This window comes from Amia ocellicauda, chromosome 3 (assembly GCF_036373705.1).
Source record: "Amia ocellicauda isolate fAmiCal2 chromosome 3, fAmiCal2.hap1, whole genome shotgun sequence".
NCBI classification, from domain to species: domain Eukaryota; kingdom Metazoa; phylum Chordata; class Actinopteri; order Amiiformes; family Amiidae; genus Amia; species Amia ocellicauda.
Window position 1 is genome coordinate 43,883,431 of NC_089852.1, and position 72,089 is coordinate 43,955,519.

Sequence of the window (72,089 nt, forward strand, 5' to 3'; positions counted from 1 at the left end):
GCCATTATTTCTTCCACAGCTTTTCAGCTTGTGGCTTCATTATTTTTTATAACCTCATAGATTACTTTGTCCATAGTATTGCATTGTGTACGATTTTTCTATCTCTGCTGATCATGTAAATTGAAGGAGGCTTCTTTTTCATTCAGCAAACTGAATTAATGTTCTTTCTTTCTAGTAGCTGTGGTAAAGAATGCAATTAATCAATAAGGCTGAGAGGCTGCTTGTGTTAAATTTGGTTTGGAGTTTTTTATTTTTTATTTTGTTACAAAAAATAATTCTACCCCCAGTGTTTCCTGCATGACTTAATCCCCTCCCAAACACTTTGCTACTTGTGTTCTTTAATCTGCAGGATGATTAATGTGCTTTAGCTGTAGCAATGATGACTCTTACACATCTGATCTTTCACTTACAGTGCACAAAGATGAGCTGCAATTATAATCCACTGAGATTTAAACTGAAATTAATCCAGAAGCAATAACCGGGTATTGTTATCCTACTGGTTGTGCACTCGGGGCAAAATGGATGTCCGTGTAGCCACTTGTCCAATTAAATATGATTCAATTCCTAAAATTGCTTTTCAGTTTTGTAACTGTCTCGCCTAACAGCTGCAGCCCTTAACAGTGCAGGTGAAGTCCTTAATGTCTTTTTGGAATGCACGTTTTTGAATTGTAATCTTTTATAACGTGAAATTGACTCTACTTTTATTTCTCATGCCCCTGTGTTTCAATAACAGCACTTCTGAGTATATGCATTTAATCAAATATCAGTACATATATTGTACAGTACAGTACCTTGTATTTTAACATGTATAGTAGGTCCACCCTCAGGCTAAATGACTTCTGCAATTCCTTTGAAGAATGACCTGAAGAATAGTCAGTTTTCTCTGAAGTGCAGTTTCTAGTGCAGCAGGAGAAGTTAGGTACTCTGCAGTCTTTTCCTGCTATTGTAATTCAGATGAAAATTATTCTGTTCTGAATTTAGCCCAGGGTTCTGGAACTGCATATACAGCTCTGGGGAAAAAAAAATTGAGACCACTTCAACATTTTCTTAAATCTGCATCTCTTGCATGTATGGAAGCCATTCCATTTATATTTTAATTTTGAATTTCAGAGAAATGTCAGTAGTTTATAGAATAAAACAAACATTTTAATTTTACCCAAATGCATACCTATAAATAGTACAACCAGAGAAACTGATAATTTTCCAGTGTTTTTTTCAGAGCTCTAAATACTCAGGACTAATAATCATATCAGTCCTATGTGGTACATCCCAATCTTTGTGGCAACAATGTGTTGTATTGTTAGATCTATGGCCCCTAAGTATAATAATCCAGAATATATAAAATAAAAACATATAACCCATGATGCTCTTCATTGCCACCAAAGACATATTTGCCAAAATAGGTTTGTTGAAAGGTGTTTCAGTAGGCGCAGGAGACCTAATGACGGTGTCTAATAATTGTACGCATTCTCCCTTATATTTGGAAATGTGCAGGTAGAGACTTAATGACTTGAAGGATTGCAATCATTGTCAAGGATTTTTCCAAGACCTAACGTTACAATCTATGCCGTTGTAAAATCAATTACTTTCCGTCAATGTGGTGTTGGCGTCTTTAGGAGCAATATCGTGTTCCACTCTGGAGAAGATAATTTATTCTAGATGACCATAACGAGAAGAAATAGGACTACATAAGTGAAATAGGTATACTGGGATTTTAGCATAAATATTTAAAGAGTATAATTAAGAATCATATTGGTTTTGAGAGTATGAATGGATTGAATTAATATAATGTGGAGTTATTTCTTAGCTTTTAAAGTTCAGCTGCTCTCCGGCTTTTCTGTGAAGTCTGGCCACCTGCTCACAAACACCCGATTCTTGCCACAGATAATACAACGAAGACACGGCTCTCATGTGCAATTTTAATCTTCTATATAATGCTTGGGCGAAATCCTTTGATATACAGTGAGGGGAAAAAAGTATTTGATCCCCTGCTGATTTTGTACGTTTGCCCACTGACAAAGAAATGATCAGTCTATAATTTTAATGGTAGGTGTATTTTAACAGTGAGAGACAGAATAACAACAAAAAAATCCAGGAAAAAGCATTTCAAAAAAGTTCTAAATTGATTTGCATGTTAATGAGGGAAATAAGTATTGGATATCAATCAGCAAGATTTCTGGCTCCCAGGTGTCTTTTATACAGGTAACGAGCTGAGATTAGGGGCACTCTCTTAAAGGGAGTGCTCCTAATCTCAGCTCGTTACGTGTATAAAAGACACCTGTCCACAGAAGCAATCAATCAATCAGATTCCAAACTCTCCACCATGGCCAAGACCAAAGAGCTGTCCAAGGATGTCAGGGACAAGATTGTAGACCTACACAAGGCTGGAATGGGCTACAAGACCATCGCCAAGCAGCTTGGTGAGAAGGTGACAACAGTTGGTGCGATTATTCGCAAATGGAAGAAACACAAAATAACTGTCAGTCTCCCTCGGTCTGGGACTCCATGCAAGATCTCACCTCGTGGAGTTTCAATGATCATGAGAACGGTGAGGAATCAGCCCAGAACTACACGGGAGGATCTTGTTAATGATCTCAAGGCAGCTGGGACCACAGTCACCTAGAAAACAATTGGTAGCACACTACGCCGTGAAGGACTGAAATTCTGCAGCGCCCGCAAGGCCCCCCTGCTCAAGAAAGCGCATGTACAGGCCCGTCTGAAGTTTGCCAATGAACATCTGAATGATTCAGAGGAGAACTGGGTGAAAGTGTTGTGGTCAGATGAGACCAAAATCGAGCTCTTTGGCATCAACTCAACTCGCCGTGTTTGGAGGAGAAGGAATGACCCCAAGAACACCATCCCCACCATCAAACATGGAGGTGGAAACATTATGCTTTGGGGGTGTTTTTCTGCTAAGGGGACAGGACAACTGCACCGCATCAAAGGGACGATGGACGGGGCCATGTACCGTCAAATCTTGGGTGAGAACCTCCTTCCCTCAGCCAGGGCATTGAAAATGGGTCGTGGATGGGTATTCCAGCATGACAATGACCCAAAACACACAGCCAAGGCAACAAAGGAGTGGCTCAAGAAGAAGCACATTAAGGTCCTGCAGTGGCCTAGCCAGTCTCCAGACCTTAATTCCATAGAAAATCTGTGGAGGGAGCTGAAGGTTCGAGTTGCCAAACGTCAGCCTCGAAACCTTAATGACTTGGAGAGGATCTGCAAAGAGGAGTGGGACAAAATCCCTCCTGAGATGTGTGCAAACCTGGTGGCCAACTACAAGAAACGTCTGACCTCTGTGATTGCCAACAAGGGTTTTGCCACCAAGTACTAAGTCGAAGGGGTCAAATACTTATTTCCCTCATTAACGTGTAGCGTTATGTTGGGTGTATTTTGATAAGAGCATTTGGGCTCTGAGCTGAAGCACTGATCTAAAGAACTTTGGGGGGGGAGAGGTCTTATCAGATTTCCTTAGCTCATCAGCTTGGAACTGGTTTGCATCAAAGTGACAGTTTTGGGGAGGATGGCACCGAGAATAGGCCAAATAGTTTGGAATTCTGCTATGAGATGTCTGGAGAAAGGGGCCTGTAGGTGATAAAAACTCTTTGAAGTGGACGAGAGCCGAAATCCCGACATAGAGCTACGAACCCAGGCCAACCGGCATTTCCAAAAGATGGCATGGATTGACATCAGTCATAAATCAAGCCCCCCTCCAATAGGACACTGGGGGCTGAAACCGAAATCCAATCTCAAGAACTCAGGAACCAATCACCTATTGATCAGACAGACTATGAGGAACAGCGGACAGTCTCTCTCTCTCTCTCTCTCTCTCTCTCTCTCTCTTTCTCACCTGAACCAGAAACTCGGTGCCACAGCTCAACCTGTAGCTCTGTTGCCAGAACCGGAACCAGAAACCACCCAAGTCTTTGCCGGCAACAGAAGAGTTAAACTGGGAGAAGAAGATTGAGCCGTATGAAGAATTCTTTTAAAGGACTTTATTAAATAAAGAACTTTACAGACTGCGCTGCCCGCCTGTGCCCACCTGATCAGTGGAGTTTTACAGCTGGACAATTGACTAAGTCGACTGTATACGAAAGTGTCAGTCATTTAAATAGCTATTGAGTCTTAAGAAACTTGACCCTTGGAACCAAACAGGGCCCTGCTTTCCTCAAAGACTTTGTCTTCAAATAAGTACGGTGAGAGACCCTGCTTGCCAAGAAGATTTTGTGCACAATCTTGGAGCCTTCAAACCAGTGGAAAATCTGTTTGGAAAAGACTCTACTTTCGCGAAACCCCAACTTCCAGGTGCATCGACTGAGTGGAAGTTCTTGGACAAAGCCGAACCGGACTGCCTTTGTTCCAAACCACACGGACCTCGTGCCGTGTGCTGTTATCTGAGCCCGAAGCCAGAGAGGCCTCTCTGCGACGAAGTTCAGATAAGTTTAACAGTTTGGAGTTTGTGACATTCATGACATTTGAGAAATCAATTAGAAATGTTAATCTGTGATTCATAACTCTAGAATGTGTAATATCATTTAGTTTTCTTAAATATAAATGTGTGTTGCATTAAACTGTTTTGTTGATAATTTTAGAAATAAAATCTGTCAACGCCGAGAAATGTCTTCTCATTCCTGTTTAACTGTTTAGTCTGAAATTGACACAAGTTAATAGACATTAGATTATTGGTGGCCCTGCCTATCCTTAATCATTGAATAATAATCAGTTAAGGGAAATTGTGGAAACAAGTAATGATAGGATCTTTCTCTCCACCTAAACGTTAATGAGACTGATATATATATATAACGAGAAGTTACCTGACATAAATACTAACCTGCGTAGTTATTTAATGTCTGACTAACAATACTAACGAGAGACTCAACTTCGTCTTACTAACCGGTATTGTAGTCAATGTGTTTATAACCTTTATTGTTTAACGATTTGTGTTATCATATGCGATCCCATTGTCTTTGATTTGTTGATCTAGAGTTGAATTTTAATTAGTTTTTCCCTTTTGTATAATTAGTGTAGTGCTACATTTAGTCTTTGTTTTGAATAAATTTGACAATTTATATCTTTGGAATTGGTGTCTGCGTCCAATTATTACAGAAATTGAGTTCTACAAGATTCCAGGATTCGTGATAAGGTGATACTATAAATTCACTTCTTTAATTGAAATTTATAAGTGTACCTTACGCTACACATACAAATCAATTTATAACTTTTTTGAAATGCGTTTTTCTGTATTTTTTTGTTGTTATTCTGTCTCTCATTGTTAAAATACACCTACCATTAAAATTATAGACTGATCATTTCTTTGTCAGTGGGCAAACATACAAAATCAGCAGGGGATCAAATACTTTTTCCCCCACTGTATGTGAATAATTTCCCCACCGAAATAAAATCTATCTTGTGTAACTTGATTTGCATAAGCAAAGCACACCCTAGTTTTAGTTTAAATTAAATTACAACATGCATTGCAGTATAGCAAAATGTTTTATCAAAAAATATACATCGGCATTTCTACCTTGTGTATCCTCCCCCCATTCCCCACTTACAAATTAACTCAATATTTTAACTTCTGGCTGCATGTTTGTCGTTTTGACAAGGACATAAAATAGAAGAGGTTACACTTAAATTCCAATATAGATTACATGAAAAGCAGGATAACTGCACTTAACGGTAGATAAATGGATACACAGAGCAATCTATCTAATTCGAATACAGTTCTATCTTCTATTGTTTAGAATTGTATCCATATGTGTTTTGCGAAATAATTTTATAAATATAATAAACCACACCTGTTTATGGAATATGGTATACACATTTAATATAAATAAGCAACACTGGCTAGTTCTCCTAAACCAGTTTTGCAGCGTCTCGTTTTGAAATGGTACATTTTCAATATCCCAAGTCATTAGATAAGCCGTGGATCAAATGCAATACCGCAGATTCATAGATTTTGTGACATTATTTTTGATTTCGACACAGCCACGCAGAAGTATAAAATGCTCTCGCTATTTCTAATCCATAAAATCCCCTATTGATCAGAGCAACATTGTGTGCGCAGGCGCGGTGTGCAGCATCTGTCCATGGTGCTGATATGTTGCTTGTTGGTCTTGCAGGCATTTGAAAAAATACTCTAATCCCCAAACACAACTCACCTGCAGTACCAATTCTTGAAATCAAACGGAAACAAAACACAACACGATACAGAAAAACATGAATAAACCAATTACCTAACTCTTAGAGCACCCAAAGTGCAACCTAACAAAGATCCTTGTGGATAAGGTTACATAGGGATTTGCCAGTCAAGTCTTCTGTTCAATTATTCAAATAACCCTTCTCCCTGCTCCATTATTTACTGTTCCTACCTTGCCGTGAAATAATAGCCTGGACATCTGTCATTTTTCAGCCGATAAATCTCACCTTTCAGAGTATACAAGTTGTCTGGAGAGTTCAAATCTATATCTGACAGTGGCGTTTTACAGTGGCATGATGAAAGTGCTGGGAAATCACCTCATGAATCCAGTCTTTTATTTGTGGTGTTTATTGAAGCGTCACGCAAAGATCGGTTACATACCGGTGCCAAACAGTTCTCTAGAAAGTTCTCCCCCACCAAAAGGATTACAACAGCACAATTAATCTGATTTTATTTCTATGCATTTTTTCAGTCTATTTCGTCAGGGATGGTCTAAGAACTTTAAACTGTTTAGTGTTCCTGATATTGTCTGATATTGGATGGTGTGTGACGTCACCTGCAATCGTGGGGATGCTGAAGAAAGCAACCTGGGGGCTTTAAGGGTGACTGCGGATCCTTCCTGCCACAGCGGTAAGGGACCCCGGATTGATCGCTCTTCAACCCCTGGGCGCTGCGCACTCTCCGCCGGGCAGGACTGATCGAAACCTTTCTGTTTGCTTCCTCCCCTCCCCCTCTCCCACCCCCCTGTCTCTCAACCCCACAGTTGGTTTCTCGTTTTTACACCCAAAATATCCGATGATTAATACCGAGGCGGCTGTCATCTTGGCTCATGTTTTGAAGACGGAATAAAAGTTGTTTTGCAGTTGCAGCAAGATGAGAGCATGGAGCAGCAAAGTACACCTGCAATTCCTCCTCTGTTTAAATCTACTGCCAGGTACAGTCCTCTTGATTCACCCTTTGCTGGATGATCTGGGCTTCGTGTCCCCGCTATGGCTCTGTCCTTTTATTTGAGCACCTGTGTTTCACAATACTTGGCGCATTGTCTATCACAGTGTCATTTTGTTTGAGTGCAAATATTTGAAATCTTATATCGCTTGTTATAACTTTGAATTACGAAATGCGATTCGGTCTCTCTCTCTAGCTCAAAGATTTCTAGAACATAACTTAAGATGTATTCCCCTCACACTTTATTTTCTTGCGCCAGGGTATGATATATTACATTCATTTTCATTTAAATAGCGATGTTTTCTCAGACATAACAGAGGTACATTTGTTTGATTTTTATTTTAGCTAGGACTTAAAATCTAAAACCAAGTGGAGATGAGTGAAAGGCAGGCTGGAGTTACTAGTCATTCCCCCACCTCTCTTGTTTTAATTACTGATGTCCTGACAGGCTACCACTTTAATAACTGCTCATTGTGTTTCCCATTGTAATAGTTATGTACATATAATCCTTTTTGACTGTGGTATTTAGACCTCTTACTGCTTAAAGGCTGTTCTTCGAGTTCTTTGATCTATTTCCCCTGCAAGTTACTGTTTTAATATATACCATACCGTGATGGCTGTGGCTGGGAGCTCCCTGTGCTGTAACACTATGTGAGGACAGCTGTGTTGGGATGTGCAGAGGTGGTACTTGATTAACATGGACATTCAGGTTTGGCTTTTACCAGTTACCAGTATCATGATACATATTGCGGAAAGTGTTTTGAGCTCTCTCATATAGATAAGGGGCTACAGTAATAATTCTGGTTGAGTAACAATTGGCAAAATGTGGGGTGTAAAATAACATATTTCATGCATTGCTTGGAAAGTGGAAAGTCAGTGGGAGGGAAATCAAATTTAAATGCATAAAGATTTCAGGTGGGAACACAACAAAATGTAAAAAAAGTTAAAGAGTGGTGAATACATCCTATAGAGACACACACATATAACAATCAACTAAAATCTTATTCTTACAGTAATAGACTAGAGAGACATATTTAATAAGATTATGATCATCACTGTTTGACAGTTGACAGTAGTATTAGATATAAAATTAGTGGAAGCGTTTCTGCATCTCATACGTGTTTCTACGTTTAATGACTTCATTATAGTCCATTGTGTTTAGGAAATTAAATTTATTTTTTAATCTGTGGATAAATAACATTAGATCCCCTCAATTCTGAATGTGCATGTCTTTCAAAATCCTGCTATTGGCAGGGCTGTGTTAATTGTTTTACTCTGGACCTGCTTTCACTCCACTTGAAAGAGCAGTGCAAGCCTCATATGCAAATAAAAAAGCATGGAAGTCTGGGACATGAAATGTGAGCCCTGAACTACCTGTAAATAATTAGTGCCGGCACCTCTCTTACTTAATATAGACAGACGGTAACCAAAAAAAGGCACAAGATAAGAAGTTTCCATTAGGTGGTTGTTCTTTATAAATAAGTTAATGGAGGTAATGGCTGTTCTGTCTGAGTCACTCTTACTAGTCTGAGATGACATACATGTGCAATGATAATGCAGGCTCCTAGACTGTATGCATGCTCTTGGGTATCAGAAGACTGAAGTTTTGTATGTTATAAATGGGTTACAAATTGTTTCCCAAGCAGCTTTTGAGGTGTTGCATTGCACACCAAATAAAGTGCACAATGGGTGAACAGGACTGGTGATCTGATGACTGTTGGCATCCTTGAGATGCTGTGCTTGTCTTTTATTTCAGTTTACTTGTTCAGGGGATAAAAAGAAAATACAAATGTGATTTCTTAATTGATCTGAAATAAAGATGGAAATGGCTGTGTCAGTAAGAGTTTCCAATGCATATGTCTAACTGTTTATTGGTAAAGAGAAACTGATGCCATAAAATGGAATATTCCATATATTGTTGTACTTGTCTTTTGAGTTTGATTCATTGCAGATTTAGCATGGCCTGTTTCCGAAGGAGAGGAATAAGATTTGAACATCTGTTGTGAGACATTGCAATGAGTACTCGTTCTCATTGAAGAGCGGCTCGATATTCATATTTCAGATGGTCGCTGGTTCTTTCAAGTGTGATAAATCCGATCTGTCATGCTGTTTCCCCAGAACTGTACATGCAAGAATGTGGAACAAGGTTTCAAGGACAACAATGAGAATGGCTGACTATGAATGAATGAGTTGAATATTATGTTCAGTATTGCATGAAGCTTGCCTATATGTAAAATGCCCAAATGCTCTAAAGTTCAAAACACAAGGGCTTGCCCTTGGTGAAAAGGAGCAGTGTGGAGTGTAACACTGATCACAGGACTTGCAATGACTGTAACTGGATAGTGTAGAGAGACCTTCCCCTACCTGTGGGACAAGATAAACCTGTGCTGTACTTTGACAACATGGGTTATTTGATATGAAAGGAGCAAGTCTGCTTTGCTTCTGGTTTGTTCCACTTTGTGGTATGGAAAATATATATACTACATATCATTTTGTCTTCTTCTTCTTCATAATAACAATAATAGTACTCACAGGAACAATCATATTTCTGGCATTTATACCTTTATCACATCTGCTACTACTACTACAACTAATATATTAAAATTTAAAATGGCGGAATATACATTACGCAAAACATCATGCCCATTTTATAACGTGCAGAGGGGTCTTATAATTCACATTTGTATAAATTATAACCTGGCTAATGAGCTGTATTCTCACTCCAAAGTTGTCAAGAGTTCATAAAGTTGCATAAATAAATATATAATGACACAGTTACTGTATATTGATACCTGAAATGACTATTATTTACAATGCTAGAAGGAAGGTGCAATTCTGAGCTACAAAGTCCTGAATGTTCAGCCTTCCTTGGCAAGGGTTTTCATATTTAAAAGTGTGCATAACAAGGTTTGCATTTGCACATGGTCTGAGCTCTGCATTATGAGGCTGATGTCACGGAATGGATTATCTGCAATGATCCTCGTTTCATTTATACACCACAGCTGTTTGCTTGGATCCCGAGCTCCAGAGCCTGTTGTTTATGGATTGTTTCATGTAATCCACCACCGTGCATTGTAACTCCGGGGCAGCGGCTTATTGATACTGGGCAGACAACATTAACATCTGGCCTGGTCAAAGCCTGCCAAGGGGAAGAAACAAATGCCTCAGGCCATTATTTGATTATTCAGATTGGGTCTGCACTGCCCTGAGTGTTATGTATTGTGGTCTTGCAGTCCACTGAAAAGGAGTGCGTTAATTGCCAACAGTGTTGTGGTTGTGTACATGTGAAGAATTCCTTTCCTCCCCAGCCTCTGTTTATTGCATTATTTCTTTCACCAAGTGCTGATTAATCAATAGAAACTCCTGGAACTCAATCGCCATAGGGAGGCCTGTCAATCCGCCCGCCTCTCCGTCCTATCTTATCTTTTCTTATTTGTCATGTCATTCTTGTATCTGCCTCTCCGTGTGTGGGAGTTGATGTCATGGGCTGTGCAGCAGTGTTTCTTGTGACACGTTATCGGCCTCATTAGGGATTAGTGGCTTGGGTTTGTGACACAGTCAATCGGAAAACCGATGCTGGGCTAAAGTGCTGACCTAGCTCTTGCATCGCCTGTGTTCAGGACTAAATCTCCTCAGACAGCAGTGCAAAATGAGACAGTCTGCAGTTCTGGTATAACCAATACTCCCCATCTCCCCTCCTCTTTCTAGTATTGCAAGCCTTGTGTTCAGACCAGCTTGTGAGAACCGGTATCGGCACATTGCAGCAACCCAGCGGGACTCAAACCGATAATGTCATAATTTTGTGTGCAAGTGTCTGCAGTCTACAGCCCCCTTTTCATATTCTGGGCTGTCACTCAGGTTGAATGCAGCAGAAGGGTGCACAGTTCTTGCTGCAGTAAACTCTCAGCAGTGCTGGGAATGAGAAGCAGTGTATGAAAGCTTTTTATACTCCCCCTTCAACCACAACAAAGAAATCAGTCCTACATTTGCAATGATTTTCGGGTCCTACCTTTGGAGCATATTTTGTCTCTACCCAAATACAAGAATGTATCCCTTAAATACACATAAACTATAACACAAGGAGGCTCTTCAATTTATTTCAGGAACAATTGATTTCTGAGCGTAATATTCTGCGGCTACATTGTGTAGTGGAGAAATGGTGTGGAGTAATGGAAATGAACAGTCCTTACCATCTGGGGTAGCCTATACAATGACATTTAAAGCAGTTTAAATTTCATTGCACAGAATTATTTGAAATCCAGTGAAGCAGTGAAAGGGTTAAACTGGTTACGTGTCCATGAAGGGGGAAAAAAATTATGAATCTTGGCAGTGCGAGACTAGAGTGGAGGAGACTTCTATCACAGAGTCATATCACTGTCAGCACCAACAGGCATCAGTGATAAATGTTTTAAGAGTATATTGTTTGCATAAGGCTATACTGATGCACACTACTCAAGGGGCATGAATTTCTTGCAGTCGACTCTCTCTCTGTCTCGTCTATAAAGCTGGAAAGCGAGATCTGTTTTCTTGACGTGAAACACAACCATATCGGGATTACATTGCCTTATCAGCACCCTCAGCCCTGGAGTAATGTAATGTGTGTGTATCTGTTTTCCTCTTTAGTCTACTGCTAACTTCACAGAAGCTGACTGACAGTTGAGGAAACCAAAGCTCTGCTATGCCCCAGCAGTGGTGACTGACAACACGACAGCATGCAATGTTCCTTCTGAGGACAAGGTCTGTCATGATTTATAGTGTAGCCTCGGTTCTCCAGTGACATCTCTTACTACAGAGTAAACCATTGGGCTGAATCCTTTCTGTATAAGACTGGCATAGTTAGGGGCACAGGCTCAAAGGAATGGTTATGCACATATCTTGTGCTAACAGTTTTTCTTTTTTTTCTGCAATACAGAATCCTTATTCAGTGTTGCTTGTATTAGTTTTAATTTCTCGCTTTGTATTTGTATTGCATTTGGCTGACAGAGAGACAGTTTAAACTTTGTCAGACTTCTGTCAGAGTTCTGCCAAAGTCGCCGCCAGGCTCAGTAATGGCGCTGAGAAAGCATGAATGTGGACAAGAGGAAAGCAGACTCGTATTCAGTCACTTTACTGTCATCACTGTAATAAAACTAGATACAGTGCACACAGACTAATGACCTCTTGTCTGTCGTGGCACTGTGCGTGCAAAGTCATTACATGTAACCCATTGTACAGCAGATGATGCTATTTTTCTTCCTCTAATGGCTGGCACCCTGTTATCCTAATCTTTCAGCTGTTGGCTGTGGTAGATCCACAGTGCAGATTCAATTTAGCAAATTGACAGGATTGAGTGACCGACTGGCACAAGTCACTACCAACAGGCTTGTCATTTGCTCCTGTTTTAGCAGATAGTTGTGTCAAGATATATATATATATATATATATATATATATATATATATATATATATATATATATATATATATATACAGTGGGGGAAAAAAGTATTTGATCCCCTGCTGATTTTGTACGTTTGCCCACTGACAAAGAAATGATCAGTCTATAATTTTAATGGTAGGTGTATTTTAACAGTGAGAGACAGAATACCAACAAAAAAATCCAGAAAAACGCATTTCAAAAAGTTATAAATTGATTTGCATGTTAATGAGGGAAATAAGTATTTGATCCCCTATCAATCAGCAAGATTTCTGGCTCCCAGGTGTATTTTATACAGGTAACGAGCTGAGACTAGGAGCACTCTCTTAAAGGGAGTGCTCCTAATCTCAGATCGTTACCTGTATAAAAGACACCTGTCCACAGAAGCAATCAATCAATCAGATTCCAAACTCTCCACCATGGCCAAGACCAAAGAGCTGTCCAAGGATGTCAGGGACAAGATTGTAGACCTACACAAGGCTGGAATGGGCTACAAGACCATCGCCAAGCAGCTTGGTGAGAAGGTGACAACAGTTGGTGCGATTATTCGCAAATGGAAGAAACACAAAATAACTGTCAGTCTCCCTCGGTCTGGGGCTCCATGCAAGATCTCACCTCGTGGAGTTTCAATGATCATGAGAACGGTGAGGAATCAGCCCAGAACTACACGGGAGGATCTTGTTAATGATCTCAAGGCAGCTGGGACCATAGTCACCAAGAAAACAATTGGTAACACACTACGCCGTGAAGGACTGAAATCCTGCAGCGCCCGCAAGGTCCCCCTGCTCAAGAAAGCGCATGTACAGGCCCGTCTGAAGTTTGCCAATGAACATCTGAATGATTCAGAGGAGAACTGGGTGAAAGTGTTGTGGTCAGATGAGACCAAAATCGAGCTCTTTGGCATCAACTCAACTCGCCGTGTTTGGAGGAGGAGGAATGACCCCAAGAACACCATCCCCACCGTCAAACATGGAGGTGGAAACATTATGCTTTGGGGGTGTTTTTCTGCTAAGGGGACAGGACAACTGCACCGCATCAAAGGGACGATGGACGGGGCCATGTACCGTCAAATCTTGAGTGAGAACCTCCTTCCCTCAGCCAGGGCATTGAAAATGGGTCGTGGATTGGTATTCCAGCATGACAATGACCCAAAACCCACAGCCAAGGCAACAAAGGAGTGGCTCAAGAAGAAGCACATTAAGGTCCTGGAGTGGCCTAGCCAGTCTCCAGACCTTAATCCCATAGAAAATCTGTGGAGGGAGCTGAAGGTTCGAGTTGCCAAACGTCAGCCTCGAAACCTTAATGACTTGGAGAGGATCTGCAAAGAGGAGTGGGACAAAAAATCCCTCCTGAGATGTGTGCAAACCTGGTGGCCAACTACAAGAAACGTCTGACCTCTGTGATTGCCAACAAGGGTTTTGCCACCAAGTACTGAGTCGAAGGGGTCAAATACTTATTTCCCTCATTAACATGCAAATCAATTTATAACTTTTTTGAAATACGTTTTTCTGTATTTTTTTGTTGTTATTCTGTCTCTCACTGTTAAAATACACCTACCATTAAAATTATAGACTGATCATTTCTTTGTCAGTGGGCAAACGTACAAAATCAGCAGGGGATCAAATACTTTTTCCCCTTACTGTATATAATAAAAGTCCTGCCAAGCTAACAGATGAATGTTTTGACTTAAATGTCACAGCATCCTGCTTATGTTAAATTATCTTTGGAGAACAAGGAATGTGAGACTCCCATATATATCAGTACAGTTTATTGTTGTGGGAATGAAACTCAAATGGTTTTGCTACATAACCATGTTTCTTCAGCCAGTTATGATCTTTAATATGACTGTGACATTGTTGTGACATTATGTTGGTATAATGTTAATGTACACTTAAACATTTAAGACAATTTTTAAATGTTGTTAACTATTGTGGGAAACGTTTAGATTGTATAATGACTAATTCAGACCATTTTTTATTTCAGATAATATAATATAAAATGTTATGTACACAATGTCCTGTAATTTAAAACATGAATACATAGTCTTTTATATTTCTGTAATGTTGCTACAACATTGCAATATCTGATGGGGTAAAAAAAAAAAAAAAAGGACCAAAGTTGTATATAAGTCAAAGTTAGGATATTATGTCTGCCATATTCTAAACTGTTGTCATGTTTAGTGTGACCTGGGAGCTTGGAAAACAAGTGGATCTAGACAAAAAATTGTGATTTTTACATTCTTAAATGACATGTGTGAAAATAAGTAAAAACAAGTTTTATTGAATAATAAAAGCAATGGGAATAGACTAGTGCTATTCTCCTCTACTGATGATAACACCTGCACTCTAGACTAGTGTACAATATAATGTCTTGGGGTGTCTTTGAGTGGACTTTGAGTGAACTCATTGGACTTTGAGGGCTTGGTGAAAGTACTCATGTGGCATAGTTTTGTTTTAAAGATTTCAATTTTGTCAATGAACAGTTAGTACTGTGCCTCTTTTTCTACAAATTAACATTCCCCTTTGGTTTTAAATAGTTGTCTCTGGACACAGTGGGTATTTGTTTTTAAATAGCTTGGGGATAAACATATACATGGTGACAAATAGTTAATGAAGGACCTGGCAATAAGAGGAGAGAAATGTTTGCACTGTAGCCTACCTTTCACTACTGCTCCACAATGGGCAGATTTACTTGATCTCCAGATTTTTGGCCTCTGTCGATGTGTAATCTGCTCCAGGATCTGACCTCCTGCTGAAAGTGTGCTAACACCAGCTGTCTCCGGGGCACATGTGTATCAAACACTCTTCCCCTGAGATAATTGTGAAGTGTGGGCAGTGATTTGAATTTCCCGAGAGTCAGATCACACTTTTAAGTCACAGAAATGAGCTACATGACCTCCCCTTGCACACAGAGCATTATCAAGGACTTAATGAGTTTATGAAGCTACACCTTTTTTTTCGAATTTTCTCAATATGGGACAAGAACAATGCATCCTAGTCTTGCCCCCACAGTATAGTTGTTGCCAGCAAAATAATGAATAAGCAGCTAATATTATTAGACACAGAATGCAAAAAAATATACATCTCTGACTATTCCTGTTCTTAGTAGTGTATATGAACAAGCTCTGCAAATCAGGCCCAATGACATGCTTGTCAGGAAATGCCAGGCTGTGGATATAAATAAACCACAAATGAGTAAATCTCATGTATTATAATTAGTCAGGCAGACATGCAATATTATTGAATAGAATGCTGTGACCAAAAATTCAAACATGTATCAAATATGGTGATTTTGATCTGATACATAATTATGTGAATTAAAATTACCATGATGAGTACTCAATGGATCATACTTAGGCTTAGTATATTATGATATTCCTTTATGAATGTGATCAACATGATATCCACTTGGCTAAGATAAACGATCTGTTGTTATAATGACTATTTCATTAATTGCTTGTGCTCCTACAATAGTGCATACATGCCTACCACATCTGATTACATTTCATTACACATTTGGTTTAAATTGACACATTTCAGTCTGGTGGCTGTAGGGTAAACAACAAGAAAGGGTTTACAGTCAAAAGCAAATATAACCCTGTTTCTGTGACTGTCACCTGATTTCAGTAGGTCAAGGACCACCGAGTGACACAGTGATTTGCACCTCATGTACGTGGTAAGAACCTACAATGAAACCCGGGAGATGGTTAAGGCGTTTGTTGCACACTGTGCGCCACAATATGCTGTAGAAATGGGGTCAGTTTCCAGTTGTGCTTAATCTCTCTCCCTCTTTCTGTGTTGTTCTGTGACAGCCTGCTGGGGTGCCCATGGGAAATATGCCCACAAGCTCCTTAATGATTTATTCGCCAACTACACGAGTGCACTGAGGCCAGTGGAGGACACAGATAAAGCCATGAATGTCACTCTACAGATCACCTTGTCCCAGATCATCGACATGGTAAGGACACTTGTCTGGAGCCCCGAGGCGCAGGTGTCCATACTTTAAGCTAATGGAGTCATTTCTAGTCCTGTCTTATTTCTTCTTTAGCTCTTTCTCTTAGTTGTACAGTCAATCTAAGAACAGTAGAAGATTAATTAAAATATCTACACACTTTTCATGACCATACAAATGTAGAATCTGGTAAATCCAAATAATATAGTATTCCCATGACATCTATTGTGCCAAACCCATAATACATGGACAGCTAAGTCTGAACATGAAGAGTCTCTCAATCAATTTCTTGGAAAATAGCAGATTCAATAAAATAATCAAAACGTAAACACGAAAAATCTGCTCTGATCACTGTACCACTCCACTTGCTGAAATTGTTGTGCACATTTGATTAGTCTGACCCATAAAACCAAATGGCTTGAAGCTCTCTGGGCTCAGGGCTGACCTGCCCAGTGAAAGCAGATGTGCTGACCAGGGCCCCATGAGATGATTTCTGTCTGTGAGACCTTCTGTCTTTGTTTCAGGATGAGCGCAACCAGATCCTCACGGCCTACCTGTGGATCCGACAGGTGTGGATCGATGCGTACCTCACCTGGAATAAGGATGATTATGATGGACTTGATACCATCCGCATACCTAGTAGTTATGTATGGAGACCTGATATAGTCCTATATAACAAGTAGGTCGGACTGGTATTAAGATCATCGGTTCGATCCCCAACCCTCCAAACCCCACCTCCACCCTCCCTCCCTCCTTCCCCGTCTCTTTCCCCCATCTTCTACCTCCTGCTCACTGTGGAGACACAAGCAGTACACTCTTTGGAGATACTATTCAAGGGAGTGTTCTGGCAACTGGATATTTCTGCTTTTTATGGCAATGCTACCTGTAGCGTCAAGGGAGCTGGTTCTAGTTCCACAGCAAAATAAAATAAAATGCTGTTTGTGATTTAAAACAAGCCCAGAAAAACAAATTTTATGTGTCGATGGCAAAGTTCTGCTTTTGTGATTTGAGATCTTTAAGTTTTTGCATAGTATTTGTTTGTTGATGCTCGGTTCTGTCTTTTCAGTCACCTATGTGCATTTTGATTCCATGCTGGAAATAAAGATATGCCCGTAATACATATGGAAAATCATTATCTTCAGTGCAGATTTACACACTAGATTGGAAACGTTGTTTGACAGATGGCTTGGCTCTGATTTGTAGTGGTACGATAAATACATTGCTGACTTGAAACTCTGCCTCTGGGGAATTGTATTAAACCCTGTGATTAAGCCATGCAAGCATCTGTACATTGTTTATTAACAGTCTAAATAATGTTAAATGAGTTAGCTTGTGTGCATTTCTGCTCTGGGGCAATACAGTGGCTTCTGTGCTAATTCCTCACTTATCACAGATACTTAAGGATAAATGGGAAATAAGGCAGGTCTTGATAAGTTATGTCAGAATCAACTCTTCTGGTGCCCTTAAGAGTAATCTAACCTATTGTCTAAATCCCTACTGTAGTGTGTGGCAGCCCTTGATTGGCATGGAGATTATTTGTATTTTCTAGCATTTGTTTTTATGGTATTGGTACTCATGTCTTTAATTCAAGGCAAGAACGGTCAATTGGATTTTAGATATTTTCGCTAGGTCTCAGCACACAACACTTAGTCCTTATGAAGGACACTGACCTCAAAGCCTGCCACATGCAGCTCTAAAACATGAGAGTCTCTGGCACCCTAAAGGTAGTGGATCAAGTAAAAAGCAGAAAGTGAAAACCTAAACAGGGAGCAAGTAATGAAGACCTGGTTCTTCTGCCTTTGCTTTCCTTGTGCCTCTGCCTTCTTCACATTCTCATCACCATTGTGCCTGCCTAGCGTGAGTATAATTTATTTTTGATTGATTGCTTATGTGTTCTTTACATTTTAAATCATTGTGTTAATGTCATATGATGAATAGCTTTGAGAAGTCAGAGAGGTGTAATTTATGAACAGTTCCATTCTAACCTGCTTTCCTTCAGTTCCAGGAAATTGGGGGCATGTATCGGATGCATTTGTCTGGTTCAGGGATTGCTTTCAGCTGAGTTTCTTATTCAACAGTTCTGCACTATTGGCAGTTTTTATGATTAACTTTTTATTTTAAAGATACCGGTCATAAAGCTCTCCAAGTCATAAGGCCTATATAATAACAGCATTGATACAAAGTTAAGATACTATCTCCACAGACCACATATAAAAGGGCCCGCTGGTGTAAAACGCCTACACCTGAGCTGATTAGAATGAGTTTTCTTGTATGTGTTGTTAAATCTAAATTGTATTGGTCTAAATGTTACATGTTTATGCATTAAGTATACCCAAGTGCACAGAGAAATAGCAGGGCACTGTATAGAACAATGTTAAAAAAGACCAGAGAAAATCATTTCAGATCTCACAGGCCAATTATGATATTTCAAGAGAAGTGAATGCTCTCCAGGCAGAAGCATCCCTGCATTTGTAAAATTTGAATTGGGAAAGTATTCACAGTGCTTCACTTTTTTCACATTGTTATATTACAGCCTTATTCCAAAATGGATTAAATTCATTATTTTCCTCAGAATTCTACAAACAATAACCCATAATGACAACGTGAAAGAAGTTTGTTTGAAATCTTTGCAAATTTATTAAAAATAAAAAACAAAAAAAAGCACATGTACATAAGCATTCACAGCCTTTGCTCAATACTTTGTTGAAGCACCTTTGGCACCAATTACAGCCTCAAGTCTTTTTGAGTATGATGCTACAAGCTTGGCACACCTATTTTTTGGGCAGTTTCTCCCATTCTTCTTTGCAGGACCTCTCAAGCTCCAACAGGTTGGATGGGGAGCGTCGGTGCACAGCCATTTTCAGATCTCTCCAGAGATGTTCAAATCGGGTTCAAGTCTGGGCTCTGGCTGGGCCACTCAAGGACATTCAAAGAGTTGTCCTGTAGCTACTCCTTTGTTATCTTGGCTGTGTGCTTAGGGTCGTTGTCCTGTTGGAAGATGAACCTTCGCCCCAGTCTGAGGTCCAGAGCGCTCTGGAGCAGGTTTTCATCAAGATGTCTCTGTACATTGCTGCATTCATCTTTCCCTCAAACCTGACTAGTCTCCCAGTCCCTGCCGCTGAAAAACATCCCCACAGCATGATGCTGCCACCACCATGCTTCACTGTAGGGATGGTATTGGCCAGGTGAGGAGCGGTGCCTGGTTTCCTCCAGACATGAGTTCAATCTTTGTTTCATCAGACCAGAGAATTTTGTTTCTCATGGTCCAAGAGTCCTTCAGGTGCCTTTTGGCAAACTCCAGGCGGGCCATCATGTGCCTTTTACTAAGGAGTGGCTTCCGTGTGGCCACTCTACCATACAGGCCCGATTGCTGGAGTGCTGCAGAGATGGTTGTTCTTCTGGAAGGTTCTCCTCTCTCCACAGAGACACACTGGAGCTCTGTCAGAGTGACCATCGGGTTCTTGGTCACCTCCCTGACTAAGGTCCTTGTCCCCCAATCACTCAGTTTAGCCAGGCAGCCAGCTCTAGGAAGAGTCCTGGTGGTTTCAAACTTCTTCCATTTACGGATGATGGAGACCACTGTGCTCATTGGGACCTTCAATGCTGCAGAATTGTTTCTGTACCCTTCCCCAGATCTGTGCCTCAATACAATCCTGTCTCAGAGGTCTACAGACAATTCCTTGGACTTCATGGCTTGGTTTGTGCTCTGACATGCACTGTTAACTGTGTGACCTTATATAGACAGGTGTGTGCCTTTCCAAATCATGTCCAATCAACTGAATTTACCACAGGTGGACTCCAATCAAGTTGTAGAAACATCTCAAGGATGATCAGTGGAAACAGGATGCACCTGAGCTCAATTTTGAGTGTCATGGCAAAGGCTGTGAATACTTATGTACATGTGCTTTTTTTGTTTTTTATTTTTAATAAATATGCAAAGATTTCAAACAAACTTCTTTCACATTGTCATTATGGGGTATTGTTTGAAAATAATGAATTTAATCCATTTTGGAATGAGGTTGTAACATAACAAAATGTGGAAAAAGTGAAGCGCTGTGAAAACTTTCCAGATGCACTGTATACTTAAAAAATAATGGTGTTTTTACTCTCACATAGGCAGTCCAAAACATGTTCCGTGTATTACAGGCTTTTGTGGAAATGTGTTTATTCCTCAGAAACTTGCAATGTCTAATGTGAAAGCCCTAGTCTGATTCACTGAAAACTGTCACACAACGTAGATCTTCCATAGATGTTGCAATGCAAAAACAAAATTAATTAAATTTAAAAACCCATAGGTAGACATTTTTCTCCTGTGGTTTTTTTTAATTATAAGTGATTTTCCTAGTTTTTTTTAACTATATATTTTTTGAGACATTGCTAAGCACATGTATTAAACCTCCTTGGACCCAGCTTTGGTGCCAAAGATCATGCAGCATTTTAAAAAGGCAGCTGTGAATAGATATTATCTACAAGGCTTATGTCAATAGGTACAAATGCAGATTGAAGAAATTAAGCCTGTGTTAATGAGCGGAAGTCAGAGCCAAATTATTGGATGGTGGGCATCGATTTCTGCTCTCATTGGTGGATGGTGCTTTTAGTAATAATTCTGCTGGTTTAGAAAAAGAAAGTAGCATAACCTTTTACTGAACTAAGCTGATGTAGGTGTCAGGAGGAAGAATGTCATTGAGTGAATTGGAGTGACGGGAAAAAGTCATCATAAAAATGATTGCAGGAGAAGTATAGTTTTATATTATGGGGGGAAAGGAGAATCAAAGTCAGCTTTGATTGTAAGATGTACAGTACTGTTCAAATGTTTTAGGCAGGTGTGAAAAAATGCTGTAAAGTAAGAATGCTTTCAAAAATAGACATGTTAATAGATTATATTTATCAATTAACTAAATGCAAAGTGAGTGAACAAAAGAAAAATCTACATCAAATCCATATTTGGTGTGACCACCCTTTGCCTTCAAAACGGCATTGCCTCCAGTGTTCAGCTTCCAGCAGGCTCCCTCTCTGAGCAGGTTGGTATGCGTCTGCTCTATGTTCCAGCGCCGACGACCAGTTCACCGGCTCCATGGAGACCAACGTGGTGATCCGGCACGACGGGCAGATCATGTGGGACTCACCAGCCATCACCAAGAGCTCCTGCAAAGTGGACGTCTCCTTCTTCCCCTTTGACGCCCAGCAGTGCCGGCTCACCTTCGGCTCCTGGACTTACAACGGCAACCACATCGACATCTTGAATGCCCTGGACAGCGGGGACCTGACTGACTTTGTGGAGAACGTGGAGTGGGAGGTCCTGGGCATGCCAGCCAAGAAGAGCGTCATCCTTTATGGCTGCTGCTCTGACCCCTACCCTGATGTCACCTACACCCTCCACCTCAAACGGAGGGCATCCTTCTACATCTTCAACTTGCTCATCCCTTGCGTCATGATTTCCTTCCTGGCTCCACTTGGATTCTACCTGCCCGCGGACTCTGGGGAGAAGGTGTCCCTGGGGGTTACTGTGTTGCTGGCCCTTACTGTCTTTCAGTTGCTAGTCGCGGAGAGCATGCCTCCCTCAGAGAACGTGCCACTCATTGGTGAGTCTATTTCAGGTGCCATTTTAGGCTTGTCAGGAGGGCTGAGCTCTGGGGAAAAGTTGTTGTTTTTTTGTAGCCAGAGTTATCTATAAGGCTCTGATATTAGGGTTTCTTCATCTGAAAAGAAAAGGTGGGATGAAGTGATTTATTTTCTTTTTTAGTTAATGTGAAGTTGATCAAATTGAAAAAGCCTGAAATGAACAGTTTAACTGTAGATATGATGAAATTGCAAGTTCCAGTTTCTAAAGTAGGGACATTTTGTACCGTTGCGGAATTCTACTATTACAAACTGAGAACTACAGAGGTCAACCCAACAAGGTCCCATTAACAGTGGGGAAAAGGCTGTCAAGAGTGATCCAAGGACAACACAAGAATGCTTACTAACTTTGCAGGATACCTCTGAATTGCTTAAACCTAAATACAGACGACAGACAAATCCTTCAGGCTATATTGATCTTATTTCCAGGACTGAAATGACAACAGATACATGAATAAATCAAAGTGTCTTACTTCTGCTATACAGCATGTTAATAATGAACCCAGGATATGTAATTCTTTGCCTGAAGGAATATGTTGCATTTTAATGGGGAAAATGACAACTGCAATCAAAATAGAGCAGTTATCTTGCTCTGTTGAAGTGAGGACTGTTATTTCAGAATTCTACCTAATGTTTAATTAGTTAATATGTGTGACAATTACCGTCTGTGTAATATCTATGAAGAATTGTATGCTCAGCTAACTTTAATGAAATTGCCTGCATTAAACCCAATAGAAGGCAATGATATGCAGGGACATTAGCTTTTCTGATCATTCAGTACTAATTACAGACCCTCTAGGCATCCTTCTTATGTTAGGGATTTAAATTGTGAACAGATAAATGTGGATATAATAAGATTTCTTGGATAAAAAACCTTCAGCTCATTAGATTGCTTTTGACTTGTGGCACCTGCTGGGAAGTTCTACATTCTACATTATTCAGAAGTTATATCAAATAATGTACATTTTGTGAAATGTGCCTTACCCATAAATACTAGAGGTCATATCACAAAGATAAGCTTTGTTTTTTTGTTATTACCTATTAAAATTGCAACTGTTTTGTTTTTCATCTTAAAGAGAATGTTAGATTGAGATGACTCATTTTAAACGTATGAATATATATATATATATATATATAACCCTTTACAGTACATAGAATTGGTGTGAATTGGTGCTGCAGCCTTGTAACAGACTGTGTCACGTGTCTTTTTAGGAAAGTATTACATTGCCACAATGACCATGATTACTGCCTCGACTGCGTTGACCATCTTCATCATGAACATCCACCACTGTGGTCCAGAAGCCAAGCCGGTCCCCAAGTGGGCCAAGAAGGTCATCCTGCAGTACATGGCCCGAATCTTCTTTGTGTACGAAGTGGGCGAGAGCTGCTTAAGCCCCCAGCAAAAGAACCGAGAGCCCAGGCCTCAGAACAGCACTGGATGGACGGCGAATGGGCAGGCCAGGAAAGAAAACTTTGTGTTGAAGGTGAGGAGGAGTCAAGAGGACATGGAGCAAGTAGTGAGCCCCACTGACTCCCTGGGGAAAGACCACACCAACTTGTACAGCTCCTGGAAGGAAGAAGGGAAGTTTGTCAGCTTAGATCAAGGAGACTCAACCAGTAAAGGGACCAGTGGAGGTGGCAAAGGGAAAGAGGCCGTTTGTAAAGCCCAGTGTTTGTGCCACCACCAGCAGCTCCTGAGGAACATTGAGTACATCGCCAACTGCTACCGAGATCAGAAAGCCACCCAGAAAAGGACTGGTGAGTGGAAGAAGGTGGCCAAGGTCATGGATCGCTTCTTCATGTGGATCTTCTTCATCATGGTGTTCTTCATGAGCCTGCTTATCATGGGGAAAGCCATCTGAATTAGGGGGAAGAGCATGTGAACACTGTGGAGAAGATACATTCACTTCGAACAATCAATAGTCGAACCCACAGAAAGCTCAAAGAAACTAACTGGCTATTCATAGGTTGATATTAAGTAGTTTCTCTTAACTTTCACTATTGAGAAGAAAACTGTATTAGTTCAGAACAAGTGAAGTGGAAAACTAGAGCCAAAATAATCCCCTGCCCTCTTTCCCAAAAAACACTATACTCTGGAAGGATTGAAACATGCCTGCCCAAAGTATTAAGAAACAACCCAACACAGTACTTCCTTTTGAGCACTTTTCATTCACAGCATTCACACATTCATCAATTAAGATGAGCTTTTTGTATAATGTGTAGATTTATTTATTTTTAATCACTTTATTTAGATTACCAGTTAGTGAAAGGTAGCTACAGAGCACATATAAATAAGGTATTCTTTAAAACCACTACTAGTTTTCCACTTTTTGGCATGGTATATTTAACATGATTAACCATGTTATATTTTTCCATACCCTATGATGGCCCTCCTATTATTATTGCAACAATTTACATATGTTGTACTTTTGAAGTATATTTGATATTGAAATAACCTAAAGCACCATGATATAAAAAGATGTAGGTATTCTATGAATTAATATACTCAGACTTTAACTGGGCATGTTTTCTTCATAGACATGCAAATTCAGTTATAAGTGAAGTGCTAATAACACCCACACTGTATAAAATGCATGATAGCAGAGGACCCTGCAGCAATGTTGATAATGGAGGGATTGAAGGAAAAGCTCAGTGGAAAAAGGAGATTCTTAAAAAGTGTATTGCTCATAGGAAAAACAATCAAACTGTATTAATAATAGGTCTTTTGAGTGAATGGAACAATTAAATTTTATCAAATATATAATAAAGCTAATAATAAACTAAGCCTTAAACTGGAAAATATAACCAATGCAATCACAAAACAAAAGAGAAACTAAATAGGCAACATCAAACTAAACAAAATAAAACTGGACACTCTTAGACCTTAAGTCTGTCATGCAGCATTCCTGTCTCTTTGGCAGACTAACCTGAATAACTCCTGGAAGCCCTTCTAACCTGCATTATATAGCCCAACACCCGGCCCATCCCATAATATTACCCCATTATAACAGCAATTGCTTACAACACATTAAAACACAACAGCAACATTCATAACACAGGTAACCATGACAAATCATTAGATTTGATTGTACCAGCTCCACCGCGCCATAGATAAGAGCACTTTAAGCCGCAATTCCCTTTCCACGATACATTGTAACAAAAATTATACAAATCGGAATATTACACAAATCTATTGTTTACAAATGAATATACAATATATTTTATTTCTATACGAAAATGCAACACATTCACTAAGCGCTTTCACGCCTTTTGTCTCTGTACACCCCCTGGTTTCCCTCTAAACAGAATGAACTATGAATCCCATTCTGCTTAACAATCATTAAGACAAAATTCAAAACAAACACAAATATCACATTGTTGTTGTTTTTCCTTTTTCTTATCATCAGTGACTTGTTTAATGCGGTTTTCTTTTATTTATTAAAACTCTTATAAGGAAGTCTGCATTTTGTTAAGGAAGTTCTCAGTCCGTCACAATGTACTATTGGAAATGAACTTACAAATCCATATGTGAACTATAATGTGGAAAGTCCCCATTTGAGGCATTTAATAACTTTTTAAGCACATTTGTTTAGGCTTCTGAGTGCCAAGCAATTATCAGGATTACCTGCAGAACATTGTATGTACTCTGACAACTACAAAAGTGAAACCTATGCGATACTATTTGGCAATAAACAAACACAAAACAACAACAAAAATATTCTTTAAAGGTGTTTCAGGAAAATACTAAATTCTGGAGAAAATCATCTACCAGAGGATTCAACTGCAGGAAGGAGACAAACGAAGCAAGAAGCACAAAAGCAAAACTGAACTCTTAGTGCATGTCTTTGCTTCCTCTGAAAAAGGGTGATGAAAATGATCTTGGTGCTGTACTCTTCTTGCAAGTCAAATCAGACCATGTTTAAGCCTTTAAGTGACTGGGAAATGTAGGCATATTCTGCATTGTGGTTAAACATGGGATGGGAAACTGACAATGTAATGGTAAATGACACAAATTAGAGAAGTGATTTACTCCATTGCTTTATCGTTGATGTGAAAAGAAACACAATTTTTGTCTGTAGGAATTGATAGGCTGTCAAATAATCTGATGCTTCATGCCGATTACTCCTTTGAATGAATTGGAAATAGAATTAGAGTAGTTATAATCAGAGCTTTAAAATGTATTGTCTAGTAAGACTTTTCCATTACATTCTAGATAATCCCTTTAATGGCGTGTGTAAGTCTTTCTTTAACACACACCATGAAACAATTACTTGTTCTACTGTCACAAGGTGGGGGGGGGGCAATATCCCCCACCACACACACGAGAATTACCACATCCTTTTGAGGATTTAGATATGAGGGTTGAAGCCACTATATAGCTGCACCTGTGAAATTCCATTTAAATAATAGTTTAAAATCTGTGCTTGACAGAATGGATGAAATGTCCGTCACCAGTTTTAACAAGCATGCACAAAGCATGAAATCTACCTGTCACAAATGTGATGTTTGAACTGCTTTCTTTGGTATTTTTTTATATTATAGTTCAACTAAGCAGATACTTTCAAACACAAGCTGCACTGTGGCTTTATATTGCTTATCTTTCTGAAAGAAAAACCCAACACCTCATTATCACACTTTAATATTGTAGGGATTCCATGACAGCTAAAAGTGTATACAAGTAGACAAGACATCAAGCAAATGTAAGAGAAGTAAATGCTTTTTTGGGATGTTTTTAGACACTTTTCGGACCAATTAGTAAATGTACTGAAAAAACAAAACATTGGTAAGGTTAAGATACAAAATAAATAAAATGTAATTAAAAAGTGTTCTGATTTTGTATGACCTGTGATTACATAATCATAAATACATAACCTGACAACTCACATGTGTCCAATTTGCCATGTATAAATACTCCCTAGACACTGGTGAAAGTTTCTCTTAGTGTTACCTTACACTGTCACCTCTCTTTGTCTTTGTCTTGTTTCTTTCTATAAAAAAAGATTCTACATTGTGCACACATGTTCCACTAAATTATTGCAGTTATTTAAAAAATATATACATTTGAACTAAGACTTTAGTATTGTACAAGAACATTTAGTAATGTAAAATAAATGGTGGATGTGATTTTATACAATCTTGTTTTTCTATCATTAGAAAGGCATTGACATACACTCACCTAAAGGATTATTAGGAACACCTGTTCAATTTCTCATTAATGCAATTATCTAACCAACCAAGCTGATAGAAGAGCAACTTTGACTGAAATAACCACTCGTTACAACCGAGGTATGCAGCAAAGCATTTGTGAAGCCACAACACGTACAACCTTGAGGCGGATGGGCTACTACAGCAGAAGACCCCACCGGGTACCACTCATCTCCACTACAAATAGGAAAAAGAGGCTACAATTTGCACAAGCTCACCAAAATTGGACAGTTGAAGACTGAAAAAATGTTGCCTGGTCTGATGAGTCTCGATTTCTGTAGTCAGAATTTGGCGTAAACAGAATGAGAACATGGATCCATCATGCCTTGTTACCACTGTGCAGGCTGGTGGTGGTGGTGTAATGGTGTGGGGGATGTTTTCTTGGCACACTTTAGGCCCCTTAGTGCCAACTGGGCATCGTTTAAATGCCACGGCCTACCTGAGCATTGTTTCTGACCATGTCCATCCCTTTATGACCACCATGTACCAATCCTCTGATGGCTACTTCCAGCAGGATAATGCACCATGTCACAAAGGTCGAAATTGGTTTCTTGAACATGACAATGAGTTCACTGTACTAAACTGGCCCCCACAGTCACCAGATCTCAACCCAATAGAGCATCTTTGGGATGTGGTGGAACGGGAGCTTCGTGCCCTGGATGTGCATCCCACAAATCTCCATCAACTGCAAGATGCTATCCTATCAATATGGGCCAACATTTCTAAAGAATGCGTTCAGCACCTTGTTGAATCAATGCCACGTAGAATTAAGGCAGTTCTGAAGGCGAAAGGGGGTCAAACACAGTATTAGTATGGTGTTCCTAATAATCCTTTAGGTGAGTGTATATCAGTGGTACATTTTTCAAGTTGCAGATAATAAATATTTTGAAAAACAGAGAAATCTTCACTTCAGAATTCTGTAAACTTGGTAAAGGTTATTATTGCTCATGTTCTGTCAGCTGCTATTGACGTTTCTTTAGAGTTGCCAAATGCAGGCCTGAAGGTAACATTATCAGAATATTTGTATTGACATTAGGCTTAGAAACAACTCGTAGGTAAGCTTCACTCACATTGTAATTAATTTACTCTTTCTTTAAGTTAACAGAAATGCTTAAAATACCCTTTCCAGATCAATGTTTGATGTATTTTCGGGTTGAAGACTTGCACAGCATGTTTTCAGAGCTTTGGTAAGATTCAATTATTATTTTTTTTACACCAGGATTGTCCAAGTCAACAAAGTAACTGAATACTCAGAACAGCACACTTCAATAAACTATTTTAAGTCAATGACAACTATATGATAGTAAGTACCTGACCATTTTATTACTACCTCACAATATTGTGGCATTTTATCCTGCATTACAATGACCATTCATTAGTGCTCAACTATTGTCAGTTTGATAATTATCATATTTTTTCCAGAAATGTATTTTTATTTTGCACCAAAGAACAATGACTCTTGTTGATTAAGTTAACTGCAAATGGTGGTATGAATGTATATATTTAATCCAACTACAGTATTACATTATTTTCTGTTTAAATACTGCAAAATGAATGTGTTTGCATTTTTCCATGGATCTTAAAGGATTATTGTGTCATATTTTCATCATTTGCTTTATAAAAGTAATTGTAATAGTTTTAAGTACCTTCAATTCAGAACAAGAAACCTATTTTGTAATATGCACCCCAGTAATTACTGATCAAAAGCTGATGTTATAGTTATTAAATAAAAGAAAAGTGGACTGTTGACATTATATCATAATTTAGTGTGTTACAGCACTATGATTATTATAAAAATCAGTATCATTAGTATAATCTACTATTTTCCTTCAATTATAAATGCTAACTCAATCAGTCGCACTCTTCTAGAAATAATTTATATTATGGGACATTATTAATGATACAACTATAAAGTTAATGCTGCTGGATTTTTGCTATTGCAACCTAAACAGTTTACAGCGAAGAGAATGTTTCAGTGTGTTGGGCTTTTAAATCAGGATAATTAGAAGAGGTGAAATATAGTGACACGTGTGACTGTCTAATCCCCTCTCTTGGATGAAATCTACTGGGGCCCCTGACTCCAGCATCAAATATTGAATTTGACTTTCACTGCCAAACCAGTTGTGAATAATTTGCTTTGATGTTGGTGCCTTTGACAGCATATCTCTAAAAGGCATTTCCTGGGAGCAGAGTGACCTTAAGCTTGCAGCCCTGTACACAGGTACGCGTGCTTAAGTGCTGTTTCCGAAAATATCTCTGCAAGGCTTTTACAAATCGATTAATGACATTTTCCATACCAAGGGGAAAGGACAAAGAAAAAAAAAATGTGCAAGGCAGACATTTCAGAGCAACAGGCAGGCAGGGAGTGAAGGAATGTAGTTGCTTTTGAAAACATTTAGGGCATGTTTTCATGCCCCCCCTCCTTTAATACGTACCTAGGACTTAACGGTTTTATATCTATACTTGTTACCACATTGTACCAGCATGTATGCTTATTGTATTTTGTATTGATCGTACTGCACTTTTGTAATGCTTTAAAATGCTTCTTGTGTAAACTGTAAGTCACCCTGAAGTCTGCTAAGAAACCAATAATAGGAAATAGGAAATAGTAATAAGGAAGTTATATCAATCTAAAGATTGGATACCAATTTGCTTTCCACAGCATAGTCTTTAAATGTATGTTGGTTCAGTGGGTCCTATTTGAAACTTAAAATAAATAAATACATTAAAAAAGCTTGGATCTTAAAAGTGCATTGAAACCAGCTCAAGTATTTCAAAGGAAGAGGACAGTGCGCATGTCAGACCACGCCCCTGGAAGGCAGTCCCGACCCGAGGCCCCGCCCCTGGACAGGTGAGGGGAAGAGGGCGCGCAGGCTGAGAGAGGGCTGTCATGCTTGTTTCTTCCAATTGAAAAAAATTAGATTTTTAATATTATTTAGTTAAGCTGTTCTGTCCATCCTACAACATGTGTATGTCTTCAATATTTTAAACTCCTAGGGGTTTTGTTGGTTGTTGGTAAGTGAATGTTTAATTTCAACCTACTTTAAGTAAAGAAAGCTCATTTCGTTTTGAAATTAAGCACAGTAGTTTGCAGTGTAACACAGTTGTTGCTATGTATGCGCTGTAATGATGTGTATTTTGTTTGTGGTTTAAATACTCATTGTAGGACACGGGAGCAGTGGATACCTGGCCATTATTCTGTGGGGATGTTTGTTCTTTCTAACAACTTGTTAAAGGATATAAAAAGTAACGTTTTTCATTTTACTGTGTAAAGTATATACGCATTTTGGTATTACTATATATTAGGTCATTTGTAATTCGTTCACCATTAAAATGTTAATACCAAATAGGATTTGGGTTTAATAGTTAAAACATTTGGTCAATTTTAACTATTTTTAACGCAAAACACCTTTTTTATAATGTGTATTTTTAATTTAATTTGGATAACTTGGATTGCGTTTTTTGTTATTGTTATAAACCACTTGGGCTAGAAAGATTATCCGGCCAAACAAAAAGTTAGCAAAGCCCCTTCAAACCTAAAACGCCAAGAAACAAGACATGCTTAAGACAACATTCATTTAAGTCAATAACAGCAGAACATCACGAATTTCAAAATCACAGAGTACACAAAGCATTTTGAATGCCAGAGGATTATCAAAATACCATTTCCATTCATACCAATAGGGATTTTTGAAGATGCTGCTGCCAGACTGAGTCAGATGCCTACAGGCCTGACAAGAGGGGAGGCATTTATCACAGATCTAAGGGGGGACCACCCACCATTGTGTAGTGGGAAAATGTATTTATTATTTCCTTTATATTCTCTATATATTATTAATGGTTTCATGATGCTAATTCATTCTGGTCTATAAAGCAATCATTAGTTTGTATTTACTCTGCTCTGGGGGCTACTTTAATTATTAGTTCTTAATGCATTTCTGTCCGAGGTGTTACTTCAATCAAGAATTGTCTTCTCATGATTTCATTCAGCCACTGTCTTCTAGGATATTCAATCAGCTGAAACAGTTAAACAGTATACAGGTTGTGTGTTTTGGGCACAGGTATTTGGTTAAGGACTTACAATAATGTCTTTGATAAAGATCTGCTGCCTAAGAATGCTGCCCAGCACCAATCAACTCATCAAACACTTCAACAACAGTAACACACTTAGGTCTGTGTTAATTATTATGCATGTGGCAAACTGAAAACCTGTACAACTGGATTTTAATGAGATCACTTCCAGTTGAAAAGACTAACACATTGTCTATCTGAAGATACAAAAAGGCTTCTCCAACTCACATCCTGAGTTCCTTTCTACACTTCATGTAGAGGAGGAGCGCTCTGGGTTAACCTGTATTGATGTTTTCTGTAATAAACATGTTACTTCTTCATTGGTGTTTCCTGGGATTTACTAAAACCACTACAGTTGCACAACTGAAAACAAACAAATAGGCCTACTTCGTGATAACACCATTAGTTTAGTGCATTTTCATCAACACATAGGAAGAGCTATGAAATAACTAATTACAACAGCAATAATAAGCACCGGCCCTAATGGTAACATTTATTTATCTTTTCGGGGGAAACAGATCATAACAGTTTTTAAAAGACTGAAAACATGAAAGATTATTAAAAAAAAACTATGAAATGATTGCAGAAACACTACACCTTTAGGATACACCACTGCATAGCCTAATCATTTTATTCACATTAGTACAAGTGGAAATGGTTTAATTGTAGCTCTGAATACAAACTGCAGCATCATACACGTCAATATCACTAAATAAATGCATTATGGTACCTACTGTGGAATAAATTCAGACTCCACAAGTGTTGAAGGGGGCGATTTTCTGGAATACAAAAAGCCAATGTATAATAGTAATTTGTGTAAGGGCATTTTCCATCTTCATAAAGACAATGTTTGGATACTGTATACACAGGTCCTTTTCTAGCCTTTAGGGGGCCCTAAGCAGGATTTGATTTGGGGTCCCACCTCACTTTTTTTAACACTCCCATCATTTACAATGACATACGTTTAGTGGTTTACACATTGTTGCCCCAGGCTCAGTCGTAGTCAGCAGCATCCCATCATGTGTAGTCAAGTCCGTCAACAAAGGTCCTCCTGACTGATATTTATTTCACAATTTGCAGGTTTAAGTAAGTCTATCTAGACCAGGGGTTCTCAAACTGTCAAAATGAACCTCCCTGAGCAATGACAAAAAAAAGACTGTGCCTCCTCATATTTTACTAGAACAATACAACACTATGTTGCAAAATCATGAATAAAAAGTAGGGATTTGATCAATATAGAGATCAGTGTGAGTTGCAGAAGTATACATTTTGAGATCAAAAACCGTAGAAATTTAAACCGCTATAGTAAAACGTTACAACCTATTAACAACACGATTCATTCAGTATAATATTATTCCTACCTTATCAGTGGGAGGCGTGTTAGTGTGTTTGCTGGACCCTCTGCTGCTGATCAGTGTCTCAGCTACTTCCTAAGCACGTCATCCGTTCACTTGTCGGGGAAACTACAAATGTACGTATAATAACAATAATAATACATTGTATTTAGAAGCGCCTTTGTGGGTGCACATGGACACTGTACAAAAAGTTTACCGCACTGCACCACTTATCTACACCAAGCTACCATTACAGAGTTTATTTGTTGCACCACATTGGTGTGTTCATGCTGTTTTTCCAAAATTATAATTTGGTCGCCTCGCAATCCTAAAATATATATTTTTCTTCTTTTCTGACACATCCACACCATGAGGACGCGCACTGTGCAGCCAGATGGATGGCAGGTTTGTAGGCACGGTGTTTGACTGTGTGATGCCCTGGCCTGAGGCCTCATGAACTCACTCCGTAAATGATTTGAAAACTGATAATAGAGATCATTTATTAAAACCAGTTAAAGAATATCATTGAAAATATGTTTGATTTATGTATTTTTTTCTAGGGCCCCCCTAGTGTCCGTGGGCCCTAAGTAGCTGCTATGTCGCTTATGCCTAGAAACGGCTCTGTGAATACATCATCACACTGTATATCGACAGTCACAATCGGCGTTCAATTTCTTCTATCAAGGAAAGGGTAAACTGTACAAATTGTGGTGTTGCACGATTAACTCATTTGAGACAATTGCAACATGTTCTTTAACATAGTATGGCGAGGAAATCTGTTATAAATAAGGACAATGACAGATATCGCAATGTTTAAACTAACTACACCCATAGACAGTTATGAACAACCCTGGAATGGATTCATTACAGACATTTTACCACATAAAGGAAAGAATTAAATCAAAAGAATACAGGTTTTAACTAAAACAGCAACTCTGATTAGGCTACCACGATTATAAAAGTCAATAATCCTTACAAGATTTTGAATGTCAAAATAACGATTTAAACATATCTAGCCCATAAGTGGTTACAAAAATATATTTTATAAAATATACATTTACAACCATTTCTACCAACCCTTCAGACCACGTACCTTGTAACAGCTGAAATGTTTGCACAAACCTGTGAAGTGGGCGGAGACATTAGGGGTCAAAACGGGGCGGAGTCTGGACTAGCCAATCATCTTTGCCACAGCGTGCTACCTGCAAAACCGCACCTGGGCATCAAACTGCGTCAGTTCTCCAACGCGCCACACGGGGGAGGGCTTCTCCAACATTTCACGCCTACTTAGTTCGTCCTGGACTGACTGCATCTTATCTGCAAAATAATATTAGTAAAAGCATCTCTTGTGCAGAAAATCAACACATCGCTTTCTCAAATTAAATATCTCCCTTCCGTTGTTCCTCCACGAAAATCAAAACCTTATTAATATGAATATACAGCTCTGGAAAAAACTAAGAGACCACTGCAATTTTTTCTTTAATCACATGTATGGCAGCCATTCCTTTCCATTTACATTTTTATTTGGAATTTGGGAGAAATGTTGTTAGTAGTTTATAGAATAAAACAAAAATGTTCATTTTACCCAAACCAGATTTGTATTTTAAATAGTAAAACCAGAGAAACTGATAATTTTGCGGTGGTCTCATTTTTTATTCTGTACACTGAAGATATTTGGTTTGTTCATAGACATATAATTGTAACAGCCCACATTATAGATTTTTTCCAGTCTGTGGATGTTGCTATCCTGAATGTGATTGAAAATATGAATCGTTATATAATTAAGCAAATGAATGAGTTAATTCGTGACAAATAAATGTTTGCAATGTATCCCCATTTGGTTAGCATATATTGCCATTGTGTGAAGGATTGATAGAATAGACATTATTCCAATTATTAAAATGTTTCTTGAAAATCATAATTTAAATCCACTTTAACTTATAGCATTTCTGCCTACTGGCCACAAATGACAAGTACATGCAGGTGTTCCCTGGACCACAGATACAAACATAAACCTGCTTAGTTGTGAAAAATATACTCACAAAACCTTTACAGCATCTGCAGCCATACATTACAGGTGTTCATGACAGATAAATGGGGATTGAAGAGAAAAGCATCTGGGTTGTTTAAGACACTGAAGTCAATTCCCTCTAATACTGTTAAGGTTTTCACAAGTCACCTGTAAGAGGTTTATTTGTGTCCTGATTCTATCACAATCCTAAAGCATCCTGAAATAATACACACTGGCTCCCACCCTCCCACACAGACAGCACTCCAGTTCAGTCATAAACAAAATATATTTATTCCATACCATGTTTTGAAATTATATGGTTAACTATTGTATGTTTTAGGCATTGGGCATGGCTCACATGTGCCTGTGAAAGATAGAATTGAACAACCAAACTAACACAAAGCAGACATCACATGTTTGCAGAAATATTAGTGATGTTGCAATCCAGTTACATTCACTCCACAGCACATAATCTTTTCCTGGCACAGATGCCATTTAACCATCAATCTAGATGCCCTCGCCTTTTGAAATCAGATCCACTAGTACTTGCATCAGTTACACTACAATACAATGCTAGGCACCTAGTTTCTTATGTTTCTCATTATCAGCATAGAAGGCATATCCAAATACACTTTCCTCCATCAAGTAATACTCATCCTTGCATATGACGGTTTTGTAATCTTGAAGACTGATGTGAACTGAGCCAAGAAATTGTTAAGGTTTGAAAACATGAACACAAAATTCACAGGGCAAAGCGAAACTTGAAAGGAAATAAAAATAAACTCCAAGTGGGAGACATTAGTGTTAAATATGACCTTGTTATTAAATATAAATCAATCATCTATTAGAATTTACTGATCAAAGAGTAATGGCAGCTGAATATTGAATTCCAGGAGGGAATATCTTTAATTAACGGTAATCACTCTCTGTTGCTTCCCAGGAGCCCCAAGAGTAATGAGGTCCAAAATGTCGAGCTAACCTTTTAACAGCTACTGATTACATAGCAACAACTGTTTAATTAGTTGGTCTAATAGGCAGATATATGTATTACCACCAGATTTAACTGGCAATTGTCATACAGAGGAACAGTTAATTAAATCCTTATTATTAGAAATAGGAGGATGTTAAGATTAAAAAGAGAACTGCAGCCTGGAGTCAACAGTTTACAGGAACCAGGTGTTAAGTTTTGCATTAATACTCTGTTTAGCACATATAATTAATGTCAATCATACACTGCATGCTTCACTTCATTGCAGGCTAATAACCAATCTGTATTAAAGTTTCCACCTTGTGTGGAAATCCACACCCCAGTACATTCAGTTTTGATCTATGTTGATATACATTTCTGTGGGCTTTAAACACACTATTAAAACTTTACCTGCACAAGAAGAGATCATGTACAGTGGGGGAATAAAGTATTTGATCCCCTGCTGATTTTGTACATTTGCCCACTGACAAAGAAATGATCAGACTATAATTTTAATGGTCGGTGTATTTTAACAGTGAGAGACAGAATAACAACAAAAAAATCCAGAAAAACGCATTTCAAAAAAGTTATAAATTGATTTGCATGTTAATGAGGGAAATAAGTATTTGATCCCTTATCAATCAGAAAGATTTCTGGCTCCCAGGTGTCTTTTATACACGTAACAAGCTGAGATTAGGAGCACTCTCTTAAAGGGACTGCTCCTAATCTCAGCTCGTTACCTGTATAAAAGACACCTGTCCACAGAAGCAATCAATCAATCAGATTCCAAACTCTCCACCATGGCCAAGACCAAAGAGCTGTCCAAGGATGTCAGGGACAAGATTGTAGACCTACACAAGGCTGGAATGGGCTACAAGACCATCGCCAAGCAGCTTGGTGAGAAGGTGACAACAGTTGGTGCGATTATTCGCAAATGGAAGAAACACAAAATAACTGTCAGTCTCCCTCGGTCTGGGGCTCCATGCAAGATCTCACCTCGTGGAAGTTCAATGATCATGAGAATGGTGAGGAATTGGCCCAGAACTACACGGGAGGATCTTGTTAATGATCTCAAGGCAGCTGGGACCATAGTCACCAAGAAAACAACTGGTAACACACTACGCCGTGAAGGACTGAAATCCTGCAGCGCCCGCAAGGTCCCCCTGCTCAAGAAAGCACATGTACAGGCCCGTCTGAAGTTTTCCAATGAACATCTGAATGATTCAGAGGAGAACTGGGTGAAAGTGTTAAAGATAAGACCAAAATCAAGCTCTTTGGCATCAACTCAACTCGCTGTGTTTGGAGGAGGAGGAATGACCCCAAGAACACCATCCCCACCGTCAAACATGGAGGTGGAAACATTATGCTTTGGGGGTGTTTTTCTGTTAAGGGGACAGGACAACTGCACCGCATCAAAGGGACGATGGACGGGGCCATGTACCGTCAAATCTTGGGTGAGAACCTCCTTCCCTCAGCCAGGGCATTGAAAATGGGTCGTGGATGGGTATTCCAGCATGACAATGACCCAAAACACACAGCCAAGGCAACAAAGGAGTGGCTCAAGAAGAAGCACATTAAGGTCCTGGAGTGGCCTAGCCAGTCTCCAGACCTTAATCCCATAGAAAATCTGTGGAGGGAGCTGAAGGTTCGAGTTGCCAAACGTCAGCCTCGAAACCTTAATGACTTGGAGAGGATCTGCAAAGAGGAGTGGGACAAAATCCCTCCTGAGATGTGTGCAAACCTGGTGGCCAATTACAAGAAATGTCTGACCTCTGTGATTGCCAACAAGGGTTTTGCCACCAAGTACTAAGTCAAAGGGGTCAAATACTTATTTCCCCCTTAACATGCAAATCAATTTATAACTTTTTTTGAAATGTGTTTTTCTTGATTTTTTTTTTGCTGTTATTCTGTCTCTCACTGTTAAAATACACCTACCATTAAAATTATAGACTGATCATTTCTTTGTCAGTGGGCAAACGTACAAAATCAGCAGGGGATCAAATACATTTTTCCCCTCACTGTGTGTATGTGTGTGTGTATATGTATATGTATATGTGTATATATCTGTGTGTGTATATATATATGTGTGTGTGTGTGTATATATATATATATATATATATATATATATATATATATATATATATATATATATAAAAATATACAATATAAAACACCTAGCTCTAACTTAATTTTGGAAACCAGACCATTATTAATCATTAACCATTACTGAACAGCAATCAATCCATACTTGTATCAAAATAAATCTTCTTCTAGTATACACCTGTGGCCACCCAGTAAATAAATGTATTGTGCACCAGCAAATGTATTGTAAAATGCATTATTATTTTTTGACATATCCATGAACCAAGTAAGTATTAAACACAGACAACCCTTTCAGTAGTAAATCCTATAATTCCAGCTTACATTTATGTGATGGAGCAAGGCCTATCCCTTTGTTTAAAACAGTGACTCTTTTAATGTTTTGAGTGTAACTGTGAACTCTATTAAAACAGTTTAACCAATGCCAAAAACATAAATGTTATGTCCTGTCTTCAAGTTATGGCAGCACACAGAAATTATAAGGGGGAAAATATTACTTTACCTTTGGGTTTGTTTGTTTGTGTATGGATGTGGGCAGCCATCTTTTTTGTATTGTAAGGGCAATGAGGCCATTACAGAGGCCATCTTTCTTAGGGGTTTTATGTTCTTTCCCTACCATACCGTTCCTAAGAGGAGGCCCAATATGTTTTTCTTAGTTTGGTAATTACCTTATTTGCATTTTTTTTTTTTTGCACATATGGGGGGGTCATTGCTTCGAGGCACTTGATACATGCTGTCCAGAGTGAATTCTGCTGGTCAATACATGCTATTATGACTGTATTGGGTGATTCGAAAGGCAGTCCTCGACACATCAGTGAGGCAATACACAAATGAACCCATCAGCATCTGTGATCTGTAGTTCAATAATGGTTATTTGAAAATGTGTCTGTGTACATGTACACAAATATGTGGTCATAAATCATGCTTTGTCACCAAGGTATAAGTAACATTATGTACTAGTTTAGTTCTGTGATCAATATAGAGACTCAAGACTGGATGTTGAATTTCTAGTAGGCAGTCATATTTACACGACGAATGTCGTGAAGTAAGTAGTGACGTCAAATAAATGCAATTACCTATAAGTGTAATCTACATTTCATATAGCCTAGATATAGTCAACATTTACACGTAATTCATATACATTTATTTAGGTATATGGTTGTGTAATGATCCAAGTGATGCAGATATAAAGTATAGCCTACATTTTGATTATCAGACAGATAAACTGGGAAAGTGATGTTTTATATAACAGAGGGCAAAAGACTATATTAAGTGGATAGCGATGTATGTGCTTGTATAAACAAAAATAGTGATTGTGTTTGTGCAAATGTGATGGACATGATTCTGCAACTTTGACAATTGGTGTAATTTAAAGATTTTTATTTTAAAATATTAATTGTTTCTACACTGCTGGGGGTGACTCTATCTTTAAATCTATCTCACTATCTGTATGTCAATCTAAGTATCTATCTCTATCTCTCTCTGACTCTCTCTCAATAAATGTATTCTGTAGCATCTGCAAATCTGTCTCTTCTCTATAACCCTTGGATTTGAGGTGGATCATACCTCTTTTAAGCATTATGGGGGATTAATACACCGACATGTATCCAAACCAATTCGACACTGTCAGCTGCTGGTGCGACATAATGAAGATTCGTTTGCAGTGATCATGTGGTTTCTGGCAAGGGGCTTCGACACATTGTATCGATACATTGTGCTTCTGAAGTGTCGATAATGCTTCGTGAAGCCTGCTTCGAGCATGACATCACTATCAATAGGAGAGAGCTGTTGAGTTGTCTGTTTGAGTGTTGGTGGTTAATTGTTAAGCCTATTTAAGGATTTTTTTCGTTTTCTTTCCTTTACCCCCCTCTTCCTTCTCCTCTTTATTCCATCAATTGTCTTCACTTTATTGAGACTGGGGTTTTTCCTGTTTTTTTTTTTTTTTTTTTTTTTTTAAACCAACAATGCTGTTATGGACACTTTCCTGCCTTTCAAAATTAAATTATCAATGGATGTCTGTATTTCCAATTTTTATGCTGACAACTGACAGTCGAAACTCTGCTGCAGTACCTAATGATGGCACTCTATTTCCCTGGCTTGTTTACTGCAACCCAGCACCACTTTTCCATGGAAGTGGAGTGCACACACTGTGTCCCTGCAACTTGTTTTTCCTGGTCTTCCAAATGGACAGTTTAGCCTGTCCCAGTACAAAATTCAGAAACCCCGTTCTAAATCGGTGTTTGCGAGTGAATGATACAGAACATATAAAACAACCCTCAGTAGAACGAATATCTACAGAATTAAAAAGATCCCCCAGAAAAAGAAAAAGTGGCACCAGCCTAGTATAATAATAAAAAAAAAAAAAGATGAACAAGTGTCTCCTCAGAGCCACTGAAAATACAGTCCTGACTTGCAGCTGGATCAACTCTGTGGACATATTGTCCCGTGGCCACAATGCCGTGAAGGACCTGCCACTGGGAGGGGGGCTTATACAATGTTCTCCATACGGGAGCTGCATCCTCCACCAACTGGAGGCGTTCACTCCAGTGAGAGGCAAAGGCTGACTGGAGAGCAGAGGAGTGGAGCACCTTCACACTCAGCAAGTACAGGGCCCGTCAGTCTGCTGTACGGAACTGCAGATGTTGCAGCATCTCAGTAATAAGAAAAAGCCTCCGATCTGCGCAAACAGCAGGAGCCACCAGGAAGGAGGGGGCACAAAAAAGAGAGAGAGAGAGAGAATTTTGAACGCCAGCAGGGGCGAACTGTGAAACTGTGGAACTGCCACTCGGCTTCCAACAAGGCCGACTTCATCTCAGTCTTCGCCTCCCACCACTCTCTGGATTTCCTCGCTCTCACCGAGACATGGATCTCCCCTGAGAACTCAACCACCCCTGCTGCCTTATCCTCTCTGTTTGTCCTGTCCCACTCCCCCCATCTTACCGGGCGGGGAGGAGGAACAGGGCTCCTGCTCTCCCCTTCTCTCCTCTTCTCTGTCCCCCATTTCTCTCCTCTATCACCACTAACTGCTTTGAATTCAAAGTGCAACTCACCTCTCCCTCTCACCTCTTTCTTCTAGTTCACTTGCCTCCTTCCTGGATGAACTCGACTTTCTTCTCAACTCGCTGTCCTCACCTACCATCCTCCTGGGAGACTTCAACATCCACCTCTCCAACCCCTCCCACTCTGCCTGATTTCTTCCTCTCCTTCACTCCTTTAATTTATCTCTCTCCCCGTCTCCCCCGACTCACAAGGCAGGCTGCCAGCTAGAGCTTATCTTCTCTGGAGGCTGCTCCCCTTCAACACGCTCTGTGACACCCATGGACATCTAAGACCACCACTTTATCACCTTCTTCCTTTCTCTCCCCTCCCTCCTCACCCACCGTAATCTCCATCTCCTCTCTCCACCCTTGCCTCCACTGCTCTCACTCTCCTACCTTCCATTGACTGTTTCTCCCATCTGTCTGTCAACTGCACTACCTCCTCTTTGTTCTCCTCCCCCCTTGTTTCTCTCTGTCCTCTCACGTCTCGTCCTGTCCGTCCCTCCCCTCAGCCTTGGATCTCTTCCGTCCTCCGCTCAACCCGATCCAGTCTGTGTGCTGCTGAACAGAAGTGGAAAAGGTCCAAACTCCAAGCTGCCCTTGAACTCTACAGCTCTCTACTGTCCATATTCTCCTCCTCACTCACCTCAGCCAAGAAGTCTTACTTCCAATCAGTCTTTGAATCCACTGTTAACAACCCCCGCAAACTCTACTCCACCTTCTCCTTACTCAACTGAGACGGCTCTCCTGGCAGTCACTGACTCCCTCAGCTGTGCTCGGGCGGCCTCCCTCTCCTCAGTCCTCATCCTCCTTGATCTCTCTGCAGCATTTGACACTGTCAATCACTCCATCCTCCTCTCCTGCCTCGCTGACCTTGGGATCTCTGGGACTGCTCTCATCTGGCTCTCCTCCTACCTCAGTGACCAGTCCTGCCAAGTGACATGGCGAGGTTCCTCATCCACCCCCCAACCTCTCCTCACAGGCGTTCCCCAAGGCTCCGTCCTGGGCCCGCTCCTGTTCTCTCTCTACACTCGCTCCCTGGGCCCCCTCATCGCCTCCCATGGTTTCTCCTACCACTTCTACGCTGATGATGCCCAGATCTTCCTGTCTTTTCCCTTTTTTGACCCTCTCATCCCCTCTTGCATCTCTTGTTTGTCTGTTATCTCCACCTGGATGCACTTGCACCACCTCAAGCTCAACCTCTCCAAATCGGATCTCCTCTTTTTTCCCCCCTCTTCTTCACTTTCTGTTGATCTCTCCATCTCAATCCCCTTGGAATCCACCACACTCTCTCCTTCTTCTTCCGCTAAGAACCTAGGAGTCACCCTCGATCCTGCGCTCTCCTACACCCAGCACATCACCACGCTGACACACACCTGCAGATTCTTCCTGAGCAACATACACCGAATCCGTCCCTTCCTCACCGACTACTTGACTCAGCTGCTTGTCCAGTCACTGATCCTCTCCCGCCTGGACTACTGCAACTCCCTCCTGAACGGCCTGCCTGCATCTACTACCCGCCGCTCCAGCTCATCCTGAACTCTGCAGCTCGTGTGGTATTCTCTCTGCCCCGATTCGCACACGCTACTCCACTGCTCCGCTCCCTCCATTGGCTCCTGATACCGGCACGCATTCAGTTCAAGACACTGACCCTCACCTACCACTGTCTCGACCACACTGCACCAAGCTACCTTCAGACACTCGTCTCTCCATACATCCCCTCCAGACCACTGCGGTCTTCCGGTGCCAGAAGACTATCTCTGCCTCCTCTCCACTCCCCTTCCTCCAGAGCCGCTCCTTCTCATCCCTGGCCCCTAAGTGGTGGAACGACCTTCCCACCAAAGTCAAAACAGCAGAATCCTTGACCTCATTCTGGGGCTTACTCAAGACACATCTTTTCAGACAGTACTTGTAATTTACTCTCCTGTAAGATAGCACTTTACAACGTTTTATCATACTACTTGCCTTGTGTTGCTAGTACATGTATTATAATGATTTCCCCTCTGCTCCCTTTCCCTTGGCCCTTGACTGTGACCTAACATCTTGTCTGCTCTCAGCTCTTACAATCCAGGATGTAAACCTCATATTGTATAAACTTATGTAAATTGAATTTGTAAAATGTATTATGCTTTGAATTGCACTGTTATGTAAATTGGAATTTGAAATGTTTTGTGCCTTGAACTGTATTTTTTGCACTTTGTACTTTGTATTGTGATTATATTTTGTAAGTCGCCCTGGATAAGGGCATCTGCTAATAAATAAATAAATAAATAAATAAATAAATAATAATAACTGAGTCTCCGTGGGTCGGAGCGGGTCCTTGCAGACAGGGGCCTGGTTGGAGAAACATTAGCTGCTGAACGCCGTGTGAACCTGCACTGGGCACTACTGGGGTTGTAGCGAGTCCCAACTCGTGTAATTAAACTGGGTTGGCGCAGCGGGACTACATTGGGACCTGGTGGTCACTGCCAACCATGACAAGAACAAAAAAAAAAATGGCAAAGTTATTCCACTTAAGGAATTTGAATCTACAATAATACTCTCACACAATAGATATTTTTTTCCTTTTCTTTCAGCATTCTGTGTTTAGTCATTAACTTCAGCATTAGGACAGGAGAGCTCTTTTCCATGTTAAAATGCACATAGAACTCCTTGGAGTATGGCAGTTTTGACACTGAAGCTGACAGAATAAGAAACCACATACAATGCTGGTTTACATATTAAGGATTTATTTTCAAAGATTTACGCCATGCCTGTTTAATGTCTTTATTTCTCAGACTATAAACAAAAGGGTTAACCAGAGGAGTAATAAAGCAGGCTAGTACAGACAGTGAGATGACAACGTTAGGAGGAACAGTTTTGATCTTTGCGCAGATATATATGGTGGTATGGGACATGAAGAAGGTTAGAACCACAACAAGGTGAGAGGAACAAGTGGAAAAAGCTTTAATGCGCTCTGCTGAAGATGCAATTCTTAAAAGGCAAGTGATGATTTTACTGTAAGACCAGATAACAATCCAAAAAGGAAGCAATATTACCAGCAATGCAATGCCAAGAGCAAGATCGATTTCAAAGGTAGTATCTATGCAGGCTAATGTTACTACAGGTGGGTAATCACAGTACCAATAAGCAATCTTGTATTGTTTACAAAATGGCAACAGTGAAGCAAGAATAACATTTGCAATTGGTCCACATAATCCTAAAATCCAGGCACAAATGGTCAATACAGCACATTTTTTGTTTGTGATAATTGCACTGTATCGCAGTGGATTACATATAGCTACATAGCGGTCATAAGCCATTACAGTGAGCAGAAATGATTCAATACTTTCAAAGGCAAGGTAAAAGTACATTTGGGAAAAACATCCCATATAAGAAATGACTCCGTTGCCCGTGATGAACACTGCTAACATTTGTGGGATGACTGCCGTTGTGATGACGATATCAATGAAAGATAAATTAATAAGAAAAAAGTACATTGGTTTGTGAAGCCTTTGGTCAGTTACTACCAAAACTATGATCATGAGATTTCCCACAATCACCACAATGTACAACATCAACAAGGCCACGGAAATCTCAGCGTAGAAGTTCACAAGGCTCAGGTCTCCCCCAGCAATGACAAACTCCTTGATTGAAGAGGAGGTCCCATTTGATCTGGATATAGGAGTTTCATCTTGGAAATAAAATGCATCTAAAAATCATATGGTGCTCTTTTACAACCACATTTAATTTACATGCAGAATCACAACCCTGCAATTTCAGGAGAATTTCAGGCAAAACATGTTATAAATTAAAAAAATAAATGAATAGGAACAAAATAATAAAACCAGAAAAAAAATCGCGATTCGACATCTTTTAGAAGGACAACTTATAGTAGTAGTATGGTAATAGCTGTATAAGCAATATTAAAAACGTGCAATATGCCGGTAGTGTAATATTGTGTCGATTGTGAAGCCAGTCCTCAGTGGCGCAGGAGACCCGGGTTCGAGTCGTCGCCCTGCCGCGGCCGTCACCCCCAGTGCGTTACATTGTGTTTATTGTGTCTCAGTCGGAATTTAATGTATATAGTGAGGTTTAAATAATACTTAATCGTTTAATCAAACATTGAAACTGATACATTATCATGACACTTCACTGCTGTGCACTAGACGTGTCCCTCCACACGGGACTGCAGAGACGCTGAAGCGCATTGAGCCTCATCTGAGTAACGACATCATATCACTGCACTAAGTCTGTATGTGGGGCTGTTATACTTGCCAACATTGAATGTATAACATATTTAGTGTTTTTTATGTATTTATTATTTATTCATTCATGTTATTTACATATTTAAAATATCCATATTTGACGTTTAACAGATGTTAACTTAATTTAAAAAGTGGATTATCCCACAGATGTTTAATGCATAATATGCTGTATATAACTGTATATAAAAATTATTGTATTATGCATTATTTGACATGATATAACTAATTTTCAGAAAAGCATTTAGGGTAAATAAGTAAAATGAATTCTAATGATTGCATTTTATATACTGTACTATGTTTGATTGTAACTTTGTTTTGTACTGAATAAATTACTTAATAAGACAAAGACATCTGCTACATATTTGCAATAGTAATAATTTATATTAAGGTTTCTCTGTTTACATTAAACAACTACCACATAGTTTCCATTGTTAAATTAATATATTGTTCAGCTTTAATAAGCCAACGTGTTAATGAAATAACACATTGTTTGTGCTAATATACCTAAACACAACCTGTGTTAAATTTAACACGTGTTGTCCTTAATCACACTCAGTAATGTGTTAAAAAAACAACGCATCAGGTGTTGTTTTTAACACATTTGTTCTAAGAGTGCAGTTTTAGTTATTTTACAAAATGTAAAAGCAGTAGATATTACGTAAATATACACTGACCAAAATGAAGGTGCATTGGTAATGATTGAGTGCAAGTGCAAACAAAACAAAACAATATGGAAGGATTAATAATGTAGCCGAATGAATAAACTTCTACTTCTTGTGTTTAACGGCAGGGCAATGGGAGAATCTGTGGGACTTTGTTTTGGGGGTAGATTGTGATTTTAATGGGGTTTTTAAATGTACTTTAGCATTATAATCCTCAAATGTAATGTTTGATGAAATGTGATTCATGCATTTTACTGCACTGCAGCAATACTGCAACATTTAAATTATGTATTCATTGTATGCTGCACTTATTCTTCATTCTATAATGTTGTGACATGCTTTGGCATTTTGTTCCACTATATATAATTAAGATTGATTGATTTAATTTGAATGAGGATTATAGATTCTCATTGTCCAAAATATAAAGGGACATATTCCAAAAATGACCGAGCTAGTGATGTGCTTGCTATTAGTATTGATTTTTTATATTTGCAAATTGACAATAATCTGTGAGCAAAAATTGAACCTGCATAATTATAATCTTTTGTGAGAAGAATATGTGCCTCATGTCATTCAGCTTCATACTCTGCAGCAGACTCCCATTACAGACTGGAACTGCACTTGCTCTCCAGACTACAGAGGGATAAGGCGGTGGGTTCAAGGTTAGGGGTGGTTGGCAGTAGATGCAGGTGGCGGGTGGGTGGGATGGTTCCCTCTGTCCATACTTTTTAGATTTTTCTGTATTTATTTGTTTTGTTAGCATGTTTGATTACTAACTTAATTACAACAAAAAATAAAAATAAAAATAATAATTGTATATATATTGGTTACAAAAATGCTGTTTAGCCCCTGTAAAAACTTTTATATCCCTCATTTATCATTGGCACCGTTTGGCACTTAGCAAAGTATACAAACCAGACTTTGGGCACTCCTGCCAAAAAAGGTTTGCCATCCCTGCTTTAGAAGGTATGTGCTCAAAATGTATGTCTGGTGTTTTGTTAACTGTTGATGTTCAAAACCTAAAAAAGGATTTTATAAACTAACAAACTAAGTATAACAAATTCATGAGATATGAAGACATAAAAAAACTAAATAATATCAACTGCAATAAGGTTTCTTGGTCCATATCAAATACTTCATATACATAAAATCCGGATATTGTTATTACTTCCATAAACATCCAGGAAAAAGGCTTTAGTGTCCAGTTAATGCTGCCTATTATTTGCCTTCTACTTTCTCCTCATGGAATATATACAGTATTTTGAATAAGCTATACAGTAGTTGCTGAATGTTAAAATAATTAGGCAGAAAGATAAAGAATATGTGTTAAATAATTTGAATATAGCATCAGGATAGTCGAATATACTACACATTCCTGACCTAAGCTTAAAGCATGTTAAACCTTACTTTTTAAGACGCTGTATCTTCTGCTTCTTGTTGTGACTTCCATCTTGTCCAAGTCACTGTAACCATTTGGTCTTATTTTAAATCTGCCCAATTATTAAACAGCAATGTGTATTTACAAGGGGAGTAACAGAGCCATGGGTACTCATTAGTTAAGCTTTGGAAGGGACCGATTTAGTTCCATCCCAAAGTAAAAATGAATGACAGAATATAATGAAAGTGTGTCATCCCCACTCCACAATCCCATTATTCTCCACCAGAGGTCGTCATCTCCCGAATTCTAATCTGTCTTTCTCATTCCCCAGCATCAATCATCCCACTGACATTCCACAGCACCATGTGCACGTCCAACACTCACCTCCACTCTCATTGGGTCAGCACCTCACATCCCTGTCCTCTGCCTCACTCTGCTCTGTATATATACCCCCTGTTCACTGCATTCTCTGCTAAGTCTTGACTTTCTTCATAGTGAAGTGGTTTTTGCATGTGTGTGCTATTGAATCTTGGATTCCTTCTTCTGCCTTGTTTGAATGATCACCTGACCTCCTGCCTGCCCCCTTGATAACTCTCTTGCCCATTCCTAAAGGATCCTGTTTGCTGGCTGTCAACCCTTGCCTGTTTCGACTCCCCTGTGCCACTCCACACCTCGTTTGGTCCCTCCTGTGTCTGACATTAGATTGATTAATATTCAGTCCTCAAAAATTCACAGAGGTTGTTTTATTTTAATTAGTAAACTATTTGATATTCAGTATTGTCACAGATTAAATGCAGCTACAAATCACTGCAAATTAAATGCAAATCATAGATTTCTTAAAATAAACAGGAAGACAGATATTGCAACATAAATAAGCTTAAACTGAGTTTAGAGTATAAAACACAAATAAACACATATTTTGTGTATACATTTATGTGCCCACTGACATATCGGTTTGATAATTGTTGCCCTGCCAGGCATAAACAATAATGATTTGCTTTAATAAACAACAGTAATAACACTTTTACAAAGTACCAGCAAGATATACATTAATTTTTTTACACCCTCAACCTATCGAATGATGTAATTTTGACCTGAGGTATATCTTTTGTCATCTCAGAGGTGCTATATTCTCCGGGATCACAATTTAAAGTGTCGCACACCATCAGGGGGGTAGGGGGACTCTGTCAGTGACTTTGGTGCAGACAGACTGATCAGCTGCTGACACAGAGCTGTGCAACCCACAGCTGGAAAACCCGCTATTCATAAAAGGTGTTGCGTCTACCCCCGCAACACAGACAGAAAGGTGGCACATGTATGCTCCTCCAGTGACCAGCCAGTGTGCCCTGAGCAAGCATAGTATGAGTCAAATTGTATGTCATGACTGCCCGTAGAAAACAAGGTTTATTCTATAATACAAAGCAAACGTGAAAGATCTGCATATGTAAATATAATGGATTAGTTCATACCTAAATATCAGTAATAAGTGCATAGCTGTTATGCTAGTTAATTGTTCGTTTTCATTGTTGCTTGAAGCTCTTTGAGACATGATATTGATGTTCATACTAACCAGATGACAGCTGTTCAGATTAGGCCTGTTAGGTGGTGTTCCTAGGTCCTGTAAAGGCCATTATTTTTAAATATATGTAAATGAACACATCTATATTGAAATGAAATGTTTCACAAGATATGATACTGTATGAATTAGAGAATGATTTAGATGTAAACTCAACTTTATACTACTGATATGGACAAAGTTTCACAAAATGGTGGTTAGAAAAATGAAAATGATATTTTTTTGCTTGGTTATTTGAGGGAAAACAATCAATTTACTTGTGTATTGAAAGCCTAATAGTAAAAGTGTTGATGTTTGAATGAGGTGTGTTTATTTCAATATTTACATTTTGGGGTCAAAATTATGTTTGTTTTAGTACATAAATGTTAAAAGAAATAATTACTTCAGAATTCTGGAAAATAAATTATACTGCAATCAAATGATAGTAAATCCGTTTTTTAGTACTGATGTGGATTGTACCTGGGGAAAAAAGCTGAGGAAACATTTATATTTTCGTTTGACATAATATGCAAATTAGCTGTAATTCTGAACCAAAGAGTACTTAGAGTATTTATATGACTGTAGTCTGTGTTTATTTAACTTTGTGTATGTATGTTTCAGTATACTATTACCATTATAATCTATAAAGAAATGTATTTATCATCATTACATAATGGGGGAATATGTTAAGAAATTTCATAAGCATTTTAAGATACCTCTAAATTATCCTTTTGGCTTCCAATTACTAGAAAATACACATTATCTTAGAATATGTAGGACATTCCAGTTACCTTTACACAAAGAGATTGATGCTGAGTTGTCTGTCTCAGAGTTGTTTGCTTTGTGATTCTCCATTTACTTTCACTCTGGTGGTTTATAAACTCTATTGCCTGGCATGTGGTGCACTCTTGTCAAGTGACACAAGGTGGTGCAAATGTCCAATAAAACAGTTAAATGTGTTTATTCTGTCCTATGAGGATGTTAATCTGGACTTGCTTTGTTGCTTCATAGGCCCCTTTCACCTTTATTCACAGAATCTGAATCATAGAAATCAATCCTTTAAGTGCAGCATGCTGCTTTGATTATCAAACTTGCAATAATGTATATTGCATTTGTAGTTAAGACTGAATGAAAACATGCAGCCTAACAGGACTCCAATAAGAAATGATGAATAGGACAAGCAAATGCCAAATATATAAACTAAATTATGATTTTATTATTGAAAACAATTTAGGAATTCACCAAAAGGGATTATACCAAAACAAAGGACATATTTCTATGTATATAAATGCATATATTTGTTTCCTTTATTTAAGATTTGCTTGAAGGCATAGTCTTTATTTAAATGCTTGTTTATTTCTCATTACACTTGTTTAGAGTTAAGTCTCCTGTTGAGTTTAAGTATTTAACTTTGTGTATGTATGTTTCAGTATACTATTATCATTTGAATCTATGAAGAAATGTTTTTATCATCATTACATAATAGGGGAATATGTTAAGAAATTTCATAAGAATTTTAAGATGCCTCTAAATGATCCTTTTGGCTTCCAATTACTAGAAAATACACATTATCTTAGAATATGTAGGACATTCCAGTTACCTTTACACAAAGAGATTGATGCTGAGTTGTCTGTCTCAGAGTTGTTTGCGTTGTGATTCTCCATTTACTTTCACTTTATGATTTTATTATTGAACACAGTTTAGGAATTAATCAAAAGGAATTATACCAAAACAAAGGACATATTACTATGTATATAAATGTACATATTTGTTTCCTTTATATAAGATTTGCTTGAAGGCATAGTCTGTTTATTTAAATGTTTGTTTCGTTCTCATTACACTTATGGAGAGTTAAGTTTCCTGCAGTTTCTTCAGGGGAGCCTTGCTAATAATTAACTCCAAAGTGAATACAACCATCTACTACCATTCTCATTAACCACTCTGTCTAATTATCAGTGATGGAGAGCACAGCTCAAAGCAATTAGCCACAGTTCAGTTTGATGGAAACCATACCTGAAAACATTGGTCTGCAGGGGGCTTAAGGGGCCTGGCGCGAGTCATGCCGTTAGAATGCAGAAGCTATCGTGGTGCTTTTCCACTTCACCATAGTGCCACACTTTGAGTGGGGGTCTGGGCAGCACAATGCATATTTTTATCAAACCTACAAATAATTCTGTAATATGAGTGAATATACTGCTTAAGTATTTTAACTACACTATTTCATTACAAACCATTCATCCACTTTGACAATATTGGTTTATTGTTCATCTGGGTGTGAAAAACATCAAGCTCTCATTTACAGTGTATTAACAGCCCCAAATGATCAAAACATGTATAGTGAATTATACTCATTAAAATTGTATAGATACATGCAGTGTTTTTGTTTCATTCTTGATTGTTCTGTATCTGTATACTGCATTTTGGATGCATCTTTAAAATATTCAATGTAAAAAAATAAATAAGGGTAAATAGATTCATAATTAGTTTATTCTGATTTTATGTTCAGTGTTACAATTCATAGCTTATATGAACAAGGAGAAGACCCACCCATCAATACTTTTTACTGTACTTTGTAATGTCCTTTCATGGGAAGAATTATGATAATTTTCACATAGTATTTTCTCATCTTTAAAGTAAACAAAGAGTAAAGTCTGTTTATGAGCAAGTGCTTTTCCAGTTCAATGGAGAACATTTGTCACACTTTGTTCTCGATGGTTGGAATTTGAAAAAAATTAAGCAAAGCTTGCAATGAAGCCAACAGGTTTGAAAGCTATTCTGCTGTCTCTTACAGTGGGGGAAAAAAGTATTTGATCCCCTGCTGATTTTGTATGTTTGCCCACTGACAAAGAAATGATCAGACTATAATTGTAATGGTAGGTGTATTTTAACAGTGAGAGACAGAATAACAACAAAAAATCCAGAAAAACGCATTTCAAAAAAGTTATAAATTGATTTGCATGTTAATGAGGGAAAAAAGTATTTGATCCCCTATCAAACAGCAAGATTTCTGGCTCCCAGGTGTCTTTTATACAGGTAACGAGCTGAGATTAGGAGCACTCTCTTAAAGGGACTCTCCTAATCTCAGCTCGTTACCTGTATAAAAGACACCTGTCCACAGAAGCAATCAATCAATCAGATTCCAAACTCTCCACCATGGCCAAGACCAAAGAGCTGTCCAAGGATGTCAGGGACAAGATTGTAGACCTACACAAGGCTGGAATGGGCTACAAGACCATCGCCAAGCAGCTTGGTGAAAAGGTGACAACAGTTGGTGCGATTATTCGCAAATGGAAGAAACACAAAATAACTGCCAGTCTCCCTCGGTCTGGGGCTCCATGCAAGATCTCACCTCGTGGAGTTTCAATGATCATGAGAACGGTGAGGAATCAGCCCAGAACTACACGGGAGGATCTTGTTAATGATCTCAAGGCAGCTGGGACCATAGTCACCAAGAAAACAATTGGTAACACACTATGCCGTGAAGGACTGAAATCCTGCAGTGCCCGCAAGGCCCCCCTGCTCAAGAAAGCACATGTACAGGCCCGTCTGAAGTTTGCCAATGAACATCTGAATGATTCAGAGGAGAACTGGGTGAAAGTGTTGTTGTCAGATGAGACCAAAATCAAGCTCTTTGGCATCAACTCAACTCGCTGTGTTTGGAGGAGGTGGAATGACCCCAAGAACACCATCCCCACCGTCAAACATGGAGGTGGAAACATTATGCTTTGGGGGTGTTTTTCTGCTAAGGGGACAGGACAACTGCACCGCATCAAAGGGACGATGGACGGAGCCATGTAACGTCAAATCTTGGGTGAGAACCTCCTTCCCTCAGCCAGGGCCTGGTGGCCAACTACAAGAAACTTCTGACCTCTGTGATTGCCAACAAGGGTTTTGCCACCAAGTACTAAGTCGAAGGGGTCAAATACTTATTTCCCTCATTAACATGCAAATCAATTTATTTGAAATGCGATTTTCTGGATTTTGTTGTTGTTATTCTGTCTCTCACTGTTAAAATACACCTACCATTAAAATTATAGACTGATAATTTCTTTGTCAGTGGGCGAACGTACAAAATCAGCAGGGGATCAAATACTTTTTTCCCCCACTGTACATGGTAGGGGAAGAGATTTAACACTCGCAACGGAACCCTACCCTGGATGGTCCGAGCCACCTGCGACTCCCGCTCCTCATGCCAAGCCTCAAATTTAGCCCATTGGGTATTCTGCCCCTCGAAGAGTTGTTTCCATACCGCCCCGATAATTTGCACAAGAGGTCATCGTCTCCTGAATTATGAGCAGCACTCCAGACATTCCATTCCTCACCACCATATGCACATGTTCCAGCATTCCCAGTCTCTCAGCTAAACTGAATTGACTTCATCTAAGGTAAACTACAGACAAGATTAACTTTAATTAGGGCAAAGTTAAAAGAACAAAATTAATGCACAGAATGCTAAAACTAGTCTGAAACTAGGAAAACAACAAGATGGCTGCCTCTCACCTGTACTGTCCTGTGTCTGTCTTTGGAAACTTGTAAATACTTCTGTTCTCCTCCCTCACCTCCTCTCATGTCTTGTTCTGTTAATCCCTCCTCTCCACAGGAGTCCTCCGTCCTGGGCCCCCTCCTGCTCTCTCTCTACACTCGCTCCCTGGGCCCCCTCATCTCATTCCATGGTTTCTCCTACCATTTCTATGCAGATGATGCCCAGATCTTCCTGTCTTTTCCCTCTTCTGACCCCTCATCCCCTCTCACATCTCTTCCTGCTTGTCTGCAAATCCAAACTCCTCTTTTGTCCCCCCTCCTCCTTGTTATGACAGATAATGTAATAAAATACAGATAATATAATAACTCAAATAATAATTTGCAGTTTATAACATCATAATACTGATAGCATAATTTATTGATAATGTAATTAAATGTCCCTACTGAAAATGTAATAACTTTGTTACATTGGCATTTATTAAGTTATCCGTATGATTATTATTATTTTTTACGATAATGTAATAATTATATCAATAATGTAATGACACTCAAAAATATTTTTTATTATCTAATGTGCTACATGTGAAAAGAGATGATTATGTTGGATTATAGTATGAAATAAGTGGTTGGTCATTACTTTGAATATAATTAGGTTACCTGTTGTAACTCTTCAGCAATTATGATTGTTTGCCTTTGGTGAATTATCAGTGTGTAAATAATTTCAAACTGTCTTAACGATAATGATGATATTGGCAGGCAGGAAACTTCCATGATTGTGTTCATATTGTAAAATTCACAATTTTAAACACTTTTGATGTTACCACAGATTATGATAGACCAGTGGTCTTTCACACTGTTATCTCTTTATAAAGGCAGGAGGTTTGGTCCTGGTCATCTATTTATTGTGCTTCCCATGACTGTGTGCTTGCCTATAACGCCTTGATTTGCCTATACATTTGTATTGTAAGGTGATACAACATGCAGTAAGAAGTAGTGATTCATTGTAACATATAATATGTCATTTTGCTCTAAGGTTTGAATGCTCAGAGAGTTCTATATAACTTGTTTACTTCCATGGCAGGAAAAACAATTGTACATAATGAATCATACAGAAAGACATAGCATTGACACCAAGCATTGAATGCATAAGTGATGTGGGTCATGTGCCCTGTCTAGATGCCAAATATATTATGTTTGCACCATTGTTGAAGCAAGATTTTGTAACCCATGTATACATTTAAGCCTTGTGTATTGCTCCAGAGAGACCAGCTGCAGTAGTTCTGTGTAGCTTTGGAGCGCTTCATTGTAGCTGAATAAACTATTTTGCTATTATTTTAGTTAAATCGGGTGCTGAGTATTCTTTTTCCTCCAATCTATTGAGTGAGTAAATTTCTCCCTATCATAAGTAATTACCCCCTTTGCTATGACACACCTGACTGAGCTGTGGTGAAACCAATTGTCACGTAATTCAGTGGAGTCCACGTCTGTGCAATTAAAATGTGTCTCATCATTTCAGGTTAAATACACCTGTATCTGGGAGGTTCCACAGTTGATTAGTACAATTCCTAACAATAATCATGAAGATGAAGGAACATTCAAAGCAAATCTAGAATAAGGTTCTTCAAAAACACCAATCAGGGGTAGGATATAAAAATATCTGCCGAGATAGAGGCAAGAAGGGCATTAGTCAGTGAGGCCACCAAGAGGCACATGGCAACTCTAAAGGTGTTAGGCTGTGTGTCCACCAAAGCGTTTTCCGCAGCTGAAAGCGCCCGGCTGCGAGCGCTTCAGAGCGCCCTGGAGGTGCAGCGCTGTTTCAGTGCTATGATACGGAATATCCGTGGTCATGTGTTGAAGTGCCTAATACCGCAGATAGTTGGTGTTGCTAACAAATACTGACTGTACAATGTCGGCACAAGGTAGAGGGAAGGCTGAAGCGCGTAGTGAGAGGATGGACGGTCGGTGTGATATTTGTCCCGCCCCTCCTCCACTGTGATTGGACGGCTGGGTAAAAAGTGACAGTGAAGAGCGCTGCGTTTTACCCAAAGTTGAACATTTTTCAACTGTCAGGGACCAGAAAGAAACGCCCAGCGCTCAGCTCTCAGCGTGAAAAAGACGCTCAATGCCGCATCATGCTGCCGGCGTTTTAAAAATGCGGCGCTGCCTGGGTGCTTCTCAAAAGTGGTCTTTATGGGAGAGTGGCCAAACAAAAGCCATTGCTGAAAAAACTCAAATCAAATCTCAGCTAGAGTTTGCCAGAAGGCATGTGGGAGACTCTGAGACCAAGTGGAGGAAGATTCTAAGGTCTGGTGAGACCAAAATAGAGCTTTTTGGCCTCAATGCTAAGTACACCTCATCCTGAGTACACCATCCCTACCGTGAAGCATGGTGATGACAGCATCATGCTGTGGGGATGCTTTTCTACATCAGAGCCTAGAAACCTTGTAAAGATAGAGGGCAAAATGGATGCAGCAAAGTACAGAGAAATCCTGGAAGAAAACCTGCTAAAGTCTGCAAGAGACCTGGGACATGGGAGAAGATGTATCCCTTCCTCACCGACCACTCAACTTGACCTGACCCCAATTTGAACACACTACTCCACTGTTCTGCTCCCTATACTGGCTCCTGATCTCGGCTCGCATTCAGTTCAAGACCTTCCACCTCACCTACCATTGTCTCAACCAGACTGCATCGAGCTACCTTCAGACCCTCTCTACGTACTCCCCTCCAGACCTCTCTAGTCCTCCTTTGCCAGAAGACTAACTTTGCCTCCTCTCCACTCCCCTTCCTCCAGAGCCCACTCCTTTTCATCCCTGGCCCCTAAATGGTGGAACGACCTTCCCATTGAAGTCAGGACCCCATTGAGTCCCTGACCACCTTCCAGCGATTACTCAAGACACACCTCTTCAGACTGTACCTGTAACTTAGTTGTTATTCCCCTGAGTGGCTCAGCTCTCCTGTTAAATCTCATTTCATACCTCATTTTCATTGTATAACTTGCTTTTACATTGCTAGTACACATGTTGTTTATATTGACAGACCCTATGTCCCCTTTCCCTGAGCTACTAACTATGACTTCACATTAGGGGTGGACGATATGGCAAACATTTCATGTCACAATATCTTCAGGCAGCATCACGATCCACAATATTATCACGATTCTTTTGCATGTTGGTTTTTAAGACTATTTATAGTGTTAGCGAACAGTTAAACAAAACTAATTTCCCTATTTGGAAAAATATAACCCTAAAAGCCAGGACACAAAGAAAGAACAAGAATAACAGAACATACAGGCAAAGTACCTAACAAACTGTTTTTAATTAAATGTGCACTTAAAAGTATAAACATTCAACAATATAAACCAACAGTGCAACAATTGAAAACGATCAAGCAAATTATAATAGTCACCCTGAGTGACTTTTTAGCAACATATCTCCTCTTCTAAAAGAAGAAAAAGTATGACAGTTCAGATAGTCTGGTCATGTTTGTTTTGTATATACGTGCGCTGCTCCACCAATGGGATCGGTGGGATTCTGCAGATCTGTGCTACAATGACTGGACCACTTTTCTTCCAAGGTTTCGACTTATATTTCAGTAACACTCATTATATATTTATAATATATATTATATAAAGCAATATGCAAACATGTATCAGCAATTCAACAGCTTGGAATTGATGTTGTTTTGGCTTAATCTGAATTAAAATCGTTACTTTTCAGATCAGAATAAATATGTTTTCGATTATTATTGTATTAAACACATGCATATTTTGAATAAAACCACAGTATGTTAAACTATCTAGATGAACAGTACTCTGAATTGAAACTAGTTATGATACTTTTGACCCAGCAGCAGTGCTGTGTGGGGGATGGGTTCAGCTGTGTGGCACAGCATCTCTGCATTGGAATCCCTGTGTAAACAGACTGACTTGGTCAAAAGTTGACCAGCGCACCTCTTATTTTCATGCTCATATCTGTGAAGTCCCAACCAATTTGTTAAAAACAACTACAGATATGTAATATAGACAAGCACTTGGATATGTAATGTAAGTGTCAGCTATGCGCTGATTGATTTACTTTTTTTTAAACATGAGGTAAAGGGAATAAATGTGTTTTTTATTTATTTATATTGGGCCTTTTCTATAGCGCATTCAGATCCATATTGGTGAAACCCTCTACTTTAAATTCATATGCAGTTTATTTGTCAAATCATACTTCTAGTAGTGGGACTTTTCCCTTTTCCCTTTCGGTGCGACCAAAATTTTTGGTGCCGCCTGGCGGAAAAAATAGCTAGTAATAGTAATTTTATTGACACAGACATTGAGTATATTGATGTATCAGTCATGTATGATTGATTTAATAGCAAGTTATGATAATCGGAGAGAGTAATATACACCAATCAGCCATAACATTATGACCACCTGCCTAATATTGTGTAGGTCCCAAAACAGCCCTGACCGTCGAGGCATGGACTCCACTAGACCTCTGAAGGTGTGCTGTGGTATCTGGCACCAAGACGTTAGCAGCAGATCCTTTAAGTCCTGTAAGTTGCGAGGTGGGGCCTCCATGGATTGGACTTGTTTGTCCAGCACATGGACAGATGCTCGATTGGATTGAGATCTGGGGAATTTGGAGGCCAAGTCAACACCTTGAACTCGTGATTCATCAGACCAGGCCACCTTCTTCCATTGCTCCGTGGTCCAGTTCTGATGCTCACGTGCCCATTGTAGGCGCTTTCGACAGTGGACAGGGGTCAGCATGGGCACCCTGACTGGTCTGGGGCTACACAGCCCCATACGCAACAAACTGCGATGCACTGTGTGTTCTGACACCTTTCTATCAGAACCAGCATTAACTTTTTCAGCAATTTGAGCTACAGTAGCTTGTCTGTTGGATCGGACCACACGGGCCAGCCTTCGCTCCCCACATGCATCAATGAGCCTTGGCCGCCCATGACCCTGTCACCTGTTCACCGCTTTTCCTTCCTTGGACCACTTTTGACCCAGTCGTCTAGCCATCACAATTTGGCCCTTGTCAAAGTCGCTCAGATCCTTACGCTTGCCCATTTTTCCTACTTCTAACACATCAACTTTGAGGACAAAATGTTCACTTGCTGCCTATATATCCCACCCACTGACAGGTGCCATGATAACGAGATTATCAGTGTTATTCACGTCACCCGTCAGTGGTCATAATGTTATGGCTGATCGGTGTACATGTTTTGTTCCCCCATTGAGGAAGAAAAGTGCACGCTGTACACGCTCTACCAATAGGCAACCACATACAATACTGCATGCAGCCATACTGCGCCGTGTAATTTTATAAACAATACAGAAAAATAAATTGAGACAAATATGTATCATTCAATCAAAGCACAACTGATAGCTTGTAATGTAAAACTGTATCACTATACTCCCAATTCTCTATCAAATAATATCATGGATACATTTTTATCATTCATGGTTTTATATCGTCATATCGCCCACCCCTACTTCACATCTTCAATTAGTAGCTCACAGGACTTCACATCTGCAATTTAGTAGCTCACAGATCTAGGATGTAAGACTTGTATTAACTGTACAGATGGATGACAAATTAAAGGAAAAACCTGAATAAATGAGTGGAGGAACATAACGATTGCAGATGCCTCCAAACAGGTGAACTGCATGATACAATTAAGCATTTAACATCCTATCATGCTCTGTGGCATGTATAAAAATGCTGATCAGGCCCAGTTGACCTTGACTTTGGATCAAGACTTTGAATGAGGGATCATTATTGGGGCTTGAATTTCAGGAACTTCAGTCACAGACTGCTTGTGTTTCAATAGGAACAGTAACTAAAGTTACATCTGCGTTTAGATCTATGAGAAAGACTACAGCAGATAGGGTTGGAAATTGTGGTTGAAAGCGCACATTCGATGACCATGATGCTCGTGCATTACTGCGATATGTAAGGACACACAGAAGAGCAACTCTTTCCCAGGTGCCCGAGAATGTCAATGCAGGACGTGATCAGACTGTGTCAGCAAGAACAGTCCTTCAAGAACTACACAGAGAGGGATAGTATAGTAGGGCTGCAGTGCAGAAACCCCTCATTACAAAGACAAATGCACATATGAGAGGTCAATGTTGCAAAAACCATAGGCACTGATCTACAGAGATGTGGAAAAATGTGATATGGTGAGATGAGTCATCCATCACCATATTCTTGACAAGTGGGCGAGTGCATGTGTGGCGGCACCAAGAGAACGGTACAGGCTTGACTGCTGGACCCCTACAGTGAGGGGGTCCAGAGGCTGTGTTATGCTGTGGGGGGCATTTTCCTGGCATGGTTTGGGTCCACTGTCCCCTTAGAGGGAAGGATCACTGCAAATCATTACAAAGTTATTCTGAGTGATCACCTTTATCCTATGGTGAAACATTTCTATCCCGATGGGAGTGGTCTCTTCCACGATAAAAATGTCCCCATCCACAGAGCACGAGGGCTCACTGAATGGTTTGATGAGTATGAAAATAATGTGAATTGTTGTGTATTTAACAGATACCAATAAAAGAAAAGAGACAAAAACTTCCAAAAGAACAAATTGCTTTATTCGGACTTCAAAGCATCAGCAGGGTGTAGTGTATATCGCTCACAGCTACCATTCTACTGCACTCTTCCAGAAGAATCTATAGCTTATATATATTCAACATATGGGTTCCAACAATTACCATATGATCCCATACATTTATAGCCCATAGAAAGAAACTAGGCATCACGCCACCAATTTAAACACCCAATGAAGATTGCATTTTTACGAACGCATCTTTTAAAAGAAACTGTTTTATTTTAACCCTTTATACACTACATGAATCATATGCTATGGCCTTTGCAGTCACCAGATCTCAACCCAATTGAACACCTATGGGAGATTTTGGACCAACGTGTTAGACAGCGCTCTCCACCAGCATCATCAAAACACCAAATGAGGGAATATCTTTTGGAAGAATGGTGTTCATCACTCCAGTAGAGTTCAGAGACTCATAGAGTCTGTGCCAAGATCATTGAAGCTGTTCTGGCATTTCGTTGTGGCTCAACACCTTACTGAGACACTTTATGTTGGTTTTTCCTTTAATTTGTCATCCATCTTATGCACTTATGTAATTTTGAACCTGTAATTTGTACTATGTTTGATATGTAATCTGTATTGCACTTATAAAATGCTCTAATGTTTTGTAAGTCACCCTGGATAAGGGCATTTGCTAATAAATAAATAATAATAATAAGAATAAATCAAACGTAGACCAGCGGCCCATGCTATGGTGGCCAATATAGAAAAAAAAACTGGCCTGTGGAGATATAAAACTAATGAGTGTGGTAAGTTTAACAATTGCATTAATTATACTGATTTCCACTCTTTTTTTCCAAACAGACCAGCCAATGTAGAACATGGATCCAAATAAATGACTGGCAGTAATCTCCCATCCTTAATATCATGTTTTATTCCTATTCAGTCTCCAACATCACTCAAAGAAACAACACCATTGCTGATTAACATGCAGCATTTATTAGAAGAGAAGAATTGGTTCCCTTGGCACTGGAAAAATTAGTCTTTAATTGCCGAGCCCCCCTTCACCCCTTCCCAAACAAATGAGCCCTCTTGGTAATCTGTAACCAATAGAAAAACAACAAAGGTGATGCTGATATTTAAATTATATTGAAGTGATGTATTTAAAACCTTAACCTACTTCATGTAACCATTTTGTGCAATGCTAAAATCTACATTGGTAAGAACACCTTATATTTTAAAATATCCATTAACAATTTAAAAATAATTTGGTTTTGGAATAGATTATTATCTGCAATATTTGTCATTATATAATATGAAAAACTTTGCAGTCATGAAATGGAAAAGGGAAGCTATAGATCGAAACAAGTGGACTTCAAGAAGCAGTGGATCGATATAGGCTGACGCTGATGTTATTTATTTTATAAAATTAAAAAAATGTATTTAACAATTTATATTGATTTGAATATAAACTGATGATATGGCAATTTATACACAATTGTTTGTAATGGTTTATGAATTATTATATAGCAGATGCCTCTTTTAATGCACAAAACATATGGCTTGACAATCAGTTACAGACAATATTTTATATATACACACTTTTGTAACAGCAATTTCTGCACTGGAAGAAGAGCTGAAGGTATACAATATATTTGCTTGAAACTATACAATATTCTGACTATATCTGATCATGATTTTCTCTTTCACTGTAAAAGTTTATTTCAGTGTCAAACTGGACAAAACTAGTTTCATGTGTTAAGTGTGTAGTAGGATGATGAGGTGAAGAACTTGTTTAAAAAAAACGAACACATTACCTTCCATTTCCATTAGAACTGGTAAAGACAGGCATTTGATGTTATGGTTGTTCTTGTGTTTTGTATACAACAAAATAAAGACACTGGAAATCAAGGTAAGGTAAACACTATCTTTATAAAGATGCCTTCCATACAAAACTCTGTGACACAGAACCGTTATGCACTTGCACAGTCTCGACAATGTAACATAACTATAGAAATGTAACTCTTTCTATACTAGTGCTCTGCAACTGAACTAAATACACTACAGTTGTGGTGTTGGAACATAATTCCAGCAATTTGAACTGCAATTATTCTTAGATAAGAGATGTGCCCTTAAACTAAAATGCATAAATACAAAGGTGGAACATAGGAACATTCAGATTTGTAATGTTTTTGATTATAATCCTTTATGTTTCCAAATAATTAAATGTCTGAAGGTTTCATAGCAACATATCAAACCTCAAAACATGATTATTAGCAGTCTTATTAAGATTATAGGTTTTATGTCTTTTGTAACTTATGGCTTATGGCTGAGTCTCTGAAGGTACATTTTGAATGATTTAGAAATATGCCAATGCACATCAGAATGAGGATACGTCAGACTTCCTTGCTGTAGGATTCGGATTACTTCACTGAGTCACCTCTAGTTCTGACTCCTGCATGTGACTGATAAGTATTCTCCAAAACAGAATATCATTAAAACCACTACTATTGCTACTATTAATATTAATACTGACAGCAATTATGGACAGAAATATCATCAGCATTAAATATAATTCACTTTGAAAATTAGAATGCATTCTCTAATGAAATAATTGGTATCTCTGTCTTTGTACAGGTGATATTTTGCTTTCCAGCTCCTGACCATGAATTCCTCCTTTCTGCCCGTGACTGAATTTGTACTAGTTGGGCTGAAGAGTCTGCAAGAAAAACAGATCATACTCTTTGTCATCTTCCTCTTTGCTTATATAACAATTTTAATTGGGAACTTAATGATAATATTCCTGGTGAGAAGGGACCCCAAACTGAACTCCCCCATGTATTTTTTCCTCCACAACCTGTCATTTGTCGATATAGTGTACACAAGTATCACAATTCCCAACATGCTGTCAGGGTTTCTGGTGACCTCCAAGACCATCTCTGTGACAGGTTGTTACCTACAAATGTACTGTTTCCTTTCCATGGCATCAACCGGGCGAGGCTTGTTAACTGTAATGGCATATGACCGATACGTTGCCATTTGTAACCCCCTGAGGTACACAGCTATCATGACCAAAAGTGTTCAAGTCCTTCTGGTCATTGCTGCCTGGTGTTTTGGGTATATAATGATATCACCGGCAGTGATACTGGCTGCTAGGTTACCTTTCTGTGGACCCAATAAGGTAGAGCACTGTTTTTGTGACCTTTCCTCAGTAATAAAACTAGCCTGTGCAGATATAAAACTCACCAGTGTTGTAAGTTTAACAATTGCATTAATTATACTGATTTCCACTCTTTTTCTCATCGCTCTGTCGTACATCCTGATTGGAATCTCAATTTTCAAAACCACCTCATCTCAAGGCCGATGGAAGGCGTTCTCCACATGTGCAGCTCACCTCACGGTCGTTTTGATCTCATACACTTCGGCCGCATTCGTGTACATTTCGTACCGAGTGGGAAACATCTCCCCTGAAGTGCGAATCATGATGGCTGTGCTTTACTCTGTTCTGACTCCTCTGCTAAATCCCATGATTTACAGTTTAAGAAATAAGGACCTAAGAGATGCAGCAAAAAGAGCTTTTAGAAAAAGATGGATCATACCTGCAGAGAAAAGCATTATACCAACAATAACATGAAATTCAATCTTTTGGGTCTTTTGTTTTCCCCTATTTTAATAATGCTGGTGCCATTTATACATACCTAAAGGTCATTTAGGGCGAGTGAATGGCCAGATCAAACAGTTTGTTTTCAGTATGTTGTCCCTGCCAATGTTGATACTATAGTGTTGAGTTCAGTTTCTGTATGTTTGTGTGAAATCTTGTATAGTTCTCTGTCCACCAAAGTTTGTTATATATACAGATTGTATATTACAATAAAATGTATCAATGTAAAATGTCTGTCTCAGCTTTCAGGTTCTTCAGAAATCTGTCAACAGCAGCAGATTAACAGTTTAAGTCGCAACAGACTTAAAGGAGAAGGAGGAGGAGAAAACAATATCTAAATGAACAACTGCAATTCCAAATGGGTTTGATCAAGATTAAGGTTAGGATTATGACTTCAACAAGACAACCATCTTGAATATTCAAATTTTCCCTTCAAATTAAAGTTATTATAGATCAGTATATGTTGTTCTACACACACACACACTCCATGAAGATACTAAGGATAATTATCAGTTTCGTAAATTGCTTGCAAAAGGCATCTGAAGGTAGAGAGTAATTACTTTAACTAATTATTTTCAAGTAATAATAATGCATTCCTAGCTCACTTTGAACCTTGTTAGTACGTGTAAAACTGCAAAACAACTAGCGAATAATCATCAAAATGGGCAGAAGGACTGAAAAAATCTTACATGACAATTGTGAAAATAAGTGGTCTGGAATAACTTAATTGATGCTATTCAAAGCTGTACACTTGAATAAGACATATAGTAACAATTTTTTTAGATAATGACAGAAAACCTAACTTCGACTTCCGAGTCAATATCTGAAAATATGACCCATATTTAAATATCCTTATATTTTTATAGAATCCACTGTATTAAAAAACAAAAAAATGAATAAAACGAAGCATAGAAATCCCGGAAAGGTTATATACACACAGAAATACTTGTTTGACATTGTGTTTTTAATCATAAATGTGACACTTTTCTACTGAATATTTGGACAAGCTTGTTTCTTAGATCTTTAGTTTTAAGTCCATAGATAATCGGGTTGAAGTTTGCTGGAAGAACATAAAATAAAATATATGACAGTTTTATGATATCTCGATTCACAGGAAAGCGATGTAAAATAAAGGACAGAAAACCAGACAGCAGCATGACGAGGTACACGACTAAATGAGTGGCACACGTTTGCAGTGCCTTGCTGTTGAGATTCTTGTTTTTGTTCGTTAGGCAAATTAGAACAATATGGGCATAGGTGATGGTGATGCTCCCCATAGAGATAACATGCATCATGATTGCTACAAATAGTCCATAGATGTTATTTATAGTCACATCATCACAAGATAACTTGAACAAGGACGCGTTGTCACAAATGGCATTGAGAATAACTGATCTACATCGGGATAGTCTTAGATTCAGTGCAATCAGAATTATTATCATGGCCAGTGACACTCCCCAAGCACATAGAGATAACTTTACCACAGTTCTGGTGTTCATTATGGAGTAATACCTCAAGGGCTGGGATATAGCTACATACCTGTCAAAAGCCATAATTGTCAGTATCAGGTGTGACGCACAACCAAATGTATGACTGCAAAAAGCTTGAATAACACACTCAACAAAAGTAATATATCGTTTGGATGACAGGAGCTGTGACATCAACCTTGGGATCAAGACGGTGTTTCCTATCAGGTCATTCGCAGACAAGTTGCAGAACAAAATGTACATGGGTTGGTGCAGACTCCTCTCGGTAATGATTAGCACTAAGACTCCGACATTGGTGAGAAGGATGACCAGGTAAACGAACAACATGAGAAAAAACACTGGGTATATGGACTGATGGGGGATATCAAAGCCCTCAATTTCCAGGAGCCACTGGTCATTCATTGACATATTCTCCATTGACCTTCTTGTAGAATTATCAGTGCTAGAAAAAAGAGTAGAGATGAGACTGATAAGTTCATACAACATGCTTAGCTTGCAGACATTCAGCCTACTCAAATTATTTTTGCCTTTTTGTTCATGATATTTGTATTCATCCTATTGGCCTAATGGCACATTCTGCTATATCAGAATGCATCAGAGATGTTGTGCAGAAAATCTGTATCAGATACCAGACTCGGACTCGGACTAGGACTTGGGCCACAAGGTCAAATAACTGGACCTTTTCCTTGCCTTGGACTCGATCTATTCTTGATGAGTCTTTATCATTACTACTTAATTTAACATCCATCCATCCATCCATTTTCGAAACCGCTGATCCTGGTGAGGGTCGCTGGGAAGCTGGAGACGATCCCAGCAGGCATTGGGTGCAAGGCAGGAATGCACCCAGGATGTGACGCCAGTTCATCGCTGGGCATTAATTTAGCATAAGCTATTATTCCTTTCCAGAGTGTAATGCTAAATAAATATCAAGCAATGTCAATATAAGTATGTTGTTGTTGTGCTGTTAAACATTCAACGCTTTGCTTCTAACCTGTTTACAACGGATTTCAGTTTCCGACTGAAACTCAACTGCAGTTAAACAGGCAGAGAGCTAGATTGGTAACAAAACACCAGAAGTGAATTCGGACATGTGCGCTTTTTAACACAACGATTTGTATTTTTATATACCAAAGCAGAGAAAAAAAATAGATGTTCTAATGCGATAGCCATTTCACTCAAGCGTACAAACTGGAGCGTATGGCAACCAAATTATCATTTAGAGATATCTCTAAATCATTTCAAGATATCTTTAAATCATTTATAGATATCTGTAAATCATTTAAAGATATCTTAATAAGGTGCTTTTTTACATTTTTTTCTCTCTAAATGATTACTGATGTGGCCAAATTAACAAACGTCAGCTTATTGTATTGTAACAGAATCTGTGGGACTTTGTGTTGTTCTCGCAGTGGTGTGTGCTGTGTGATATCACCAACCATGAGTCTCTCTGCTGCAGTGTAATGCTTTGTGATTGTTTATTTTTAATGTACTTTAGCACTATAATCCTCAAACTTAATGTGCGATTAAACGAAATCCATGCATTTTACTGTACTTTAGCCATACCGCAACATTCAAATGATGTATTCATTGTATGATGCACTTAATTCATTATGATGTGACATGATTTGGAAAGGTGTTCTGCTATATACAAGTAAGATTGATTGATCTAATTTGAATGATGACTAAATATTCTCATTAACCAAAATAAAAAGGGACATATTCCAAAAATGATGGAGCTGGTGAAATGCTATTTCCATTTTCTATATCTGTAAATGTATAATAAAATATCATCTGTGAGCAGAAATGGAATGAGGGACAAAAATTACCTGCATATTTATCATCTATTTGGTCAGTATTTTTCTTGGTGTCTTGCTTTATTCACCTTTATATTGAGCAGCAGAAGTCCCATTAAGACTGGAGCTCATGCACTCTCCAGACAGAGTGATGGTGGGGGGGGGAGTTCTCTCTATACACGACTTGTATTGTGGGTTGCTGTTAGTTTTGTTGGCATGTTTGCAATATAATTTAATTACAACAATACATTGTTTAATACACTTCTAAAACTGTATACAAGTTTAAGGAAAAGCTGTGAACAACAGGCATATTTCACATGTACCTCCAGAGGTAGTGGCCTCTGAACTAAACTTTTTAAAGTGTACCAAGAGGGCCAACAGTGGTTAACTGAAGAAAAATGCACAGTTTTTATTTATTATTACAGGGTTCTCAAACACTAAAATACAATGTCATATATAATATTCTATAATTTTATAATAATATACAACATACACACATTTTGTGTTTGTATAGAAAATGTACTTTTGATAACTTATTAACTAGTGTTAAATATATAATTAGGAAAATTGTCAGAATTGTCTCTTACAGAGTTGATAACGTTAAGAAACATGAATAAACAATAAAGAGAAATGGAAAAACAGACCAAGTAAGCTTTAATCTTTGTAATCTGGGCTTTTGTTCCTAAATATAAATTCAACTTTAGATTTGAGTCTCAAAAATCAAGGACCATGGTGACTTGGACTCGGACTCAAACTATAGTGACTCGACTACAAGTCCGACCGATACAAAAATGCAAGCTCAAAGGTTTTCAGTTTCTTATCAAAGGTTTATACACCAATATACAAATTAACAACCACAGAAAACATATTTTATATTTGACATTGTGTAACCTGACTTAATTTCCTGAACCTGCACTACTTCAAGTTTTCTAGCCCGCAGGCTTGTATTACTGGAGTCCGGGACTCGGACTCGAGTCACAATGGCAAGGATTCGGACTCGGGGTCGGATTACATAAAACACTGACCCACCCGTGAATAGCAAAATACAAACCTGTACATCATAGTGCTACATTTATGATTAGAAGACAGCAGCGACATACTGACAATGAAACCACCGCTGAGTATAGTTAAGTAGTTTTCTATTAGCGAGATGGTCAAAGTTTTGATTTAATCCCAGCCTCGGACTCGATTTGGATTTGTAATCGAAAATATTTCAGGAATTTAATTTAGCAAAATCTATTACTGCTTTCCTTTTTTAATTATATAAAAACAAAAATGAAAATACTACAATACTACAATGAATATACTACGTCGTTTGCAAGCTCCCGGTCTCTAGTATCTAAAACCATTAACAAGCCGGGTCTGTCTAGTTTTAATAAAAATGCAATTTATTTCTACACGTCTAGTAAATTAGACCTTAAATCTACCGCCCCCCCATTAACATTAATTAAATTATGTTTTTTTTTTTGTGTGTGTCATAAGAAAAGAGTCAAACTCTTCCTCCACTACTAGCCTAGGACATTTACAATACGTACCGACTCAAAAATCATGGTGTGTGCAAAAAACAAAACGGCTATTATACTACAATAGATTTAAAGACAAATAAGTACTGGGCAACAAAATTAAAGTCAGACATTCTACCGGAGTCCGAGTCTTATTATAAGTTACAGTGATGACAGTGGCTGCAGTTCTTCCTCCGATTATAGTTTAATGGCTTTACTAATTTGACCACAAACGAAGCTTTGTTGAAATCAAGTGCTGAATCCAAATTTTGACAGAGAAAGACCAAAGAAAAGCTGGGAGCAACAGGTATCTATAACATGTACATCCAGACCTGGAAGTGGCCTCTGATTTTAAAGTGTAACAAGAAGAAGGCCAACAGGGGTTAATTGAAGAAAAACACATTCTTATTATTATGTATAATTTGGCTGAACTCCTTATCCAAGGCTTATATTTTCAAGCACTATATATAATATGGAGGGACACCAAATGACTCAATTTAATGACTCAAACTAAAAAGTTTGTTGCGGAAAGTGGGAACACAACAGGAGTCTCAGTCTCTGTAATATATAATATGAAATAATTGTATAATAATATTCAACATTGTGCAGGGCGACTACCAACAATTTAGTGTTTGTATAGAAAAACAAATTCGGATTACTTTTATTAACTAGTGTTAAGTATATCATTAGGACAGTTAACTGTCTAAATGGTCTCTTACAGAGTTACATAAGTGTTGTTCCAAAGTTACATTCAACTTTAGTTTTGTGCCTTGAAAATCTAGGACTTGGACTCAGACCATGGTGACTGGACTACAAGTCTGTGAGCCCATATAATATGCTAACTATTAAATGATGAAGTTAAAAACAATGTAATCTCATTTGGTTTTAGGTTTAGTGTCTCCCACCATCATCTTCAGGATTGAAAGCAGGTGGAAACTTGAACCTGCTTCACAGGCTATTGCTCTTTACAAATTAAATCCAGAAATCGGTCAGGCTGGGGGTGGCAGTGATTGAAAGTTAATATGCAATGTTTTCTAAATTGAAAATTGTAGTAAATAAATGCTGTACTGTGAATTTGTTCTTAGTTGGTCTGTAGTTTTAGCCATGTGTCCTCTTTCAATGCACTTTACCTAAATGGAATTAAAATTTGCAGTGCAAAATTATTATTATTTTTGGTTCAGCTTCAGTATTGTCACAGTGGCTCTCAAAGCTTTTTTGTTTCTCAGTCTTAAACCTTTATCCATTTCCAAAACTAGGACCCACATTTAATAAATATATAAACAACCTCCACTGTGAAGGCAAAAGATGCCTCTGGTGGGATTAAAAGGCATAAGCAAGAATTTGTCTATTAGCATTTAATGGGAGGGATTTAGATTTAGATTTAAAAGCAATTTAGTTTTTGTTAGTTTACTTAACCAAAAATACTTCATGGTTATAGTTGGGTGTTTAGGACTGGGGTAGACAGCTTTGAATGCAATTTTATTTTAAGTCAAGAACAACTGTTCTGTATTCAAAGCAAAAGTAAATTATTTTCCCAGCAAAAAACATATATAATTAAGATGCTGCTTTTGTTCCCTGGAAACACGAACACTACCATTATGCATAACGTTCAGAATGAGTTTGAAAGCACACAGTCAAAGCATCAAAAGCAATATTTAGTTGTTATAGTTAGAAGAAAACAAATCTTACCTAGTTACCTCGTTTCTTACCAAGTGAAGACTTCTCCATACATGTCACACACAAGATATCTTCAGCAACAAGCCCTTTTAATTTGTCATTTTTTTCCACCTCAATGAGTGTCATTAGATTTTGAACCTATGCCAATGTAACTGATGTAACAGAGGACAAATAACAGCCTACTGGGGAAAAAGTTAATTGCACATTTTCACATAACCTCTGTGTGTCAGGCCCTTAGATAGTTGCCCACTTTGTGTTATTTTCTGCCTCCTACTCTTGACACACACTGATTTTATGGCATCATTTGTCTCTGTCTGGATGCCAAGGCACTGTGAAAAAACTGTATTTTGTATTGCAAAATTCTGGTTTAAAATACAAGTCTTGTTTTGGGTTTTTCAGAAGTGTGACAGGCTATGAAGTTTTTGTAAATGTAGTAAATAGCACAATGATTATGCTTGTTGCAGAAACAAGCTGGTTTCTATTACCCCATTCACACAGCTTTTTGGTGACATTTCGTTGCTGACAAGGTCTGTGAGAAAGGGTTCCAAAAATGGCGGTGGTTGAAAATAATGTAGTCGCAGCAATTCTGAGTGTTATTGATGAAAAACAAGTTGGTGATGTATATAATGCAAACTATTGTCACACATATGTCAGAAGTTACATACCAATACATTATTATTATTATTATTATTATTATTATTATTATTATTATTTCTTGGCAGACGCCCTTATCCAGGGCGACTTACAACATAATCATGAAATATATAATGGGCTAGATATTCGTGGGGTTTGTGTGGCACAAATGGTTATTACGCACAAATATGCAGTATTTGCCATATGTTTACAAATAATTGTTCAAGAGATATCTTCAGTTATGTCAAACTTTTAAAAATTTAAATTAAAATAAGTTGTTTTGAGAAATCAATCAATTACAGATCTGCACACTCAGACTTTTGGTAGATATATATATATATATATATATATATATATACACAATGTAATGTCATGCTTTTTTCTCATTTATTTTAGTTGATTTAACTTTATTGCAGTATATGTCAAGACCCCACAAAATGACTTTTCTTATGCAACCATGAACCTAGAGCCGAGAGTCTCACATTGTTCACTGGTTCAAATGATCTGTGACCCCTGGGTCCAGTGACCACACCACAAAAACACACAGCCATACCACCCAATGATAGTCATAGTGCAAAATTCACCCTAGGATTGACATATTGTTTGCATTTCCTTCCTGACTATATGTTCTTGGTAGTGAGTATGAACCGATCCGGCACCCTGCTTAGAACCAATAGCCCAGTAAACACAATGGAAGGAAACTGGCCAAACTGGGAAATGATCGAACTTTTACAAACACGTCCAGATGCTTTTCTAGCATCTTGTTGCCAAGGCTACAGCACTCTTGCCGGCTTTCTCTGTTTTCTGTGTGAATGGGTTCATGACTGCATTTTGCTGGCTTTCAAAGCCAGTGTGAATGGGGGTGCAATAGGAAAGAAGAAAGGCAAATGTTGCCAGCATTTTGCTGGTATTTCAGTGTGAATGGGGTTTATGAAAACACACTGAAACTAAAAAGTCATGTCATGCAAATCCATCGGAAGAACATTCATATATATATATATATATATATATATATATATATATATATGTGAGGTGGGTGCTGTAAAGCGAGTGAAGCCCTGCACAAATAAATAATCAGCTACTTAATGGATTTAGGGCACTAGGACCCAGAGAGAAAGCTTTACTTTTTTAATCTATATTCCTTACCTCAGGTTTGAAAAATCCCTTGTTTTTAACCAGAACCACAACCACAATAAGACACTGTGAAAGGGAACGACAACATTTTAAAAGCAATAATGAACAATGTATTAATACATTGCAATAAAACAATTAAACAGGAGAGTCCTGGGGGCACGTTGATGCTGGGCACTTAATAAGCCACTAGGGGGATAGTGACAGTCTTCCACTGACCTTCCACAAAGGGGTGAGATCAGAACCCAGGACAACTACACTGAAAATTAAAAAAGTGTGCCAGTAAGCTCAAATTAAGTGATAAAGGGCCAAATATTCATAGGGTTTGCACACTGCTCAGAGAGATTTGCGCAGCGCAAATTGCTATCGCGCAAAAAATTGCATTATTTGCCAAATTCAAAACCCCGTTTTGCACAGCACATTCCATTCTGCGCCATTCACCCTTTCATTGCTGTGGACATTTGGACATATCTGTC

General features: G+C 38.7%; 4 protein-coding genes across 4 annotated transcripts; 2 read left to right on the forward strand and 2 right to left on the reverse strand.

Annotated features, from left to right (window-relative positions):
• Positions 1 to 6,741: 6,741 nt before the first annotated feature.
• On the forward strand, positions 6,742 to 27,147 carry LOC136747145 (neuronal acetylcholine receptor subunit alpha-10-like). The gene is made up of 5 exons (XM_066700098.1): positions 6,742 to 6,832; positions 16,372 to 16,517; positions 17,036 to 17,190; positions 21,561 to 22,093; positions 23,343 to 27,147. Exons 1-5 carry the CDS (start codon positions 6,742 to 6,744, stop codon positions 23,990 to 23,992), a joined length of 1,575 nt encoding a protein of 524 aa, XP_066556195.1. The 3' UTR covers positions 23,993 to 27,147.
• Positions 27,148 to 33,938: 6,791 nt separating this feature from the next.
• On the reverse strand, positions 33,939 to 50,759 carry LOC136747146 (olfactory receptor 6N1-like). Its single transcript, XM_066700099.1, has 4 exons — positions 50,712 to 50,759; positions 43,895 to 44,482; positions 40,229 to 40,382; positions 33,939 to 34,057 (listed from the first exon to the last, which is right to left on the reverse strand). Exons 1-4 carry the CDS (start codon positions 50,757 to 50,759, stop codon positions 33,939 to 33,941), a joined length of 909 nt encoding a protein of 302 aa, XP_066556196.1.
• Positions 50,760 to 62,394: 11,635 nt separating this feature from the next.
• LOC136747147 (olfactory receptor 5J3-like) lies at positions 62,395 to 68,445 on the forward strand. The gene is made up of 2 exons (XM_066700100.1): positions 62,395 to 63,340; positions 68,411 to 68,445. Exons 1-2 carry the CDS (start codon positions 62,395 to 62,397, stop codon positions 68,443 to 68,445), a joined length of 981 nt encoding a protein of 326 aa, XP_066556197.1.
• On the reverse strand, positions 64,359 to 65,285 carry LOC136746427 (olfactory receptor 2AT4-like). Its single transcript, XM_066698916.1, has 2 exons — positions 64,949 to 65,285; positions 64,359 to 64,819 (listed from the first exon to the last, which is right to left on the reverse strand). Exons 1-2 carry the CDS (start codon positions 65,283 to 65,285, stop codon positions 64,359 to 64,361), a joined length of 798 nt encoding a protein of 265 aa, XP_066555013.1.
• Positions 68,446 to 72,089: the final 3,644 nt, after the last annotated feature.

Excerpts from the sequence above, each read along its gene's own strand:
- LOC136747145 (XM_066700098.1), top strand. The coding sequence starts at position 6,742 with ATGGTGTGTGACGTCACCTGCAATCGTGGGGATGCTGAAGAAAGCAAC. Across the intron at positions 6,833-16,371 it reads GGATCCTTCCTGCCACAGCG|CCTGCTGGGGTGCCCATGGG; the intron begins GTAAGGGACCCC and ends GTTCTGTGACAG. Across the intron at positions 16,518-17,035 it reads TGTCCCAGATCATCGACATG|GATGAGCGCAACCAGATCCT; the intron begins GTAAGGACACTT and ends TCTTTGTTTCAG.
- LOC136747146 (XM_066700099.1), bottom strand. The coding sequence starts at position 50,759 with ATGACTCGCGCCAGGCCCCTTAAGCCCCCTGCAGACCAATGTTTTCAG. Across the intron at positions 40,383-43,894 it reads CTCTTGGCATTGCATTGCTG|TCAGCCTTTGCCTCTCACTG; the intron begins GTAATATTGCTT and ends TCTGCTCTCCAG. Across the intron at positions 34,058-40,228 it reads CAGAGTTGATCCAGCTGCAA|ATAAGATGCAGTCAGTCCAG; the intron begins GTCAGGACTGTA and ends ATTATTTTGCAG.
- LOC136747147 (XM_066700100.1), top strand. The coding sequence starts at position 62,395 with ATGAATTCCTCCTTTCTGCCCGTGACTGAATTTGTACTAGTTGGGCTG. Across the intron at positions 63,341-68,410 it reads GATCATACCTGCAGAGAAAA|CTTTGTTGAAATCAAGTGCT; the intron begins GCATTATACCAA and ends CCACAAACGAAG.
- LOC136746427 (XM_066698916.1), bottom strand. The coding sequence starts at position 65,285 with ATGTCAATGAATGACCAGTGGCTCCTGGAAATTGAGGGCTTTGATATC. Across the intron at positions 64,820-64,948 it reads TGCGTCACACCTGATACTGA|TGATTGCACTGAATCTAAGA; the intron begins CAATTATGGCTT and ends TGATAATAATTC.